The sequence below is a fragment of the Myiozetetes cayanensis genome, unplaced genomic scaffold (genome assembly GCF_022539395.1).
Source record: "Myiozetetes cayanensis isolate MyiCay16 unplaced genomic scaffold, myiCay2020 scf1, whole genome shotgun sequence".
NCBI lineage: Eukaryota > Metazoa > Chordata > Aves > Passeriformes > Tyrannidae > Myiozetetes > Myiozetetes cayanensis.
This window is the reverse complement of record NW_026086604.1, coordinates 736655-808233: the sequence shown is the minus strand read 5'-3', so window position 1 is coordinate 808233 and position 71579 is coordinate 736655. Positions and strand designations below refer to the sequence as shown.

The following is a 71579-nucleotide window of genomic DNA, read 5'->3' as shown; positions in this document are numbered from 1 at the left end:
CTTCCCTTTAAAGAAGGAGATTCCATCCATGGCAATCCTGTGTTTCCTACCATTTATTGTCCAGAGGAGTACATATTTTGAGGGGAAAAAAAAAAGTATTCTACACAAGTAGATTTCTCAGAGTTGATCCTGTACATGACTGGACACAATTAGCTCTCATCACACAATGGGATTGTCTGTTCAAATCCATATTGAAACATATTTTTCTAGGATCAACAGCATCTCTTCCCCAATTATAACATGTTCTCTGACCATTTTAAAGCTCCTTTAGATCACAGAATGTCTTATTTTCAAGAAAAGTCAAGAAAAAAGTGGTAGGATACTGAGGAAGTAGAGCTGGGAGGCAGCTGAAACATCTCAGTGTCTGGACTTTGTAACCTGTAAAATTTGCTCTTTGGTACAATTCCAGACATCCCACATCACTGCAGATCATCTTTTCAGGCATAGAAACATGCAAGAGGTGCTTCTGCAATTGCATCACCCAACTCTTGGCAGGAACATCCCAAATTCGCTCCAGTGAAGACTTCCACTAATATTGGAAGGTGTTTCTTGCCAGCTCTGGTTTCAGACCTGGAGCAAAGGAGAGCCAAGAGGGAGTTTGACACTGGCAGGTGACTTCAGAAAGTGGTCCCTCCTTCCCACCGAGGTGTGATGCAGATCCCACTGAAATCCATGGAGATCCTTCCACCCAATGAATGACACTTTGTGGCAGACCCAGAGGTCTCTGTTACAGACAGGGTGTCAATACACCTGAGCTGCAGCCAGGGGTTCCTGGGGTTGCTGAGATTGTATTAAAACCTTTTCCCAAAGTGTTCCATATCTTTTGGACACCCCCCCAAAACTGAGGCTGGAGTGGTGTTCACTCAAAGGTTGGACTTGATGGTCTTGGAGGTCTTTTCCACCTTTAATGATTCCATGATTCTGAGTGATTTCAGCCTGTTCCTACATCAGTTTAAGCTTCAAGCACACCTGATGCCCTCATCTACCTGGGTTTGCTTGACCAGGTGGCGTCCTCCAGGTTTTAGGTCTCACCCAAAATGCAAAGCTCAACAACATCCTTCGTATTTGATGTGAAGTTGGCTCTGAGATGGGAATATTGGGGGTTGTACAAACCTTTCTCTGCTGAAAGGGGGCTTATAAGAAAGGTGGTGACAAATTCTTGCAGGGCCTGGCGTGGCAGGAGAAGAGGCAATGGTTTTAAACTTTACAAAAGTAGAGATTTGGATTATATATAAGGAATAATTTTTTGAAAGTGAGGCTGGTGAAACACTGGCACAGGTTGCCCAGAGAGGTGGTAAATGTCCCATCCCTGGAGGTGTTCGAGGTCAGGTTGGACAGGGCTTGGATCAACCTGGTCTAGTTGAAGATGTCCCTGCTCGTTGCAGGAGGGTTGGACTACATGACCTTTAAAGGTCCTTTCCAACACAAACCATTCTATGATTCCACAAGGCTCTTGTAAAAACAACCTTCCTCCCATGGTCTTCTATTAGGATTTTCATATGTATTAAAAATACGTATTTGCTGGTCTTAAAACTCACAAATTTTGGGCACAGGCAAATAAATGATTATTAAACACCACATTAATTTCGTCCCTTGGAAAACTCTCAGTGCTCTTGATGATTTCTGATTGGGGCCACTGGGATTTCTTGAGCTCAGTGGAGTTCCACCCTTCTCTTCAACTGGCCAGAGCACCTACAAAGAGAAGGTGAAGTTAAAACAATCAACTGACAAAGGAATCTTTATTTGGGGTTGGCAGCAGTGACTTGGCTGAGGTCGGTGGTTTGCTGGCACATCCTCTGATCTACCTGAGCAGCCATTTCCTTTGGATCACCTTGGATTTTTGGCAGTGGAAGCACTCTGGTATATTAAGTAGCAAGACTCTGTGCACCTATTTCCTTTTGAGTGTAAGTCCAGCTGAATGACCTTAATAGAAAACTGCCAACAACCTGTCAAAACACAAAAAAAAAAAAAGTTTAATTGAATTAAGTCTAAATATGATCTTGAAGTTTTAACACAGCCTTATCTGTTGACATTGTTCTCGCTGTTACAGCAAAAGAACAAAGTCCTTGTTCTGCTCCTCTGCAGAGCAGGCAAATTTATAACATACAGCAAAAGGAATCTGAAAGGCAAAGTCTTCATGTAGTGATTAATCCAATATTAGAAATTGAACACCAAAGGTACTGCTCAAGTGTGGAAACCATCATGTAACAGGGAGTTTGGTTCCCACCAAGGTGGAGCACAGGGCACACGTTCCTTATTTCATGTAATCATGTCCTGTGGCCACATTTTCTTGGTCTCAGCACAGGTCTGACATATATTTAGGATTATCTTCCTTTCCAGAGGAGGGAGAAGCAGTGGGAAGGTGATTTTGGTGCTTTTGAAGGCTGAGCACCACTTGGAATATTTTGGAACAGCACCAAAAGTCCTCTTTGTTCAGACAGACTGTTGTGTGGTGTGTGTAGGGAAAGACCTGCCTGAACCACCCTCAGTATTACACACCTATAGATTATCTATACATTACAACTTGAGCTCTGCTCTTCAGCTCCACACATCTCACCTTTCTACTCTTTTCCATGAGATCTGTGTCTCTCCTCTTGCTCGTGTAGGATCACAAACCTTTAGAGAGAGGTTGGGTGAGGGTTGGCCATTCACCATCCCCTTCTACCAGAGCTTGGTGAATAAATGTGATGACTGGAAGGCAGATGATGCAAAACAGACAAAAGAACATGATTTTTAAAAATAGATCTTGTGGTTTAACCCCAACCTTGGTCCCACACAGCCCCTCACTTGCCCCTCTCAGTGTGATGGAGAAGAGACTTGCAGGCTGTATGAACCCTCAGAGAAGGCTCCTGTTGCAGATCAATAAATACTGGGCCCTGATGAGGCAGGTGGAAAACATAATCCAGTTTTGATGATTAATTTCAGCAGCAGTAGTGGGGAACTTCTCTTTGTTAATGCAACTATTTCCCCACGCTGTTGCTTCAGAGAGAAGGCAGCTGGAAATCAAATAATAAAAGTTAACTAGAAGGGATTATTAACAATCCTTATTAGGGCTTGGGGGAAATTAGCATACAAACAGATGGTACTCTGACAAAGTGTTAAAAATACTTCAGAATAATTTGGTTGACAAAAAAAGTTGATAATAAAGAAAAAGAGAGATGAAATCATTTTTTTATAATCCCTCATGGATCTGGAGCACCCCCAACTCCTTCTTTCTGGTTTTTTACTCTGCTCTCTTTTTCATTTGAGATCCCAGAATCTACTAATAATGGGAAAATTGCTGAAGTTTTATTAGACAGTTGGGATCTTGGATTATCAGAGCAGAGTCTTCTTACTTTCCATCTTTAATTCCAGCCCTTAGTTTTCACCCTCTGCTTTTAATTTCCTTCTTTGCCTTATAATCATCTTCCCTTACTTGCCTGTTTTCTTGTACAGGGCTGGCTTTCAGGCTAAAATCATTTCCATCAGGTTAAAATAATTTCCACCAGGCTAAAATCATTTCCATCAGCTCATGGGTGTGATGTCAAATTGCAAAGGGTAATCCCTGGTTTCTGCTGGAATCCTGGACTCACTCATCTCCTGCTGCCATTTTCACTGGATGAGAAGTGGATGGAGGAGAAGAGACTCCTTCCAAGGATGGGACACACAACAGGGAAACCTCCTGGCTGGAGGGAGATCCCCCTCCTATTGATCTATTAGTGGAATAAGATTAGAAGGAAAAATCAGAGAATCATGGAATGGTTTGGGTTGGGAGAGTCCTTAAAGATCATCTCATTCCAACCTCTTGCCGTAGGCAGGGACACCTTCCACAAGACCAGGTTGCTCAAAGCCCCTTCCAGTCTGGTTGGATGAAATAAAGATAAATAAATCCCTCTTCTCACTGAGGTTATAACAGGATGAATGTCAAGGAGATGTGTTTGGCCTGTTCCCTGGACAGTTCAGTCTTACCTGCATAAGTTGGAGGAGGAATGAAGACCAGAGTCAAACCTCCTGCTAATTACACGAAATATCATGTCCTAGAAATTAGACCCAAATATGCAACACCTTGTCAGTGGTTTTTCACTGGGTCAGCTCAGTCAGGTGTAATCCTTTAGTTTTATGGAATTTGTGAAACTTGAAAGGGATAGAATTAAGTTAGATTTTAGGAAAAAATTCTGTCCCTTCAGAGTGGAGAGACATTTGAAGAAGTTTTCCAGAGAAGCTGTGGCTGCCCCATCCCTGGAAGTGTCCAAGGCCAGGTTGGATGGGGCTTTGAACACCCTGGTCTAGTGGAAGGTGTCCCTGCCCATGGCAGGGGAGTTGGAAATAAGACAGTTTTGAAGTTCCTTTCCAACCCAAACCACTCTATGGTTATATGATAATTCTCTCCCTTGCTGGATGCTGCTGAACTCACTTTCCTTCTGTGTAACCTTCATTTTATTTCTCTCCCCTCACATGTTTTCTGGCTGAGATCACCTCCCTGACCTTCCAATACTCCCAGCCTGAGAGGATGAGATGAACATGCACCTTTCTGCATCTATTTGTGCACATCTTTCCCACCACCAGGTGTCCGACACAATTACTTTCCTGGGCAAACAATGTCCACCTTTAATCAATCTCCACCAAATTAATTTCTACAAGTGTTGCATTATCACCAAGGAGGGAGATGAACAGAGGGAAAGAAGACAGACAGAAAAATCCCAGGACAGCAGTGCCTTGCTCTGAGAGGGAAAGTAATTAATTGCAGTGCTTTAATTTCTGCCCCTTCTGCTGCTCTCGGGTCAAAGCCCACGTGCCTGAACCGGCTGCTTAATTAGTTCTGTGGGAGCAAACGGAGGCACCACGATTGTTAAAGGCATAAAATTGCAACAGGAAAACGCCGCTGCCCTGGGCCAGCTGACAATTACCTGCTGGATTTAAGCAGATCTGCCCAGAACACAGAGGTCTGAGGAGAATAAACATCACGGGGGCCAGGACTTGCTTGTTCCTTTGGGTCCCTGTCGTCACTCATTAATCGGGACCTGATGTCTCAGAACAACACGAGGGGAACTTTTCCGCCTCTGACCTGTCACTGATTTAACTGATTCCTAAACCCACGTGGGCTGGGTGGAGTGGAGGGAGCATGGCCTGTATGTGGATATAGGAATATTTGCACGTGTCTTCATTGCACTGGCACAGGTTGCCCAGAGAAGCTGTGGCTGCCCCATCCCTGGAAGTGTCCAAGGCCAGGTTGGGCTGGGCTTGGAGCAACCTGGGCTAGTGGGAGGTGTCCCTGCCCACGGCAGGGGGGTTAGAAACACATGATCTTTAAGGTCCCTTCCAACAAAAACCATTCTGTGGTTCTATAATTTGATAAATCCAAATCCACTGATCGTCTCTCACGCTGGAGGAGCCTTTCACAACACCCTCTCCTCCGCACAGGCAAATAGAGCTAAAAGCTGTTTTGGGGTGACAATGACCAGCTGAATTTTTGCTTTAATTCAAGAGGATTCTGCACTCAAAATAGACAAGAGCACTTGCTATAATGTGAAAATACATTTTCCTGAAGTATGGGTTTAATAGAAAAGCTGAGCTGGTGTACATGGTGTGAAAAGGGAACCTTCACCGGTCCCTGTATTAATGAGGGTACAGCAAAATAAACTGAGGAGCTTATTCACACTTTCAATATCTCTGCTTTTTCTGCAACCCACTGATCATTCTTCAAATAAAAATATAATTGAAAAGGAGCAGAGTCTTTCTATTTTCCCAGCGCTGATGGAGTAAAAAACTGGAGGATTTTTGAGGCACCCTACACAGAGATCCTACAGGCTTTTTCCTGGCGAACTCTCCCATCAATATGGAAATGAAAACTCTAAATTCATTTTGTTTTCACAATGGGAAAGGTTCGGTCCCGTGGCACCGAGGCTTTATGAACTACGCCAAGATTTACTGCCCCAGAGCAAAACCGGAGTGATATTCTACACGTTCCAAGAAGAAAAACATCCCCTTGGAAACGAGCAATTCAACCCCTTTTGAAAACCGCAGCGAGGGCAGGAGGTACCACACGGAAATCCGACATCGGAGGAAAACGTGGAGAAAATTCCAGTGCCATCTATTGGCAGGAAAACGTAAAGGTGGAGGAGAAGCCGAGCGGGGAGAGGAGGCTGTTTGTTTTCATCACGTCAAGTTAAGATATTTGTAAACACGCGTTTTGGTGTTTAGTCTTTTTAATGATGTCGTATTTTGGGTAAATATGTTGGCTTTCAAATTAATCACCGTTGTAATCAAGCTGCAGCAAAGAGGGGGATTTGCCTGTGCTGGGAATGAGGAGTCATTCCGAGTGGATAAACGCTGGCAAAGTGTCTAAACGCTCTGAAACGGGTTTGCGGTGTCACCACAGGCTGGATGCGGGTTTAAAGCAGGTTTAAATCTCCCCTGGAATAACAGGAGGAAGAATCCTCAGTTCCTGAGTCCTTCCTGCCTTCCCCGAGCAGCGGGAAATATTTCCATGTCTGTGTGTGGGGACTGAAGCAAAGAGGGATTTCCACTCCCAGCCAAGCCAAGGTGGGAATCTGACCCTGGGAATTCAGATATCTCGATTTGGGATCAGGGCAGCTGGATTGGAATCAAAAAATCCTCTACTTTTCAAATTAACCTGTCTCCCTGCATTCCCACTTTGCCAGCAGAGCAAGTCAGACTCCACGGACTTGAGTGGAAAACCAGGACCTTCCCAAGGCAGAATGAAGGACCTTATTTAGGTCATGGGACTGTTGAGCTCCCTACCTTTGGAACACCAACACATGGACCTGCCCTCATAACCCACCTTCTGCAGAAAAAAAAAAAAAATTACAATGTTTGGTATCAACATCCTTTGGTTTTGGAGAAGGAACCTCTTCCCGATTATTTTTTCAGTTTTAAAATTGAGGAAATAAATTAAATTGAATTAAAATTGAAAGAAATTAAAGCTTCAAGGGACTTTGGGGACACAGCATGGAGCACTGAAATCATCCATATTTTTATGTGGAGCCACTCCATTCTGATGGAGACAGAACTTATTTTTTTAAGAGTGGTTTAGACTGAAAAATCCTGGGCAATCTTTTTCCTGCACAGTCTTTTCCGTGGAAAACCAGTGAGAAAGTTGGTCAGAACAGTGAGTGTCTCCCTCATTTTGTTACTTCAATATTGACTTTATTTTAAAACTCAGGTGGAGGGAGGTGGAAGCTCTTTGTCAGGACACTGGGAAGGGGGAATGGGGTTTTATGCAACTCATCCTGATGACTGGGGTGATTTTGAAGCTCATCACTGAACAAGTCTGAGCTCTCATTTCCCAGCCCCCAAAAAATGGTTGCAATAATAAATTTTTTGGCAAAAATAACTCACTTTGCAGGAGTGATGAGGGTTTGGATGTTCTTTGCACTGTGCTTTGCCAGAGGGATCCAGGTAAGGACAAAAATTTGAATCCACCAAAATGCTGTGACATTTTCCCACTGTTTAAACACACTCTCTTAGGTACCTGCTTTAAAAAAAAAGCCTTAAAATGAGTTTTACAGAGTTATTTCAGTCTGTGTATCAGCACCTTCCACCCATCTTCTTGTTTCTTCTGTGTATCATTGTCCCTCAATCCCTGTAAATTCAGAGGGAATTATTCCCACTTCCCCAGTCAGCAGAAACACAAGGAGAAGACTCAACCACCAATCCCATGCACACACAAAACCTACATTTTACCTTCTGCATCCAAAATTCTGCATCCAGCTAAAGAAGGCCAAAGGTTTTCCTCTCCTTTTTTCATATCAACGCTCTTGATCTTTTCGATGTTTCAGAACTGATGGCAACAAATCACCCTCCAGAGCTGCAAACAAACAGCCTGAAAGACCAAAGTTGTATAACACAAAGAACTGTATGAGTTGTTGCCCAAGTAGAAAAATGTAAATCAGAGGAAATAAAACGTGCCAGCTGAAAAAAGCCCTGGCAAAACAAGGCATTTTTAAACAAATCAGGCACAGAATGTGTGTGAAAACTCTCCTCCTTCAGGGGGAATGCCCAGCAAGGATCATGGAATCATAGGATGGTTTGGGTTGGAAGGGATTTTAAAGATCATCTCGTTACAACCCCCTTGCTGTGGGCAGGGACACCTCCCACTAGCCCAGGTTGCTCCAAGCCCTGTCCAACCTGGCCTTGGACACTTCCAGGGATGGGGCAGCCACAGCTTCTCTGGGCAAGCTGTGCCAGGGCCTCCCCACCCTCACAGGGAACAATTTCTTCCCAGTATCCCATCTATCCCTGCCTTCTGTCAGTTGAAGCCATTCCCCCTTTTCCTGGCACTCCAGGCCCTTGGAAATTTTCTCTCTCCTTCTTTCTTGTAGGCTCCCTTCAGGAGGAGGACCTTTCAGACCGAAATTAGGTCACCCCAAATCCCAGAAACCCCAGATTATTCTGAGTTGGAAGGAATCCACATGATTCATCTTTAACCACTCCATCCACATAACCAAAAAACAAAGAAGTTGAAACCAGTGAGGTGTTTTGGCTTGATGGATTCAAGCTGAGTGATGGGAAGCTCTGGAAAGCCAGGTGACATCCCTGAGTGGGGCATGGCAGTGGCAGGAGCAAACCCACACACCATGTGTGTGCTGAAAGAGAGGGAGGAGAGAGGGAATATGAACAGTGGGATCATGGATTTGGACCAGGGCATGGAGGTCACCCCTCCAAGCATCTCCTGTGCATGGGAACCTTCTCCTCTGCCAGTTGGGTGGTGCAAAGCAGAGCTACAGAGGTGATGGAGCCATCCCCTAGAACAGGGAAAAGTGGGATAACAGAATTCTAGAATTTTAGAATAGAATTCTAGAATAAGTTTAAGAAAGTTTAAGAAAGACCTTTAAGATCACCGAGTTCCAACTGTCAATGTAGCACCACCACCATGTTCACCATCAAGCCATGTCCTCAAGTGCCACATTCATGTGTTTTCTGAACACTTCCAGGGATGGTGACTCCACCACTCCCCTGAGCAGCCTGTTCCAAGGCTTTACAACCATTTCTGTGGAAAAATCTTTCCTGATACCCAATCTAAACCTGCACTGGCACACCTGGAGGCAATTTCTGTGGGTACCTTGAGCCAGGCTCAATTTTTTTCTCTCTATCAACCAAGGCAGATGCCACTGGGCCTGTTCATGAGCAGCATTTCCTGAAGATTTGGGGTTTCTTTCCTTCAGTTGTTCCCCCAGAGCAGGTTGCACATCTGGTGTGGTAAATTCTTGCTTGGTGCCTTGGCCTCTCACCTCTCCATCTCCCTTGCCCTCCATCTCTCACACCTCACTTCCCATGCCTGGTGAGCACCTAACCAGCAATTATTGCTGCAGGCAGCTGGGATGCAGATTCCCTGTGTTTACACACGGATGCCTAAGTGACCTTTTGAAATCTGTGGCCATTGAATTTTCTCTCTCCTTTCCCACAGGGAAATATTTACATTATTGTTGAACGGGCTGAGCTTGTTGTTATCGTTTTGTTACTCTGGTTTACAAAACATTACCAGTAAAGAGAATAATAGCAATAATAATAATCATAACAGCAACAAACACCAGCATTTGGTGGAAATGAAGCCTGGGAGATGAGCCATGGGAGCCTGGGGCACCACCATCAGGGTACAGCATGAGAGGGTGCCTGTGACATTCACCTCCCACTCACGGGCCCCTTCTCCACCTCAGCTGTGGTAATTTATTCATACACCTTGAGAAAATAAGATTGAACCTCTTAGGAGTTTGTGAATATCCAGTTTTAAACGAGAAAAAGAGGTTACTGATAAGCAACAGCCCTTAATTTATACACGAGGGGGAGATTTGTAATGTCAGTGGGGGTGGAAGAGGGGAAGGCAGGGTGACCTTTTGTCTTCCCAGCCCCGTAAAATTTCACATTCACAGCACCAAAATGGTTGGAACACCACTTTTTTTTTCCTCTCCTCTTTTTCACACTGGTTTCTGTCAAATATTAAAGAGGGAAAGATAACACCAAAGAGGGAAAAACAAGGAGTACAAACACAGCATGTTCAGTGACCCTCTGTCTGGGCTCCTGACAAGATCTCTCAGCTCAGGGAGCGTTTCCTTGGCTGTACAAGTGGTGAGAGGGAAAAAGTGGGAAGGCTTTTTCTGGATATACTAAGAAGGGGTGTGGCTGCCATTACTAGCTGGAATTTGAGATTAGCATGTGAAATTTCTGTCGGAAAAGTGATAAGAATGTTCCTTCTTGAAGGGGGGGTCCCACCAAATTGCAAGAACAGGAACTGCCTGCAGGAGTCTGAGGAGCCCCTTTTTGTCCTGCTTTTCACAGCTCTCAGGGCAGGATTTCTTAAAAGGATTAAACATCCAAATTTGAATAATTAGATTGGGAAAAGACCTCTGAGAACATCAAATCCAACCCATGAGTGATCACCACCTTGTCAACCAGACCAGAGCACTCAGTGCCATGTCCAGTCACTTCCCAAACACCTCCAGGGATGGGGACTCCACCACCTCCCTGGGCAGCCCCTTCCAATGTCTGACAACCCTTTCTGTGAAGAAATTCCTCCTGATGTCCAGCCTGAACCTCCCCTGGTGCAGCTTGAGGCTCTGAAGGTCCAGAAATCTCCCAGTGAGGTGGCTATAAAAGCTACCAGTGGACTCTGACCTGTTTTCCCAGCACTGTTTTGCTTTTTCTTTGCTTTGCACCCACCTGAGAGCAGGTTTGGGGTCACATTTTTATCTATCCTTATGTTCTGCACTGTGAATACAGACATGCCAACTGCTGCCATATTACAGGCATCAAAAATCTATTGATTACCCAATAATTACTATATTTTTAGTATTTATCATTTGGTAAAACCATGGAATTGGAGTGATCTGGAGAATTTGATACCATAAACCCATTCAGAGGAGGGAAACTGTAACAGTTTGAGTGTTACAGCCCTGAAGTAGTTGCTGCAGCCAGGGAATATTCTTTTATTCTGAACTTTAAATGAACTATTCCTTAGTTCATTTGCTCTTCCTGCTATGTGGAAAATGCATATTTTAGCATAACTTAAAGAAGGCAAAAAGATGGCAAAAGACATCTTTATAGTTATACACTGAACACAAGGTTTGGAGAAAGCAAGTTGATAATCCACAAAGTCATTCAGACAATTCAGTTCCCCCCCCAAAAAAAAGTGAACAGGACCTGCTTGAGCAGGTCCCATCTGCAGCAGCTGAATCCCAAATTGCACTGATTTATGTCACAGCATAAATTACTGTCACACAGCTCTGAGCCTCCTGTTTTCACCCAGCTGCTGCTCCACCCTGGGAGTGAAAGATGAGATGGGCCCCCAGTGAGTTCATGACCAACCTGGACCAGCCCCCCTGGCTGATTCTATGATTCTATGATCCTCTTGCACGAGCTGAATGTCTCATTCCAACTCTGGGGAAGGATTTAAACAGGGCACAGGGAATGTTTCACCTGGGGAAGGGTTGATGGATGTGGTCCCAAGTTGCTTCCTTGCACTACCTGTGGTGCTCCAGCCAAATCATCTGGAAGGTGAAGGGCACCTGAAGCTCCCTGACCAAGAAAGGCAGGAATTTGGATCCAACCCTGACCCCTTTTGCCTTCTCTCAGGGTCCAGAAACAGCAGAGCACTTCAAAAGTCCCATTTTGCTTTGGAGCTTTACTTGGAAGTGTCTACAACAAGGATTTGCCTTTCTGAAGCTGCAGCTTTTCTGTTACCCCGAGCCCAGCAACAAACTGAGCAGAAAAGCCATATATGAATAATCATTATTTAGAAGTCTTTGGAAAGAGGTTTTTATGTTTTCCTTTGAGGAAAATGGGCCTATGGTGAATAATATGGGGAGCAAGTAATTAATTCCCATGGAAATCTTCAATTTTGAAAGCACTCATGCTTTAGAATAGTGACTTCCAGTAGAAGAAATCTCAAAAATTGGACTTTAAACCCACTTAAAATTCACTGACAATGGCACAGCAGGTTTCCTGGGTGTTTGTGAGCCAGGTATTAAACAGTATTAGTGATCTCCTCAAGGTTATTTTATTCCTGGATTGACTTTCCCAAAAGACTTGCAGGTTGAAGGAAAAAAGAGGGCAGAACACCCAGAGAAAAATGAACCTTCACTGATATATTTGACACTCCATGAAATGTAAGTTCCTCTTTTCTTGTAGTGGCCATTTGCTTGTACCCCCTTAAAAAAAGTCTGTCTGGGGACTGTCAGAACATTCTCTCCCCAAAAAAATGGACAATTCTCTGGGATTAGAGAGTTCCAGAAGATGAATCCAACAATCCAGCATTGTGGTGCTGTGCCAACTCTAAAACTCCCTAAAGAACAACAACAACAAAAATATCTAATAGGTTTTTTTGGGGGGAAATTATTTGGCTTCTCTGATGATCCTGCCTTTCTTGGTGGATCCCTGGGATGCTCAGATCTCTAAACCACTTTGGGGCAGAGTTTGGTGGGCATGGTGGGATTTGGTTGAAGGCTGGACCCAATGATCTTTTCCAACCTTAAAAATTCTATGATTCCATAATTCTATATCAAGAATCCCCTCACTCTGTGGGCTTTGCAGTTCAGGCCTGTTACCTGAGCTCAGGAAGGGCCTCCCTACAGCTTGGACCAACCTCAGGAGCTAATGAATGGAGTTATCCATAACAACTTCCATGAACTCCTGTTCCTGCAGAGAGTTGACCATGAGCAGATTTATTTCGTGCCTCACTTTCTCTCTCTTTTAAACAGAATTATTCATCCCAGACTCTCCTCATCACATAAACTTGCCCAAGCTCTCAGTATAATTATCTTGAGGGGCTTCAGGGTTCCCTGCCAGCTTCCCTCTTCCCTTCCTGCTTTATGTTGCTGGGAAGACAAATTGATTTCAGCTCCCCAAGACTCAGGCAGAGCCTGGAGTTGACAGGGAGCTAATTATCCCTTCCAAGGTGATCCCAGTGAAGTCAGTGGGAGAGAAGATGATGGGCTATTTGGAATGACAGCCTGAAGTGACAAGACAGCTGAATAGGAAGAGGCTGCAGCACTTGTTGTCCACGAATTGTTCTCCCACCTAATTCTCGCAGCGTTGAGTTCACGAAGTTACTGTCAATTAAACAAAGCCTCGGCGATGTGTTAAATTGCAAATCCTTGCTGATGGCAGCTCAAATCAAACTTTACAGCAGGTAGGAGCAGCTATGTGGGCTCAGCAACCATTAAGTATCTCAGGGAACAACGCATGCCCTCTCAAGGCTGAATTTTGAAGAGGACAGCACCTGTAAAACAGTCAAAATGAGGGTTTTGGGGGACTGTGGGATCCTAACTTGAAGGAAACCAATAAATGTTTTAAATCCCTGCACCAGTTTTAACAAAACACACTGAGATTTTGGAGAGATGCATTTCTTTACCAGTATTTGTCCTCATCTCTTCGGAACTTTGAGACAACTGGGGAATAAAACTCAGAAAAAAAAAAGCTGAGAAGGTAAAATCTTCACTTTCTCATCACATGACTTGGGAAGAAACATTAAAATGCTTCCTTGAATACTATCAGAACAAAAACTGGTTTGTGTTTGAAAGGTTTGCACCAGAACTATGTGGAGGGGACAAGAAGGAATGAACTTAAACTGAAGGAGGTTTAGGTTGGATATTGGGAAGAAATTCTACCCTGAGAGGGTGGTGAGGTTATGGAACGGAATTCCCAGAGAAGCTGTGGCTGCCCCATCCCTGGAAGTGTCCAAGGCCAGGTTGGATGGGGCTTGGAGCAACCTGGGCTAGTGGAAGGTGTCCCTGCCCATGGCAGGAGGTTGGATGATCTTGAAGGTCCCTTCCAACCCAAACCATTCTTTGATTCTGTTCCAACCTCCTGCCATGGGCAGGGACACCTTCCACTAGAGCAGGTCATCAGGGATTTCAAGGAAAACAAGTGTTTGTTTTCCAGAGGATGGGACCAAAGCAGTTCTGGGTGTTTGTAGGGATGGGTACAAGGATGTTTTGCAGCATGAACAGCCTGGGGGAATGGAAACATCAGTAGGAGCTTGAGCTCAGAAAAGAGACTGGTGGAAGACGTTAAAAAGGAGAACATTAGAAAGAGAAATCCAATCCTGGTAGTGAAGAGAAGAAGGAAAATGAGATGTCTGAAGGAGGTAGAAAGACCACAAAGGCTTTTTTACAGCAGATAAAGAGCTTATATTGAAAGATGGTGAGGGCAGATAGAAATGAAACTGCAAATGTCCATCACATGTAGAACCTCACCTTAGGAGAAAGCAGATGATGTAGGACAGGGGATTGGGAATCATACCTGAAACATGGAGAAAGTCTAAGTGTATGTCAGTCCTCAAGGAACAGAAACAGGAATACAGCAAGTTTGGGAGAATCTTGGGCAAGATTTCACCTTGTTTTTTCAATGTGACCAAGACCAGGCTGGGTGGGGGGCTGAGAAACCTGGTCCAGTGGGAGGTTCCTTGTCCATGGCAGGAGGGTTGGAACTGGATGATCTTCAAGGTCCCTTCCAACCCAAACCATTCTCTGATTCTCTGATTCTCTGATTCTCTGAATCCTTGCAGAATGACCCCAAACCCTCAACCTCATAAAACATTCAAACCAGGCCCCTGATAGGAAAGATGACAGATACTGGCAGATAACTAGAGAGCACAATAAAAAACCAAGCACACCGGTCAGCCACGAACCTTCCAACACATCAGCTGCTGGTTCTGCTGGCAAGTCCTCTGCCCTGGGTGGGGGGAAAGAATGAACTCTCCTCTTCCATTGCCACGTGCATGAATTTAGTTGTATAATTCTCCTTGTTTCCAATTCACTTTTCATTCAAGGTCCCATCAAAGGCAAGTAATTTGTGGGGGAAATGTGCTTTAAAAGATGCTTTAATACCCTTCAGTGCAGACTGCCTGAGGCACACTGGGAATGGAGCAACTGTACTGCTCATTTTAAGATGCAAGTTGGGGAATATTTACTGCCTGTTACAAGCTGTTGATGCCAAGGTGACACTTGTCTGTTTTGTTCCAACCTGACACTCCCTGACTTTCCTTGGTTCCACCTTTACACCCCCTGAAAATGTCAGGTATATCCTCTTTTGTTGCAGGTGTCAGTCAAACCATGATCAAAGTGCTCTGCATTTACAGCAAGTGCTTTGCCAGGTTTTATTCTTTGCAAATAAAGATTCCTGCTCATAAACAAAATGATGGGTCTGCCTCGGTACAGACCTTGAGGAATCAACCCAAGATTTTTTGGCATCTCCATAATTCAGGCAGCTCCCAGCCAGCTGGTCCTGCTAAAAAACACGTTCACAGGTATTTAGGTGGAAGATGGGAAGCTGATGGACCCTGCTGTCCATTCTGCCAGGTTGTTACAGCCATCACTTAATCCTAATAGGTTTTTGTTCCAGGCCAGTGTAAACACCTTGAGAAGCCCTAACAACTTGCAGGGGGTTCAGTAGGAGAACAGATTGCAGCTTGGATTGGTCTGGGGAGGCACCAGCCTGCTCACTACCAAAGGGAGCCTCTTCAAGCCCCATAAATTGTTGCTTTCATGAAGAATTTGGGTTTCACAAGAGCAGGAAAGCAGCACAAACCACCAGTGTCTCCAGCCAGGAGGAGAAAAATCCCACAGGCTGGGAGAGCTTCCTTTTGACTTTCATGTTGCTTTCCCTTGAAGGCCATTCCTCCTTCTGCTCACCTCAGCTCCTGGTTCCTGGGAGTCAGGAGGGCCAGAGGAGCAAAATCAGTTCAAGTTTATCCATGATTATCAGTCTGAAGGCTCAAAACTTACTCCCCAAATTCAGATAAAATTCCAGCTGTCTGTGGGGTGTCTCCTTAGCTCCTCTCCTCTTATTAGAATCAGGCTCACTAAGGTTGGAAAAGATCTCCAAGGTCATCAAGTCCAACCTTCCACCAAAAACCCAACATTCAGCTGAGGGCTGGACTGTCTCTCCCTGTCCTGGAAAGGGAATATCTGCAGAAACATATAAATCCAGTTGGATTTTGGGAGAAAGTTAAAAGCAGTTTGAGCACTTCAAGCCAGTAGGAGCAAGACAACAAATGCTGAGAAACATTAAAGTAGAGAAGGTTTTAGTTTAAGGGTTTCAAGTTCATCTTTCTTTTTACCAGTAGATAAAAAAGATCTGAGGGAAAAAAAACACAAAAACAAAACCAGGTTTTTAAGTAGATTTTGCTTCATTTACCCGCTTTTGGAATCTTTTATTTTGGCCAGGGCTGCCAGCATAACGTTTGTCACTTAATTTTCCAACACTGCTTTTTTAACCCACAGGATGAATTTGGCCAAGTGAACCAAAATTTTCTCCTATTTAAACCAAGAGCTGCTGCTGCCTCCATCTCTCCATCCAGTGTTGGAGATGTGGAGGTAGAGGGAGGAGGGATCTGACCACACATCTGGAATTTTGGAGGACAACACAGTTCAGCCTAAACACAGAACCGTGTTCCTGTCCAATCAGCCTAGGATGATCCTCCCTCCTCATGTCCTCTCTTTGCTGCAGGAGGTGGCAGCTCTGTGGCTGAATTCCTTGGGGAAAAATAAAAAAAAAGAGGTTTGGAGCAAGAGATAACCACTAAATAAAGCAGTTTTTTAGCCCACCTGCAAATGGAACGGCTCCAGCTATTGGCAACTGCAATTATTTAATGAAGCAAGGAGTTTCTATTGATTTTGTGACTGCAGATGGAAATTAAAAGGCCTGTTATAATTAGCCCTAAACTCTCCCATTTATTACCGAGCTGAGCTGTGCCAGGAAGGAGCTTTGTGGTTGGAAATGACGGAGCAGCTGCACTTTGTGCTCGGTAATTCAGGTTCAAAATTCAGGTTCAAACCCACGTCAGGGCGGCTGTGTGGGGTGGAGGAGTCATTTCTGAACTTTGCCAGATGCTCTGATGTCAGAAGCAGCTGCCTCATGTGAGGAAAAGGAGAAGAGAAGGTTCCAGGGAGACCTCAGAGTGACTTCTAGCGCCTGAAGGGGCTCCAAGAGCACCAGAAAGGGATTTTTTATAAGAGTATGCAGTGACAGGACAAGAGGCAAAACCTTTGAACTGAAAGAGAACAGGATTAGACCAAATTTTAGGAAGAAATTCTTCACTGTGAGGGTGCTGAGAACACCAGGACAGGTTGGGTTTGTGATGCCTCCCTCGGTGAAAGGGATTCACATGTTAAACCTGGATTCTTGAGAGAAATGTCTTTAAAAGGGAAAAAAAAATGCCCAAAATCCAAGCTGGATGTACAAACCTCCACCAGTGGAGATGAAGATGGTCCTTCAGATGAAAATTCATGGAAACACCTTCTTGGCAGCTCTGAATCAGCCCTGGTTTTGCTGACTCTTACCCTCAACAATGGAAAGGCTCCCAAATTAGGAGAGACCTGCAAGTGGAGAACTCTCTCACTTTCTAAACAGGAGACTTTAACTTCTTCCACTCCTAGAAGGTGCTGGTAAAAATGCCAGTGCCACAGTTGGGATTTCAAAGAGGATTTGAGAGGGTGTAGGAGAGCCCAAGGATGGGTCTGAGGTGGTGTGACCTGGGTTTGAATCCCACTGAATAAAAAGAATGGAATAAAAGGAAACCTGGGAAAGCCCAGAGTGGGATTCATGGTCTGATGTCAGAAGCAGCTGCCTCACGTGAGGAAAAAGAAAAGAGAAGGTTCCAGGGAGACCTCAGAGCAACTTCCAGCACCTGAAGGGGCTCCAGGAGCACCAGAAAGGGACTTTTTACAAGTCCCTTTGCAGTGATAAACCCAGGCTTCAGCACACAGGAATAGTTGGGTATCTTGGCAAAGGCTCAACCTTGACACCGAATTTCTTAAGATCCTTTCAGGGGTGTTTGGAACTCCTTATCCCAAAATTACCAGGTGGAAAAGATGTCTGGAAGTTGCTCATCCAGCCCCTGACTTGGAGCAGGAGTATTGGCGGTGCTGGGGCAGGTCAGACGTGGCTTTGTTTGATTAAATCCTTAAAATCTCCAAAAAACATGAATTCTCACAAGGTGATCTGCTGCTCTGCTGCTTTACCTTTCTAGGGAAAGAGAGATTTCCTCCTTTAAAATCAAGCCTGAACCTTTCCTTTGTAGAATTAGAGGCTTCTCATCCTCTCTGGAGTGGAAGGGTTGATGGTTTTAAACCAGCTTTAGTCTGTATCTGGTGCTCAAAGCAGAACAGTTGCAAAGCTCTACGTGCCATTAATATTTCTCATGATATTAAGGTCAAGTTTTATCAATCTGTTGTCAGGGAGCTGCAGTGCTAGAAGCCAATCAAGCAGAGAGAATGTGTAAATTAAATTATGTGCTAGAGAAGTTAATTAAAAAGGCAAAAATGGAAGGGAAAAAAAGATCCTCCCCACGTGTTACGTGTGTCCATCACAAAGCAGGAAGGGTCTGGTGAACAGAGGAGGGAGGGAGGGAATTATGACACCCTGACCTAAGAAAGGAGCACAGTTCAGTGCCAAAATCATCTTTTATAACAGGAAGAAGAAGATGTAGATGTAAAAAAACCTCTAGGGCAGGTTTCTGGGTCATGCAGGCTAATTTACCCAGCCCTGGGAAATAACTGAGCTACCCGGGGTATCAAATAATCATCAAAACCTGAATTATTGATAAATACATCTTTACATCCACAGGCACTTTGACAACAACTTCTTGGGGGAGGAAATTGAAAATCACAGAGTGTACCCTGCAACGAGACAGGGGGAAGAAAAGAGCAATTATGCAGATGCAGTTTAATACTGAACTCTATTTAATCACTTGGGAGTTTGTGCTGGCATAAATGCCCAAGAATTCTGACATTGCACTCTGAGATTAGGGTATGATTAATGGGGAGGGAAAGGTATTTAGTTGAATTCCTGTGACTTATAAATCCACATGAGAGATTTCTTGGGGGTCTGAGCAGTGACACTTCTCTGGACAGGGCAGGAACCAGCTCAGGTGTTGGGGAGGTGACTCAGGTAAGACAATAAAATCAGGTCAGGAAGGAAGATCAGAATAAACTCTTCCCAGAAAAAAGCTTGGAAAGTGGGAAAAAATGTCCTTACCCTAAAAGGACATCCCCCAACTCTTAGTCCTCAGCACATTGTGTTTAGGCACTTTTATCCTAGGTCAGACTGTCATTACTTTGCACTATTCCACCTTCTTGCTTCCTTTTCTTCATCAAAGATTTTTTTAAAATTTATTTTATTTTATTTTAATTTGTTTTGTGGGGGATTTTTTTTCCCCACTGCTTTTAAAAAAATGTAATTCAGGACGTTTTTCTATTCTTCAAAAGGTAACAAAACTAAGAGTGAAGCTGTTGGGAATAGCTTGGGCTTATGATGGGAGATTGATGTGAAGCTGAAAGATAAGACAGACAATCAGAAACACAATTTTTTTAGTGAAGGAGTAGATTGCAGGCTCTAATTACTTATCAGATACTTGTCTTGACTCAAGCCAAAAAAAGGTTCCAGTGGCTGGAAGTTTAAGTCAGCAAAATTAGAACTGAATTCAAGGTGTGCACCTTTAATCATGAAGTTAAATCAGCCTTCAGAACAGACAACCAGTGGACATGATAAATTCCCTCATCATTTAGTCACTTTAGGGGAAAATTATCTATTTCTCTATTAAAAAAAAAAAAAAAGTTTTCTACATAGTTTAAGCAGAAATAAATGGGATAGTTTCTGGATGTTGCTGAGGCAAAATTTCCTGCTCTGAATGAGGGAGGTCAGAGAAGATTCTCAGAAGGGTTTTGTGAGGTTTGACACCAAATCTAGGTTGGCTTGGAAGGTTCTATTTAACACCATTCAGGCCCTCAGCAGTAACCCTTAATTTGTTGATTTGTTGGAGCTGCTGAGAAGCCACCAGGTTCTGGATTTGCACCTGGAATGTGTCATTCCAGCTCTGATTCAGGGGAGTTTCCATGGGCAAATCCAATACAAAAGAGGACTTCAAAGACAAATGTTCCAGGACCTGCCGACCACCAGACCCCAGAGCAAGGCTGAGGGATGTGCTCCATGGACATTGTCCACGTGGAACCTGCTTGAAGAAGGGTCTTCTCAAGGTTTTACCTCCCAGAACATCTCAGTTCCCAAAAGACAGTAAATTCTGGCTGGTTCTGCATGAAATGGGAGATCTCCAAGTGTTTGGTGTCCACGTTTCATTGACATGGGTGGGTGTTACAAAACAAAAGTGCCCCTGCTTAGCTGGGGTGCTGGAAAGGTCTTAAAGACAAGGCTGGACGAGAAGATCAGGGCAGAAGAAGGAATGCATGGATGTGGATAAATCTCTACCAGGAAGTTACACACACACAGACAAAGCACAGACCCAGCTGTCTCCTCAATTAACCCACCCGTGCTGTCTTCATAAATCACTTTGTGCTGCCACATATCAGTCTCAGAGATCCAGAAAAGTGTTCGCACACTTAATTCCTGTTTGAGGAGCGAAATCCCCTTTGAAATCCTTTGTCTGGGAGATACTTTAGTGGATCTGAGTCAGGACTAACCTGGTCTAGTGGAAGGTGTCCCTGCCCATGGCAGAGGGGTTAAAATCAGATGATCTTTAAGGTCCATTCCAACCCCAACCATCCCATGATTCTATGAATCCCTGATAATTTTGGCAGCCAGGATTTATTGTGACAGAGGTGGAAGAAGCTGTGAAAGGGGGATTAGATTGTTCAAGGCAAATTTTTTTCTCTCCCTGAGGCAGAATGGACTCTAAACCACCCACCTCTCCATAGAGAATCAAGGAAGGGAATTCACCTCTGGTTTTTGTTGGGAGATCTCTCTCTGGAGAGCCAGGTGACATCCCTGAGTGTGGCATGGAAGTGGCAGGAGCAAACCCACACACCATGTGTGTGCTGAAAGAGAGGGAGGAGAGAGGGAATATGAACAGTGGGATCATGGATTTGGACCAGGGCATGGAGGTCACCCCTCAAAGCATCTCCTGTGCATGGGAACCTTCTCCTCTGCCAGTTGGGTGGTGCAAAGCAGAGCTACAGAGGTGATGGAGCCATCCCCTAGAACAGGGAAAAATGGGATAACAGAATTCTAGAATTGTTAAGTTTGGGAAAGACCTTTAAGATCATCGAGTTCCAGCTGTCAATGTAGCACCACCACCATGTTCACCATCAAGCCATGTCCTCAAGTGCCACATCCACGTGTTTTCTGAACACTTCCAGGGATGGTGACTCCAGCACTTCCATGGACAGCCTGTTCCATCTCATTCCTCCTCTGGTATCTGTGTTGTGCACAAAAATGGTCTTCTCCAAAGGTGTGTCTGCCCAAGGGGACACCTGCTCTCTGCACCCCTGAGGGATCAAAGGGCATCTCCTACCCAACCAGGCTGCAATTCCTGGGACTGCTTTCAGTGTGTTTTCCAAGCCTATCCAGAGCTCTCCAAGGACAAGAACTGGATCTGGATGAGCAAAGAAAACTCACAGACTCCTGAATCAAAGGGAATCTCTTGCTCAACCAGGCTGCAATTCCTGCTTTCAGTGTGTTTTCCAAGCCCATCCAGGCTCTCTAAGGACAAGGACTGGACCTGGATGAGGAGGGAAAAACCCATAAACCCCTGGGAGATCAAAAGGCATCTCTTGCCCAAGCAGGCTGCAATTCCTGCTTTCCAAGTCTTTTCCAAGCCCATCCATCTCTCAGCCCATTCCTGCCTCGGTGGTTGGACCTCACTCCTGGTCCTGTCCTTGTGCAGAACTTTGCACATCAAAAATCTTGTCCAAGGTGGACCTGAGGCCAATTAGTGAGGAATAATTAGTGCAAATCTTTCCCCTTGCCACGTTAATCATGTCTGGACCCAGCACATTTCTCTCAGCACCACGCAGCTCGTTAAAAGTATCCAAATTCTAATGGTCCCCAAGGGCAAATGAGTTACACTGATAATGAGTGGCAAACCCTCCAAAACGGGAGATTCTGGCAGCAGGAGAAATGGGGTGACAAGCTCCAAAAACTGGCAGAACATTCCTCCCCTCCCCACCTTCACATCCCCAGACTAAAAGATTTCCCAGGGACCTTCAAAACCCTGTGAATTTGTGCAGTTGGGTGGGAGGGAATCCGAGATTTCCTTAATTGCCGGTAATATTTTGATACTTTCCACGGCAAACACTTTGCTGAGCACAAGAGAATCTAATTAAACCAACACATTTTAACCTTATTTCAGTGTGGATGGTGCAGTGTTGTGAGCTCACTAATTTGCAAAACTAATGAGTGCAGTCTGACCCAGAGTTGCTTTTTACGATGTCAGTTCAACCAGTAAGTCTGGAAATCTGGTGCTCTTTACTATTCCTCTTTTTTTCACTGTTTGATTTGGATGTGCTGAGTTGAAATCCCAATTAAAACCCTGCAAGGCAAAAGGATTCCAGAATTCTGAAAAAAAAAATAAAAAAAAATAAATAAAAAAGAAGAACTTAAGTTTCAAAGCTCTTTTTCCCTCAAAGATGTGCTGTGGAGTCTGAGCCAAGTCCTTGCTTTGCAAGTTTTCAATCAAGAGTAGGAAGAAAAGGGAAGAAAGAGGAAGGAAAAAAAAAAGTGAACAAAGCAACAAAGCACAAATATCACTGATGAAGGAAATAAAACTAAAAGAAACAAACTTCAGACACATTTTACAGTTATTTTTTTCCATGACAAAAGCCATCTCCTTCCAAAACCAGAGCTGAATTCACTTTCTCCTACAGCCTTCCCTAGAAAGAATATCAAAATGTTTTCCAGGAGTCTTTTATTTCCAATGATTTTTAGTGATTTTTTAAAGAAACAACTTCAGATGGAGTTATATATATATAGAGAGAGAGAGAGAGAGAGGAAAGTGTAGTTACTTAACCTTTTCCCCAAGAGTAAATGGGAGCATAAAGAAAAATATGCATCCAAATGCACTTCATTTCATGCATCTTAAACCCAAAATCTCAACTTGTCCTCTGAGTCAGAGGAGAGAAATGAGCTTTTCTAGGCAGTTCACTTTTGATTTTCTGGATCTATTTAAGATAAATCATCCCCCAAGGAAACTCCCACGTCAGTCAAATGCGATGAATCCCTTCCCTAAATCTGCTGATGAACAGTCTCAAGGCTCTGGAGCTGCTCCAGGTGGGACCACAAGTGGTGCAGGGACACATCAGACCTGCTATTTTTCCTGGCAAGGACAGGAGTTTTACTTCTGTAAATGGATTTTTAGGCCCAGGAAAAGCCATTCCTCTGGGTTAGAAGTGATGGAGGTGAAAATCCCCGAGGCGGGATGAGCTGACAGGACACAAACACCAGCCCAGCTTCATTCCCAAAATGAATTCATTCCCAAAATGCTCCACTAGCTCTCCTTTAACCCTCACATCCAAGAGGAGGGAGCAGAGAGAGGTGGTGGCCTTTCATGGGACTGAACATTCAGGTTGGATTTGGGAAGCCCCTGGATGGGATTTCATCCCACGCTGTTCACAGTGGGTCAGGAAAACAATCTCAGGGAATAAACTTGTCAGGAGAGAAAGCACCAAAAGATGAGGGAATGTGGGACTGGGAGCAACCTGGTGGATCAGGGTGTGTGAAATGATTCCACAGCAAAAACGTGGGAGGAAAACATCCCACCAGTGCCAGTGTTACACACAAGGATATCAAAGGGTACTAATTTGTCCCAGCCATAAATATATTCAAGAAAGCCAAATAAAAACCTCTCCCTGGCACTAATTAAACTTTGCCCTGATTTGCAGGGCTGAATTTTAATTGCAGTACAACGGCATAGCTCTGATTTAATTTCCTTCTGTTGGATTCAATTGCGTTTAACCAAATCACATCCCATCGATTGCTGATTGTTTGCAGTGAAGACTGTTTAGTTCCTCTGCAGCAAAGTATTTTGTAAATGGAATTCCTGGAATGGTGTTTCACTGGGCTGCAGTTGCCCGAAATTAGGATTGACCTAGGGCAAGTTGAAGGAAAAACCCACTGAGAATGGGCTGGGGTTAAGTTACACTGAATTTTGGTGAATTCAATGGGACAGAGGGTTGCAGGGAAGCAAGGAGAGCAAAATGAGGGCTGAAGGAAAGGTAGCAGGAAAGGTAGAAAGCTGAAGCAACTGGATAACAGGCACCAGTCCCACCTGGTGGATGAGGGGAAGGCTGTGGATGTGTCTATCTGGACTTCAGCAAAGCCTTGGACACTGTCTCCCACGGGATCCTCCTGGAAAAGCTGCAGCCCATGGCTTGGACAGGGCACTCTGTGCTGGGTTAGGAACTGGCTGGAGGGCTGGGCCCAGAGGGTGGTGGGGAACGGAGCTGCATCCAGCTGGGATCCAGTCACCAGTGGTGTCCCCAGGGATCAGTGCTGGGCCCAGTCCTGTTTAACATCTTTATGGATGACCTAGATGAGGGGATAAAGTCCACCATGAGTAAATTTGCAGATGACACCAAGTTGGGAGGGAGTGTCGACCTGCTGGAAGGCAGGAGGGCTCTGCAGAGGGATCTGGACAAGCTGGATCCATGGGCTGATTCCAGTGGAATGAGGATCAACCAGGCCAAGTGCCGGGTCCTGCCCTTTGGCCACAACAACCTCCTGCAGCGCTCCATGGGCTGGGACAGAGTGGCTGGAGAGCAGCCAGGCAGGAAGGGAGCTGGGGGTGCTGATTGACAGGAGGCTGAACATGAGCCAGAGTGTGCCCAGGGAGACAGGAGGGCCAATGGATCCTGGACTGGCACAGGGACAGTGTGGCAGCAGGAGCAGGGCAGGGATTCTTGCCCTGCACTCAGCACTGGTGAGGCTACACCTTCCTCCCTTCCTCTCCCTTCCTTCCTTCCTTCCTTCCTTCCTTCCTTCCTTCTTCCTTCCTTCCTTCCTTCCTCCTTCCTTCCATCCCTTCCTTTTCCTCCTTTCCCTCTTTCCATTGTTTTTTTTTCTTTCTGTGCAAACCACTGACAGTGATGCTGCTTTTGGAGCTGTTTCCTGCTCCCATCACCTGAGCAGTGCCCACTATCCCCACCAGACCATCCCTCGTAGCTGAAGCAGGGATTACACCACCCTGACATCCAAAATTGGCAGCAGGAATGTGTTCCTCTGCCATCTGCCAGTGCCAGGTGAGAACCAGGAATGTCTGCCAGGCTCTGCAGACACGTCTCACCAGCAGAGAGCTTGCAAGTGAGCAGCTACATTGAAATCCGTGGCAGAACATTTCAAAAGCTTCAGCAGACTTTTTTTAAAATTTTATTTTAATTGTTATTTGCTGCTGTTAAGCTTTTTCTCTGCTACTTTCTTCCTGCTCATTAAATTAATTACTTACCATGATCTTGAAGGTCCCTTTCAACACAAAGCATTCAATGATTCTATGAATAAAATAACAGTCTGTATTTCTTACAGTTCCATCTGAGCTGTGTGATTCCTAAATAGGAATATTTAGTGCTTCCTTGTAGATTTATTCAGTTATATTTTATTTATATATATATATATAAATGGCCCTTTTCTCTCACTGTGGCCACATTTCTGCTTAAAACCAGCCAGCTCTGACATCACAGGCAAAGATAGCGAAACAGTTCAGCCAGTCTGCCCTGTCAGCAAAGGGTGATCTCCCCTCCTGGCCCAAGCATCACTTTTAAGCTTCTCTCTGTTTAATTTCCCCATTTTGCACTTTGTGCCAATTTTGGAGAGCTCTAAATGTCAGCATAATAGAACAGCAACAGTTGATATCATCATTAACTGCCAGGCTTAAGGGAATGGGAATCAGAGAGCAGCAATTCATTAGCAAAGCTGCTTTATTTCCTGCTGGTAAGCAGGGTTTGTCTCTGGGCAGCTCAGCTGAAAGTCCTTTAACCCTAAAAATGAGGAAATACGGGATGAGATCACTCTGTGTTGCTTTGGCCTCTCAGGGTGTGTGGGTGGTTCCTGTGGTTGCTTCTCCAGAGCCCCTCAGACATCAGAGAATCCCAGAATGGTTTGGGTGGGAAGGGAACTTCCAGAGCTTCTGATTCCAACCCCCTGCCATGGGCAGGGACACCTTCCACTAGCCCAGGTTGCTCCAAGCCCTGGTCCAACCTGGCCTTGGACACTTCCAGGGATGGGGCAGCCACAGCTTCTCTGGAAATTCCATTCCAGCAACTCACCACCCTCCCAGGGAAGAATTTCTTCCCAATATCCCATCTAAACCTACTTTCTGATAAACATCCTTCCTTAATCCTCAAATTTAAATTATACACCTGCCCCACAGCCAAACTTTTACATCCAAAGAGGTGGTGGAGGCAAGTCAGGAAGAAGACTTGTTTATCTGCAGCATTCCTTAAAAGAAAACAACTTCAGATGTCCCCAAAAGCTGTTCTTTATGCAGAAACCTCAGCAGGAGAACAACAGCAACACCACTTTTGGAGTCAAATCCCAGTGGAACGAGCAGGCAGGCAACCAGATGGCAGGAACTAATTTTGTTTAAATAATTAGGAATATTAATAGGTAAGTTGATAGAATAAAAGCAGCAGAGGACATGGAGGGATGCATGGATGGACAGGAACGAGAGATGTGTCTAAAATAAGAAAGATGTCACCTTGTTTCTGGCCCAGGAGACACCAACTCACACAAATTCTGTTTTTCAAAGTGCCAGAGCTTCTGCTTTATGTCACATAAATTGTGCCTGCAGTGCCATCTTGGACTCACACAGCAAAGGTTTCTGGCTGGCATTTTGAGAGATGAAGTAAGGAAATACTTAAAATAGTCTTTGTTTTTAATTAAAAATGAATTAGTTTGCATAAGCGCAGAAGCACAAGGAATAAATGAGTTTCGGTGTGTATCTCATTGCACTTTGCACAAGCTTTGCCTTTCCAGCCCTCTAGTGGAAAAGGAGAGGTATGAAGAGAGGATTTTCAGGATTCTTATCCCGGTAGAAAGAGTTTTATGGAATTATTAAGGGTGGGAGAGACCTCCAAGATCAGTATTTTCAGTGCGCGTTGCAGCTTCTTCCCTCTTCTCACCTCCAAAACCAGTCCTGGAAAACTTCACAAAGAGGTCTTGGCTTTTTGTGACAGTGGATTCACAGGATCATAAAGGTTGGAAGAGACCTCCAAGACCATCAAGTCCAACCTTTGACCAGGCACCACCACGTCTACCAAACCGTAGCACAATGTGCCATCTCAAACTCTTCCAGAGGGAGCGATTCCACCTTTCCCCTGGGCAGGCTGTTCCAATGCTTAACCACTCTTTCAGTGCAAGAATTTTTCCTAAAATCCAACCTGAACCTCCCCTGGAAAAAAACCTGAGACTGTTTCCCCTCATCCTGTAGCTTGTTGACCCGGGAGAAGAGGCCAAACCCCACTGGGCCACAACCTCCCTTCAGGGCACTGTAGAGCTCAAACTCCTCACTTAAATCCCTTCTGTGTGCAGACATCAAACATGTCCTGTTTGTGCCAACATGTGGATGTGCTGGCATCTGAGTACACGCCAAAGGCTATAAAATTTGGGACTGAGCAAACTGAAGTTTCCCCCTAAAACTTCTCAAGCGGCTGCTCCACGAGAGCAGCACTTGGCGAAGGGGTTTCGGTGTTTAAATCTCCTCACAAGTTATGCCAGGGCCAAAGCAATAATTAGGATATAAATATCTTTTATAGAGGCTGCAAAGTGTTGGTGGAAGGGGGGTAATATGTAAAAATTGAGTTAGTGATGTAGTGAAAAGCGAAGGATTATTTATGTGACGAGGAGGAAACCTGGAAAGAATGAAAATCACAGGGCTCTGAGCCTGAGTTAATGGTGCTGATGGATGAAATGCCACCAGCCCGGCACATCCCATCTTGTTATGCCTCTGCTTTAAGGCAAACAGAGCCTGAACAGCCTCCCTCCCCCAGAGAGCAAATAAAAGAGATTTAATTCAAACAAAAGCTGCTGAGGACAAACAAGGGGAAGAGATACAGTGGGAAATGGGGAAGGAAAAGGAAAGGAGGGAGACAGGCAGTGCTAAATGAATAAATAACATACTGGCAGTGGGATTCTTGTGCAGGGGTGAATCACCAGGAGAACAGGGAAGGAGCTGGGAATGGCAGCCAAGAACAGACTTTGCTGGCAGATAGAAAATCAGGGAATCATAAGGCTGGCAAAGACCTCCAAGGTCGTCAATGCAACCTTTGTCCCAACGCTACCATTCCCACTAAACCACATCCCCAAGTGCCACAGCTACTCCTGTTTTGAACCCTTCCAGGGGTGGTGACTCCACCACTTCCCTGGGCAGCCTGTTCCTGGTGGAATTGTCCCCAGGCCATCCTGCCTCTATTTTACCCCTGTGAGAAGATCAGAAACATCCCCTGACCCTACACAGTACCTCCTTCCTCCCACCTCCTCCTCTGGCCATCCCTCTTTTCCCTAACCCTGGGCTGCAGTTGATTGCATGAGGGCAGAAACCATGGGATATTTGGTGGCTTTGTGCACAGGGAATGTGGGCAGGAATCCCCCCTGGTCTCAAACAGTCCCTGATCAGCCCTGAAGCTTGTGGGAAATCGTTGTGTTTGGGTTCAATCCACCCCACTGTCCTTCCTCCCTTTATTGTTCACTGTTGGCACGTGAATAGTCTGGCATAGGCCGGGCATCAGAAAGCTGAGTTGGCTTTTTTGGTTGTTTTGCTTATAAACCATAAAACCCCCAGCTGTTCAGAATTTACTTTTCCCTGCTTCTCCCTTATTGCTCCACTTCTCCAAGGAGCACAATTCGCTTTGCACAGGAGCTCGAGATTTTTGTCTTTGAGCAGTTTCGTGGACAAGGAAGCAGAATTGAGGGGGAAAAAACCCCAAATAATTCACAACTTATTCAAGCCTGAGGGAGAAGAAGAGAAAGCAGGAGGATGACAGAGGCTCAGCAATCACAGACCCCCAGCTCAGTGAGGGATGGCTGGCTGGTGACATCTAAAAAGCCAGAAACCAAAGCATTTACCAAAACCAAATGGGGAAGGACCCAAAGCAAACTAAAACCAAGGGGGAATTAGCCCCGGGGGGGAGAGGTGGGGGGGATTTGAACCCTGCCCCCACCCAAACCACAGAGGGTACCCCACCACCCTTTTCCTTGCACACAGCCTTTGCATGGTGACTCACAAGTGGGAGGTCACCAAAACCAATCAGACAACTGCAGAATCAACCACCTCGGAAAAGACCTCCGAGGTCATCAAGTCCAACCCTTGATCCAACCCCACCGTGGTTCCCAGCCCATGGCACTGATGCCACATCCAGTCTGTCCTTAAACACCTCCAGGGATGGAGAATCCACCCCCTCCCTGGGCAACCCATTCCAATGGCTGAGCACTCCCTCTGGAAAGAATTCCTTCCTGATATCCAACCTAAACCTTCCCAGGCACAGCTTGAAAATGAGCCCTCTTGTCTTACTGAGAGTTGTTTGGGAGCAGAGCCCAATGCCCCCCCTGGCTCCCCCCTCCTGCCAGGGAGTTGCAGAGAGTGCTGAGGTGTCCCCTGAGCCTCCTCCTCTCCAGGTTGAGCCCCCCCAGCTCCCTCAGCCTCTCCTCATGGGAATTGTGCTCCAGTCCCTTCCCCAGCCTCGTTGCTCTTCTCTGCCCCTGCTCCAGCCCCTCCATGTCCTTCCTGAGCTGAGGGCCCAGAGCTGGACACAGCACTCCAGGGGTGGCCTCCCAGGGACAGAATCCCTTCCCTGCTCCTGCTGCCACACTGTCCCTGAGCCAGGCCAGGATCCATCGGCCTTCTTGTCCCCCTGGGCACACTCTGGCTCGTGTTCAGCTTCCTATCACTCCACACTCCCAACTCTCTTCCTGCTCTCCAGCCACTCTGTCCCAGCCTGGAGTTGCAGGGGGTGGTTGTGGCCAAAGGGCAGGACCTGGCAAATTACTTTGTTCAGGGTCAAGTTCTCAGATCTCCAGTTGACTCACAGGTGGGATGTCACCAAAACCAAATGATCTTAATCCAGGTTGAGTTCTGAGATCTCTGGTTTAAAGGGTGAGGATGTTTCCCCTGGAGAAGTCACTCAGGTGCCAGCTGGAAAGATCCTTCACCCCAAGAGTCCTTCAATCTTCAGACACCATTGTCCCTTCGTGGCTCACCAATTCTGGTGCCTAAAACCCCAGAAAGTAACTCCCTAAAACTCTTTTGAGTATTAGAAAGCAAAAAGCATTTGTTTATTTACAGTATGCTGGGTGTGTAGGAATCATTTCCAAAGTACACCCCCAAATTACAGAAGTCCTACAGTTTCTAAACCATAATATCCAGACTTCACATCATCTCTTAGACCCACTTCCTAAACCATCCCTTCCAAACCACCCTCACCATGCCTCCCAAATTTGAGTCAGTGGTCCTAAAACAACCACCCCTTCATCTTCATCTTCCTCATCGCCTCTGTCCACCTTGGAATGGCTCCAAGGCCTCTGGGGTGGCTTTGACTACTTATATCAAATGGTGTGACTCTGTTATGCCTCTGTTTTTAGTACATTTTCTACTCATAAGGAGCTTTCACCCAGCTAAAATCTTTTGGCTGTTGAAATCCTTGACAAGGAATGTTAAATAGCATTTTTAGAAATCTTGTATGAAGGCACTAATGAGATAAAAGTACTAAAGAGTTGTAGTAAAATCCTGTCTAATATAGATTTTAAGGCATCACTGGGTGGCTCAGGAGTGGCACAGCACTTTTCCACAACAACCAGCAAATGGCCCAGGTGTTTCCATCTCCTGCCCCTCCTTCTAGGAAATTAAAACCTTGTCCAGGGTTTGTGTGCTCAGCAGTGCAAACAGGCAGGGATCGATGCATTAAAATCCTGAGGAGACCACAGGGCATCTCCACAAAACTTGGGAAAGCTGCAGAAGCAGAGGGAGATCATTCATGCAGCCTGAGAGAAAGAATATTCTGGAGATCAGGACCAGATCTTTGCTCTCAGTCTTGGTGGAAAATCTGGATAATTCTAATGAAAGTAAAGAATTATCATAAAGCTTATGAGGGGCTGGAACAGGATCTGCCCTCCCAGACTTTTTCTTTGCTCACTGAGTAGTTGGTGAATATTAGGAAACATTTCTTCACCAAAAGGGTTGTCAAGCCTTGGGACAGGCTGCCCAGGGAAGTGGTGGAGTCACCATCCCTGGAAGTGCTCCACAAACATGTGGCTGTGGCACTTCAGGACATGGCTTAGTGGTGGACGTGGTGGTGGCACTGGGTTGAAGTCCCCAGGAGAGCAAGGGTCAGTGATCACGAGACATCTGCCAGCTGCTCCCAAAATATTTTGTGTGTCTTTTCATCCTGGATGGGTGACCAAGAGAAGACTGCCTTGGTGACTTCCCCTTGATCCTGAACCATCAGCACTCAACCCTGACATCACCATCATCAAGCTCCAGACAACCAAAGCTCTCTCTAACACCCCCTGTCCTTCCTTGCCTGTCCCTCCTCAGGAATTGGTATCCACCCACAGCACTGCTCCAGCTGTGCAAATCATCCCACCACGTTTCCAAGGTTGGAAATACATCCTATTTTCCCAGCTGCACAGTGTCCTACAGCTCCTCCTGTTTGTTGCCTGTGCTGGGAGCACTGGTGCAGATTCACTTCACCTGGACTATGGATCCCACAACTGTTGGGGGGAAGAAGCCCTGATTCCTTCATGACCCCTCTCAGGTGTTCCCATGGTTTTTAACACATCCTTCTGTCTCCCATTTTTTTCCTGCTGTTTTATGCACTTCCCTCAGTTTTAATTTGAACCATCTCCCTGTGGAGTTTCTGCCCCTTTTCCACCACATCTTGCCTTTAAATAAGATGCTGATTTTTGTTTTTGTTTTTGTTTTTGTTTTTGGGGGGGGGGTTTGGGTTTTTTGTTGTTTTTTTTTGGGGGGGGGGTTGTGGCTATTTTTGTGGGGGTTTTTTGTTGTTTTTTGTTTGTTTGTTTGTGGGGTTTTTTTTTGTTGTTTTGTTTTTTTTTGTGTGTTTTTGTGCCTCTGTGCCAGGGAAAAAGAGTTTAATTCAAACCTCAGGTCTCACAATCATAATCCTGGGTTCAGAGATCAACTTTGTCCCAGTGCTAAGGCAGCAGAGAGTTCACAGCCTGTGTTTCCACTACAGGGACTGGGGAAAATGGCAGGGAAACATCAGGTCAAGCAGTGTCCACCAAGAGGCTAATTTAGGGAAAAAAACAGTGTTCTACTCTGGACCCCAAAGCTCAAGAAAGACAAGGAGCTACTGGAGAGGGTCCAGCAGAGGCCACAGAGATGATGAGGGGTCTGGAGCTTCTCTCTGATGAGGAGAGACTGCAGGAGATGGGTCTGGTCTGGAGAAGAGAAGACTGAGAGGGGATCTCATCAATCCACCCAAATATCTCCAAGAGGTGCCAAGAGGATGGTTCCAGGCTCTTCCCAGTGGTGCCAAGTGACAGGACAACCTAAAACACAAGAAGTCCCACCTCAACATGAGGGAGAACTTCTCTCCATGGAGGGTGGCAGAGCACTGGAACAGCTGCCCAGGGAGGATGTGGAGTCTCCCTCTCTGGAGATATTCCAAGCCTTCCTGGACACATTCCTCCCTTGTCAGGGAGGTTGGATTGGATACTTTCCAGAGGTCCCTTCCAACCCTAAAAATCCTGTGATTCCATGAAACCAGTTGCTTTCCTCTTTATCTTGAGGGAATTTTCTGCTTCTTTCCTGGGCACCCAAGTTTGTGCCAATCTGTCAATGCACAGATTATATTCACACAGTGCTGGATTGAAAAAAAAACGTGCCTGTAAACCCATTTACAGAGGGCAAATCCCAGCACAGAGAGGTGCCAGGTCACACAGAGTGTCTTCCAGAGGCCCATAAAAAGTGGAACCAGGTCTACAAGCCCCGGGGCATTTGAGATGCATTCGAGTTTATTTTACATTCATTAACTCAAGTATCAGGGTATTAACTGAGCCAGGATGGAATGAAGCATGAGCCAATTTATCCTTCTTGTGGGATTTTGTAGCTGCTGTCAGCTTTGTGCTGCATGGCTGCTTTGAGCCAGCTCTGATATCCTTGTGCCCCCTTACAGCCCTGCAGCTTTTACCTCCTGCTCCATCCAGTGCTTGTCTTACTCTCTGTGGTGGGTCTGGCTGGGATGGAGTTAATTTTCCCCATAACAGCCCTTGTAGTGTCCTTATTGTGCTTTAAATGCTGGAAAGGTGTTGATGACACAGCAGTTCATCAAGGTTGTCTCTCAAAAATTCTCCTTCATCACCAGCAGGCTGGGGGTGGGCAAGAAAGGTCTTGGGAAGGGACACAACCAGGACAGCTGATCCAAAGTGACCACAGGGATATTCCAAACCAGACGGAATCTGCAAAAAAAAAACCTAAAAGGCAGAAAGGAGGAGGAAGGAGTGACTTCCATTATTTACAATCTTTGTCTTCCAGGGCAACTTCTACGCGTTTGGAAGTGCTGCTTCCCAGATTTACCACGTAAAGATGAGGGATGCTTCTGCTAACACTGAATGGACCTCAGAGGACACATTAATCCCTAACTCCAAATTAATCTGAGATCCAGAAGTGGACAACATCATACAGGAGTGCCAGCACGTGCTCAAAATACGTAGACAAGCACATAATTCTGAGAAGATCAGTAATAAATCAAAATGAGCCTATCCTGAATTTCCCACTCAGGGACACTGAGTTGAACATGAACCCTGCCAAAGTCAGTGGGAATCTCCCCAGAGAGTTTCGGATCCATCCAATCTAAAGTTTGCAGGACTAAGCCTAAAGGGAGTCTTTTCCAGGAAAGGAGGAAAAGGTCAGACCTCTCGTCCAGCCTAAGGTCAGAGATTTCAGGGTTAACAAGAATTATTAGTTTAGTCTTCTAGATTCTCTGAGAATCCTCTCTCTGGCTTTCTATCCATAGAATCAAGGAATCATTAAGGTTGGAAAAGACCTCCAAGGTCATCAAGTCCACCACTAAACCATGTCCTCAAGTGGCCACATCTACTCCCTTTTTGAACCCTTCCAGGGATGGTGACTCCACCCCTTCCCTGGAGATACTCATATCCATGTATCTACATAATTCCTATTCATAATCATGCCCACAGTGTCTGATTTTACAGCCACAAAGCATTTCCTTTTTTTTTTTTTTTTAGGAGGGTTGAATCTGCATGAAATCAAACGACAGGGAAACTCTCATCTCCCCGTGTAAGCTGTTCAAACATCTCACTATTTTTGCCTGTAGTATGAATAAATAAATAAATAAATAAAATATGCCTTTTGAGCATCTATTCTACCTCTTTGAAAGCATCATTTTGATCCCAAGGACATCCCATTGCAATTCCAGCGTGGTCAGGAGAACAGTGCCAGCTTTACATCACCGGGAGCGAGGGGAGGCTTTTTCCATACCCACTGAAATGCATTCCCACCCCCGAGGTTGTTTTGACTTTATTCATGCAAACCCCAGGATACCCAGAGGATTTGTAAACATTTACATCTAATAAATCAGTCAGGGGAAGGCAGTTTAAGCACCATCTTTACACAAAGTGCATCTTCTTATTAAGTCAAAACATATTATGCAATGACTACAATGCGCCTCAGGTGCACTTTAAAATGTATATATCCCTTTTCAGCCCATGCTCTGTTATTTATTACATGTAGCAATTGCTGTTCCTTTCCAACCACGGCTTGCCTGATGTATTTTGATATAATTTATAAACAGCCAATAAAACTGCAGTGTTTATAGAGGTTGCCTGGGAGGGATGGGAGGTCTAACAACTCCTCTCAGTCAGCTGGGCCACGGCAGAAGACAAACAGTGCAGGGTGATGAGTCATTAACAAGCAATTTTGCATCGATGTGGCTTGATTATATAAGCACAAATAATTCCAGCCTGTATTCCCAGCTTTTCTCTTTGGTGGCACACGTGGAAAGAGGCAAGAAAGAAAAGGTATTTCTTTTATCATCGGGGAAAAGTGATCAGTTCTCACTGTACAGGATCTTTTATCTTCTTAGAGGCTCTTTTTTCACTCAAAACTCATCTCCTGAAACCCAAAATATTCCTTAAACTGCTGGCAGAAAGTACTTTGGTTTTCCCAAGAAGGAAAGAAAGAGGGAAAGAGAGGAAAGAGTAAAAGAGAGAGAGAAGGAAAGGAAGAAAGAAGGAAGGAAGAAAGGAAGGAAGAAAGAAAGGAAGAAAGAAAGAAAGAAAGAAGGAAAGAAAGAAAGAAAAAGAAAAAAGAAAGAAAGAAAGAAAGAAAGAAAGAAGGAAAGAAAGAAGGAAAGAAAGAAGGAAAGAAAGAAAGAAAGGAAGAAAGAAAGGAAGAAAAGAAGAAAGAAAGAAAGAAAGAAAGAAAGAAAGAAAGAAAGAAAGAAAGAAAGAAAGAAAGAAAGAAAGAAAGAAAGAAAGAGAAAGAAGAAAGAAAGAGAAAAAAAGAAAAAAAAGGAAAAAAAAGAAATTCCATGAAGTGGATTTTTTTTTTCTGTGTGGGAAATTCCTTACCATGGTAGGACAATTTGTAATTCCATACTTGAATTACATTGGATGACACTCTCTCTAATCACTTGAGTTTAAGAAACTCTCCCACTTGTGAATATTCCAAGTGTTCTTGGCAGAAAAGACACAATGGATGTAAAACTTGGAGACATCCGAAGTAATTATTTTGATCACTGACCCTTGTCATTTACTCAGTAATTTTCTTTTATTTTCCTTTTATCTGTATTTATTCTATCTATATTCTTACTATTTTCATCTGTATTTATTTATCTCTATTTATTTTCATTTTTTTCTCCACTAGATAGAAGGACTGATATGGGTATGACCACTCTAACTTAAAAAGTTAGGGAAAAAAACCCTCCAGAATTTGACTATTTTGTCCCTCCAGACAGAAGTCTGTGGAATCCAAACAGTTAATCAGAGAGAAATTCCAGCCAATTCCAGCAGGAATTCCTTCCATGTTTTTTAGCTTTCCTCTTGTCACCAGTTTTGTCCCTCTCTCTGCTTTTTAATCACCCAGAGGAGGAGACATTCCCCCTTCACTGGTCAGAGACAAGAGTTTGGCAGAGGGACTGCCTCAAAAACACCGGGAGGGCTCCTGAACCAGTTGTTGTGGGTGGGAATGAGCCAAGCTTGGGATAAACAAGCAATAAAAACAATAACCCCCATGGGATGTTCCTCCAAATACGACACCAAATTATTTCAGGTCTCAAGCTGGGAGAAAAAAACCACCTTTTTTGATGGCACTGTCAACAGGAGCTGCTGTTCTAACTACCAGGAATTCCACAAGGCCACGAGGGCAGGGAAGGCACCAGGAACTGGTCACACCTTCCACTGGGACAGCCTTGACTTGGAATAACCCTGGAAAGACTCAGACACGTTCCTGACCTACTGCTGCTTGTGGATCAAAGGAGGAACACGGGCAGTGTGTCCTGTTTGGGGATTCTCCAGCTCAAAAAAAGGCACTGGGATACCGGGGTGGGTCAGCCAGGATGGCTGGGAGAGCTGGATTTAGGAGGAGAAGGTGGGAGATGAAGGTGTGTTCAGACTCCAGGTGAGGGAAGATCTTATTCCTTCATAAAACTCTGTAAGGGGAGGATATAGAGAAGATGGATCCCAACTCTTGGGAACATAAACACTTGACTGGAGATGCCACTGGCCCTACTTGGAACCGAGTTTTGGATGAGATTCCTCAAAAGGTGATACCCAGCCTAAACTATTCTGGTTTATGTAGAGTTTCCATCTGAACTAGCCACCAAAAGCTTCCTCTGGAGCCAGTGAATGTTGAATTTTGGATATAAAACCCACTGGCTGCACTGGACATTCCTCCATTTTTGGGGACTCTAGAACTTCAACTTGACCAGAAGAAGAAAGGCTACAGAGTAGACACAAATGTTACAGAAAAAGAAAAAGAAAAAGAAAATCCTCTATTTTTATTTCTTCAGTCTTCCTACTTTCTCTCTGCAATTCTTCACTTTTCCAGGGATTTCTCAGCAACCTCCACCTCCTTATTCTGTCCCACACTCCTTTAAACTTTAAAGACTTTAAAGAGAAGCATTTAAAGTCCTCCTGTCCCTGTGCTAACACATGTTTTGGTTCTGAGGGTCCCAGGACGTGCTCTTACGAAGATTACAAATCACTTTGTGCTGCTGCTGCTGTCTCCTGGAACGACTCCACTGCAGCAAGAGCTGGAACAGTCCATGTAAAAACATTTATTATCCCTTTCCTCCCTGTCACTCTGCTGCTGACATGACTCTTTCTTCATCCATATGGATGGAGAAACAATGTTCTCTCCGAGGGGACAGAAGGGAATAAAAGCTCTGCTCTGAAACTCCGTCCAGGATGAGAATGTGAGGAGGAAGAAATGCCTTAAATATGCTTTTATCTGCCTAATCTTAGCCAGACATGGGGTGTTCTCCCAACTAGTGCCATGAAGACACAACAGAGGAAAGCTCTCACACGGTGACCTCATTTTCCTGCTGTTGAACATCCTGACATTTTTATTTAGCCTTACAAGATAAGAAAGTGGGATTAATCTCCTCTTCCTGCTAAGAAACTGAGGCACAGGTGAAGAGTGGGATTCATCTGCACAGCTTTGGGTACCTGAGATTTAGCTGTTTTCATCTGGTTAATGATCTTCATTCTCATTACAGTTAAAGACAATCAAATTAACAAACTGAACAGAGTTTAGGGTGGGAATGTCCATGTCTAATTTAGGATGAGATAAATTATAGAATCACAGAATGGTTTGGGTTGGAAGGGACCTTCAGGGCCATCTAGTTCTCCACATTCTACTGAGTGTGATCCTTGGCACCAGCATTTATTGAAATTCAGTCAACCCATCTAATCCATCTACATATTCCTGGTCAACAGGACAGAGAACTAGGAGAAGACCCAACCCCTCCTACAGACATGCAGGACACTTTGAGACACCTCAAATAGTTCCAGAAAACAACGATCAGGCCAATTGAGTGACTAAAAATCTTCTGCAAAGAGGAAAAAGGGTCCTGGAGGATCAGCTCAAATCACAGAATCGTAAAGGTTGGAAAAGGCCTCTGAGGTCATCAAGTCCAACTGTCACCACCACTCTCTACAACTCCCTGCCAGGAGGTTGTGGTGAGGTCAGGGTTGGTCTCTTCTACCAGGTAACAAGTGATAGGTCAAGGGGAAACGGCCTCAAGCTGTGCCAGGGGAGGTTCAGTTGGATATGAGGAAAAATATCCTCACTGAAACAGTGGTTAAGCATTAGAACAGGCTGCCCAGGGAAGTGGTGGAGTCACCATCCCTCAAAAAGTGAGTAGATGTGGCACTTGGGGACATGGTTTAGTGGGAATGGTGGTGTTCGGTCAAAGGTTGGACTTGATGATCTTGGAGGTCTTTTCCAACCTTAACGATTCCATGAAAACAGAGCTGCTCCAGAGCCTCCAGCTCCCTGGCAGGCTGTCACTCAGTGTGTGGCTGTCTGGGCTGTGAGCACGAGGCACTTGGAATGTCTGTTTATTTGGATTATTTATTAAGCAAATGATTTCTGTGCTCGGCGTCTGGAAACACCCCATAAATAAAACACAGCGGAGGCTTACATTTCCCTGCTATTCACAGGCAGCCACACAAATGTCTCCCAGCCCTCCCTTCCCTGTCACAACAAACCTCTGGAAATAACACCCAGGGTTTGCTGTCAGGGCCATGAGACAGAGGCATCGAGGAGAAAATCTCCTGCCATCTTCTGGAGGGGGATTGGCAGGAGGCAGCGGCACCAAACACTCAGGAAAAGCTTTCTGAGGAGGAGAATGGAGCACAGGAAGAGCAGAGCCTCTTTAAATTGAGGACTGACCTCTAAGGACACCTTCCATCTGTCTTGGCCTGCCTTCCAAATGGTTTGATCAAGGTGCTGAGAGGGAATTTTTCAGACAGGGGGGTGTTTTCCCGAGGAACTGAAATCTCTTATGAGCTACAGCCCAAAAATCCACACATTGGGTCAGGCTGGGTTCCAGGTCCAGCCTGAGGTCCAGTCTCATCCTCTCCACACCAGCATCACTGAAGGATGTAATGATCAGAACTTGAGAGCTCTGCAGGAAAGGGAGAGCTGGAATATTTTCCAGGGCTTCAAAATGAGCCCAAACCCATTTATAAGACCTGGATCATCCAAGGGGAGCAGACTCAGCCCAGTTCATCCCAAGAAACACTTTGTAAGAAGGGTTCAACAGATGTTCCCAAAGTCTAGAAGTCAGTCTTTTGCTCTATTATACTTTTGGACTGGCCCATTTCATGTTTGGTTGGTTGGATTTTGTGCCTTGGTAAGTTAACACTGTCTTAAACAATTCCAGGGTATGATATGGGTGAAGAAATTTCTACATGATTACCCCTGTTTTTCAGGAAAAATAGGTTTATAATAAAGCCATTCTGTGTCAGGGGAGACCAGAGATGGTAATTTTTAATAGACCAGCCCAAATGTAACCTCTGAGCCTGAGGAGCTCCAGGGGAAAACTCCAGGTATGTGGGTGAAAAATGGAAATATTATGGTGGAACTTAAACCTGCCCTCAAGACCTTTCCTCCCCTTAGAGTGGAACCCAGAAGATGCAAAGTTAAGAAGGGTGACCACAGGAAAACAAAGCAGGACAGATTGTTCCCTACTGGACAAGTTCTGCAGAGGTTTTGGACAGATAGAACATGACGCAAGAGGTGAATGTTGACATACCAGGTCATAACAAGAGGTCAGGTAAGAAATGGTCACCAGCACTGGGATGTGGAACATCACAGATGAAATGAGGCCACCAGCTCCTTAGATTTGGTGACTGATAACCCTAAAAAGACTCCAAGTATTTACCGTGGGTGAATCTGTGGAACAAACAGCATCCTGAATTTCATCTGTCAGTGCAGCAGAAGGCCCGGGTGAGGGAGGGATGTTCAAGGCATTTTATGCTGGGGTCTCATCAATCCTCTGCCATGGCAAAGCCAAAACCAGATCTTGACTGGAGTCCTGGATCTGGTGACTCCAGGGTTTGTGGGACAGGGAATCTGGGACAGGATTAGGGCACTTGAATCACAGAATCATTGAATGGCTTGGGTTTGAAGGGACCTTTAAGATCATCTCATTCCAACCCCCTGCCATGGGCAGGGACACCTCCCACTAGACCAGGTTGCTCCAGCCTGGTCTTGGACACTTCCAGGGATGGGGCAGCCACAGCTTCTAAGGGCAACCTGTGCCAGGGCCTCCCCACCCAATGAAGCCTAATAATCCAGGAAAAGGGGGAATAGTTTCAAACTGACAGAAGGTTTAGGTTAGATATTAGGGGAAAAGTCCTTCCTGTGGGGATAGTGAGGCCCCGGCACAGGTTGCCCAGAGAAGCTGTGGCTGCCCCATCCCTGGAAGTGTCCAAAGCCAGGTTGGAAGGAGCTCTGAGCACCCTGGGCTGGTGGAAGGTGTCCCTGCCCACGGCAGAGGGTTGGAACCAAGTGATCTTGAAGGTCCCTTCCAACCCAAACCATTGTGTGATCCCACAAGTCTATGACTCTGCAGTTCTATGGATCTATGACACTTGCTCTCTCCTTCTCAACACTCACACCTTCTCCCAGACTGGGATGGCTGCCCTGTGGCTCATCCCCTTCCCAGTGCCCCTCCCTTCCTTGCAACCAGACCCCCAGGGAGACACCACTCACTCCCGAGCTCCTCTCTCAGGTACAGCTCAATAGGCTCAATAATTACCAACCCCCTGAGGAGCCCGGGCTGCAGACACAGCAAACTCCCAATCAGTGCAGGGGGAAATGATGTGTTATTAATGTCCTCTAAAACAGGCAAATGAGATTTCCCTGCCCTCAGACCAAAGGCAACTGAATTAGTCCAACGGAAAGGGAAGAAGAACAGGAGACAGTGTTTAAATTAGAGAACAGAGGGAGGATGGTGCTTTTTAATTTAGATTACAAATCCACTCTCCCCTGGACCGCTTCTGTCTGCTCAGTTGCCTGATTTGTGCTTGGCTCAAAGGAGAAAGTTATTTTCTTTAATTTTTTTTTTCCCCTTTTCCTCCACCACTCGGAAATCCTGGAACAGGAACAGCTCTGGGAAGGCACAGCCAGAAAAGCCAAACAAGGCAACACAGCAGCAATCAGTGAGGTGATCTCGGAAATCAAACAGGAGCTCCTGGGATTCTTTCAATTAGGTGGTTAAAGGAAAATCTTTGGGCAGAGGCAACAAAAGTAGAAATAAAAACTTGAATAAATTCTCTTTGCTCCTCACAGGAGGATGGAGAAGGGGGCAGGTAATTCCCTGAGCAGGAAAGGAAAGGGTGGGATGTGTCTTAGAGCCACTGGAAAGGGAGAGGGGATATTTAGACATGCAGGGATAAAAGGAGGCAGGAAAAAGAAAGCCCAGGATGTGATGAACACACAGTGAGGTCCTTGAAGAAACTGGACCTCTCTTGCTTGATTTTGTTACCTCATTACTGGTTTCATCCTTCATGGCTTCAGAAACCTCCCTGGCAGCATCAGGGCTGATCTCTCCCCTCACACTCAACTGCAAAACACTGGAGGGCCACAGACCTGCAAATGCCTCTTGAATTCCAATATTTTCCTTTCCATCTATGGAGTTCTGCAAATGTCTCTGTGAAAGACAGCAGGGCCCCCTGCTGAAGCTTGCAGAGAACCCCAGAAAAGGGAGATCTGGATGCTCTGGTCCATTGAAAAGGGTTTCATGTGGCCAGATGTTGACATGTTCCTCCAAATGAATGGCTGGAGGTAGGTTATTTTTAAGGCAATTGATGGAATTTGGCTGTTTTACTAAACAAGGTACCCCATCCTAATGATATTATCCAGACTAAGGAAGATGAATCTAAAATGGCTCCCAGACTCTGAGTGGGCAGGTGATTTTAGTTGTTTGATGTCTGTCTCTGATGCACAAGGCAGGAGTTTGGAAATACAGAATTATTTAGCTTGGAAAAGACCTCCAAGACCATCAGGTCCAACTGTTGACCCAGCACTGCCAAGTCCTCCGTGAAACAATGTCCTTAAGTGCCACATCTCCACATCTTTTAAACATCTCCAGGGATGGTGACCCCACCCCTGCCCTCAGAGTCCTGTGCCAGGGCTGGACCACCCTTTCAGTGAAGAAATCGGTCCTAATATCCAGCCTAAACCTCTCCTGGTGGAACTTGAGGACGTTTCCTCTCATCCTGTCACTTTTTACCTGGGAGAAGAGACCAACGCCCACCTGCCTCCAGCTTCCCATCAGGGAGTTGCAGTGAGCAAGAAGGTCCCTCCTCAGCCTCTTTTTCTCCAGGCTGACCCCCCCCAGCTCCCTCAGCTGCTCCTGCTGCTCCAGCCCCTTCCCCAGCTCCATTCCCTTCTCTGGACACTCTCCAGCCCCTCAATGTCCTTCTTGTCCTGAGAGTTCACCTCTCACACTTCGGTGACGTGTTCCACTGTCACACTTTCCCTGTTAGATAACTCCTGGTTTCCTCATGCAATAGATCCACAGGTTTCTCTGAGGAAATCCTCTCCTTGCTCTGGCACTTCAGGGTGATGTCCCTGTTTAGAGAGCTCAGGTTTCCTTGCAACCAGGAGGCAGGAGAAACTGCTGAAGAAGAGGACTGAGGTTGAATATAATTGACTTTATCGAGCTGACCTGGTGTCTGATCTTTCTCAAATCACTTGCCCTCTCCATAATGTTGTTTTCCTTCCCTGTCTCCCCCTGGACTTTCTGCTGGGATTGTAACTCTTACAAAGGAGGAAATCAGCTTCCTTTTTTTTTTTTCTTTTGTTTTTGTCCTTTTTATTTCCTTATTTAATTTCATTCTCTCTCCTTCTCTGGGGCCACTTCATTTGCTGCTTTCCAGGGGATTCCTCTCTGCACAAGTTTCTGCCGTGCCCACTAGATGTCATGAAATGCTGAGCTCTCAGAGCTCAGCAGGAGAATGGGGACTTTTGGGGCTGTTTTGTAGCAAATTGCTGGAGTTCCTCTCCCTGGCCATCTGCTTTCTGGAGGCAGCCCACTCAGCTGGGAGCTGTGAGCAAAAGCATCAGCTGCTGCCAGCACCGTTCCTATTTTCAGCTCCGAGGAATCACGACCGTCGGCGGCTCCGCCAGGAACAGCAGCGCTTGGCATTTGCTTGTGGGCTGGTGAGTAGAAGGAGAAAACCCAGAGAGAGATGGGTTTGGCTCCATCTGACCCAGCATTGGGCACAGACAGCTCTGCAGCTCTTCCAAGTCCTCGTGTCAGCTGCAGGAGTAACTTTGCTCCCCTGCTTTACGAGCCCCTTGAAGGAGCAGGTGGGCTGGAAGAAGTTGTGCTCGGGATTGGTGGAGGCCCCTTCCTGGAAAGGCACTCAGAGAGGGAAAAAATATGAAGTTTACAGGCTGGAGAGATGACTCATCTAGAGATGCAGACTTCATGTGCAAAGGGCTTCAGACTCTAAGCGTTCCTTAATTGGTTTTGGATGCTTTCCTCAGTTTTCAGAACCGACCTTTGATTTTTCTTTCCTTCTTCATGTGATTAGTTACCATTTCTCCACTTGCCTCTCTTCTATTTTAAAGCACTGTCTTCTCTATTGACTGGCCTTCCTCCAGCAGGGTTCAAGTGTGTGGGGGATACTTTGCATTAGTTGCTTGACTTCAGATAAAAATATGTTTAGTGGAGCTGTGTGTTCATTTTCAAATGCTGCTGGTATTTCTCTCCTTGCAAAAGAAAGGTGAGGGAGAGAATTTCATCCCTTTGACTTTCAGCTGAAGTGTTTCCAAGACAGACTGAGTTATTCAAAGCTGCCTGGACAAGGTCAGTTTGTTGGGAAGATCCTCTCTGTCTTCCAAAGGACCCACAGATCCACCTGAAGTTCCATGTGAAGATGCCACGTGCGTTGAGGAGCGAGCACATTTTCCCAGGGAATCATGTTCACAGCTCAGCAAATGTATGATTTTTCTGAGCCAACATCTTGTCAGACCCAAGTAAGACTTTCCACACTTCCAGCACTGGAAGCAAAATTCTCAGGATGTTTTGAAAAGGGTGGGTTTTTTTAGATTTTTTTTTTTCCTGTCAGACTTTCCCTGTTGATGTTCTGACCTAGTTTGTAAGTTGGCTCAGGCCAGATGAGTCCCAGGAGGTGACAGGGATGTGACTCCCTGGTTTGAGGGGGAAAAGGAGGGTGAGAGTTTGTCCATATGGACAAAATCTCTGGAAGGCACTTGGATTCAGGATTGAGAACAAATGCCAGCTCATTTTCTTTGATCTTCTAGCCCTTGGCCTGCAGTTGCAGAGATTCAGCAGCAGAGGAAATGCAGAGAGGAGAACAAGAGAAAAGGGAAACAAGGATGATGGAGGGACTGGGGCATCTCCCTTAGGAGGAGAAGCTGAGAGAGTTGGACGTGTTCAGTCCCAAAAAGAGTTGCCCTGAGCACTGTTTGAGCAGGGAGGTGGGACCAGGTGACCCACTGTGATCCTTTCCAACCTTTCCCATTCTGTGATCACCTTCCTGGCCTCTCTCCTGGCCTGTCCCTGTCTCTGTAATCCTGGAATGCCAGCCCTGGGCACCCAAAAATGGCAGGAAAAGCCTGCTGAAGCCCGGGATTGAACCAGGGACCTTTAGATCTTCAGTCTAACGCTCTCCCAGCTGAGCTACTTCAGCCCTGCCAGGGCTGAAATTATCATAAAACCTGTCGGAACAGGAAGGGCTTTCAGCCTTTTTGGGCAGCCTCTGATTGACTTTAGCTTGGGAGACAAAGAAGTTGTTTGTTCTGGGGCAGACAGTGGTTGGTTGTTGGCAGAAGAAAGGGGGAGTCATTGCAAAGCCCCAGTGCTTGTCAGGGGTGCAAAACCTCCAGCAAACCTGTGGAAGGTCAAAAAAAAGTCTGATTTTCACGAAGAAACGCCTGAAATCCCTGTTTCCCCACGCTGGGAATAGCCTGGGTGTCCTGTACAGAGAGATCCTGCCATCCCTTGCCCACACAAGCTGTGGCTGCCCCATCCCTGGGAGTGTCCAAGGCTGCCCGGTATTCCTGCACTCCCTGCCGTCGTCCCCGTGTCCTTCCCGAGCCGAATCCCGCTGTTTTCCTCTGCTTTGGAGCCGGGAGAGGGCAGCAGCGCTCACGCACAGACAGAGCGGTCCTGCTGCTGTCCCCGCTCCTTCGCGGAGAGCCTGGAAGCGACATCCCGGCTCCCTGGGGATGTTGGGATGGGCAGCAACGCAGACAGGGGGCTCTGGCACTTCCAGCTCGGCTAAAGCCGTGGACTAACCCTTTGTATACCGAAGGAAAACTCCTCTGCGTCTTGGCTGGGATTTAAGGACCTTTTCCATCATTCCAGGCTGTGACCAAACAGCCTCTCCCTTGTCCTCTCATCTGTGCCTGGAGCAAGTGCCTTTGGCTTAATTACACCTCTTGACGAGCACTTAAAGCCCTCTGTGTCTAAGAAAATGAATTAAACAAACCTCCTGCTCCCCCTGCCCCCAAAATAGTGAGTGAAAAAAATGAAGGCAGTCTTCTGAAATAAAGTCTTTCCCTTAATGAGCACTCACTAATTAGAGCCACACATCTCTGCCAAGCAGTGGGAGCATGAATTGAAAGTTTTCATCTTGATATGAGAAAGGATTTTTGCAGTCAGTCACTGGAACAACTTCCCCAGGGAGGTGGTGGAGTCCCCATCACTGGAGATTTCCAAAAGGCAGGGGGACAGGGTGTTGGACAGTGTGACACCCTCGGATCTGCAAAGCCCCAGTGATCAGAGGAGAGGTTCTGACATGGGACAGGAGAGCTCTGGCCTCTCTCCCACTTAAAGATGCCACTTGCAGGGCCTGGGATCAGTATTTAAAGCGTGTTCTAGCATTTGTACTGATTAGGATGGTACAGAGGTCTCTGGGGAGGTCCCCTGAGTGAGTGACCTTTTGTGAAGGAGCCTGGCCTTGGATTGTGGCTCTGCTCTTGTTCTTAGTAGGTGGTGGCTGCCCTGACCCCCAAAATCTCCCTCTGAGTTCACGATTCATCTGCCAGGATGAGCCCCAGAGACTTTCCTGCCCCCTCTCCTCTCTCCAGCCGGGATGAGCCCAAGAGGCATTTGTTTTAATGTTCCAACAGGAGAGATCCACAGGCACAAAACCTGGGCTGTGGAGATGTGTCAGCCCAAAGGCAGGCAAGGTGAGAGGGAAATGCCAAATGCCTCATTGATTCCAGACCTGCTACACGAATCCTGCCTGGGAGGATGTGAAGCTGTCAGAAAAAGAAAAAAAAGAAAGAAAGGAAAAGAAAAAAAAAAGGTGCTTTAAAAGGACACAGTGTTGATGAGAAGTTGGCAGGTTGCTTTGGGCAGGCTGTTTATTCTCGTACAAAGCATTCCAAATGCAGACTGTTTACCCACTGGAAACCCCTTGGCATTGTGTTTCCCTCACACAGCTCATTCCTCACCAGCTGGAGCTCTGCAAAACACCTTTCCTTAGTCACCCGTGTCCACCCACATCCAGATGCCATCAGTTCCCACAGAGCTCGAGGAATAGGAATTGACCTGAACAACTTTAAAGGGCCTCTGACTTCCCTCTTGCCCCTTTTCACAGAATCACAGAATCCCAGAATGACCTGGGTTGGAAAAGACCCCTGAGGCCATCGAGTCCAACCCATGCCCCAACCCCACCTTGGCACCCAGCCCATGGCACCGAGTGCCACGTCCAGGCTCTGCTTCAGCACCCCCAGGGATGGGGACTCCACCCCCTCCCTGGGCAGCCCATCCCAAGGGCTGATCCCTGTCCTCTGGAAAGAACTTCTTCCCCATGTCCAACCTAACCCTGCCCTGGCACAGCTCAGGGCTGTGTCCCCTTGTCCTGGGAGCAGAGCCCGACCACCCCCAGCTCCCCCTCCTGTCAGGGGGTTGCAGAGAGTGCTGAGGTGTCCCCTGAGCCTCCTCCTCTCCAGGCTGAGCCTCCCCAGCTCCCTCAGCCTCTCCTCATAAGGCTTTTCCTCCATATCTGTCTTTAAATTAATCAAAGCCAGGAGGCCCATCGGGTGGCTGGTGGGTTGATAATTCCCTGCTCTTTGGTTCCCTTCTCTGCCCCTGATGTCTCCCATGACAAAGGTCATGTCCTTCAGGCCATATCCCCGTGATGGGCAGGGATGACACAGTGTTTGCATCCACAGAAACCTCTGGAGGTCACAGGAGACTGGGAATTTGGAGTGCTAAGCCTGAGCAAACCTCCTCTGCTTCCCAACATGGTCCATTAGTCGAGGCTCAAGATTAATAATTTTCCATCAGCCAGGAATGTGGGCAGAAGCAGTTGATAATTATAGACATCCTGGAGCTATTCCCTCACCAGTTCAGGAAATTCTGTAGCAGGATAAAGTTAATAAGGATGCTGAAGTGTTCCTCTAATGATACAGTTATAATAGTTTAGTGAAAAATCCTCTCTAATGGTGCATATATGTAATTATAGAATCATAGGTTGGAAGGGACCTTAAAGATCATTTATTTCCAGCACCCAGCATATGTTGCATAAAGGGGAACATTTATTTTTCGTGGCTTTTTCTTTCTCAGCTGTATTTTGCTGGCCACTCCTGCTACTCTGAAAGATTTATCCCTTACCTTCATTTCACTTTGTCTGGGAATAAAACCTCCCCTTTCAATCGAAAGTGAATTTCCTCAGTCCTTTTTCTGGTCCTGGAGAAGTCCTGCTGTTCTGCTGCCCCTCTCAAAAGCAACACAGGACCTGGCTCAGCATCTCTGGGGAGCTGGGCTGAGGATGGGAGGAGAGGAAAGCCACGTTCCTGCACACACACACACATCAGCTCTTGTATAAGGCAGTGTCAACTCATCTAAAGACTGGTGCAAAAATTCCAGCACTTTCTACAGAGAAAAAGAAAAAAAAAAAAAAGAGAAAGGAAAAGAAAGGAGCTGGCAGAGGTAAAGGAACATGCCAGAAATTAGTGTATCTTTTTCTTTTTTTTTTTTTTCTCACTCTGGTGGTTCTTTGGGGGATTTTCACCTCCTTAATTCTGCTGGTTTGTGTTACTCCACTGGTTAAGCCCAACGTAATTGTTAACCTCTTGTGCCACTTAGTGATGGGGGAGGAAGGAGAGAACTCCAGGCCTTCTCATGGAATTATTAAGGTTGGAAAAGACCTCTAAGATCATCAGGTCCAACTGTTAATGCAGCATCACAGTGTCCACCACTAAAATATATCCCCAAGTGCCACGTCCACACTTTTTGAGCACCTTTGAATGCCAAAGTCCGTTTGGGCTCTTCCAGGGCTGGGGATTCCACCACTTCCCTGAACAGCCCATTCCACTGCCAGGCCACCCTTTCAGTGAGGAAATTTATCCTAATATCCAATCTAAACCTCCCCTGGTGCCTTTTAGGCCCTTTCCTCTTGTCCCATCACTTGTTCCTTGGGAGAAGGGACCGATCCCCACCCGGCTCCAACCTCCTGCCACTTCCAGAGTCCAGGCGGTTGCTTCCCAGCCAGAGTGCAGAGGAGAGTCCTGGATGCCCAGGGAAGTGCTGCACACACTTGGAGGACACAGTGGATGGATGACAACTTCCTAGGCTGTTCCAAAGGACATGGAAAAGGGCTCATTCCAGGGGTCAGGATGGCCGAGCGGTCTAAGGCGCTGCGTTCAGGTCGCAGTCTCCCCTGGAGGCGTGGGTTCGAATCCCACTCCTGACAACTTGTTTGCTGCTCAGACTCATCCCAGTGGGAATTCTGCTGCCTCCCAGTGTGGGAGACCTTCCCAGGAATCTCTCCCTGCTCTGATCCAGCCCTTGGATTATTGCTCTCCATAGGGTTGTTCAGGTTGGCAGTGATGAGGCCTCTCCCTCCTCATTTAACACCTGGGTCGCATGGAATTTTGGCTTTTTGGATCACCAAATCTGCTGGTGACAGCTGGGTTTCACCATCTGGAAGTGGGAAAAGGATTCTGTCCCACGAGTTTGGGGCTGGCTGTGAGGGCTTTAAACTTGGTTTGAAGGGGGAAGGGAATAAAGCCCGGCTTGCTAGAGATGAGCCTGAGGGCAGCGTGCCAGTGTGGGGCTTGAAATCCATCTGCCTGTGGGAAGGAAGGACCTACAGAGGGATCTGGGCAGGCTGGATCTGTGTGTTCCAAAAAAATGAGGAGATGTGGCACTTCCCAATATGGTTGAGTGTGAAGGCTGAAAGATTGAACCTGCTGATCCTGGAGCTCTTTCCCAAACTTCATGACTGAACGATTCCCTGAAGCACAGAAATCCTCTTCCAACCTAAAAAAAGGTGGAAAAAAGGCAGCAGCTGCAGCAGTTCTGGGCAGAACAATCTTTTTTGGGATATTTTTTTCCTGATGCATCTCTGTCTTTATAACTTTTATGCCGCAAATTCCTTGAGATTACGTCTTTTATTGATAGTCTTTTATACAGCACTGCAGTGTCAGTGTGTGCTGCTGGTAGTGGAAATATTGTCTTCATCTGTCAGAGCAGTGACTGTCAGCTGTAACTGCTTGGTTGCTCTTTCCCAAGCTCTTTTTTGGTCACTTCAATCAAATCCCAGGGCCTGGATTTCTCCCCCACCCCCCAAACCAGTGGCAAGTCCTGGAGATCCCCTCTGCCTCCCAGGCAAAGAGTGAGAGTCCAGCAAACCCAGGTGCACAAAAAGAGCAGGAAAACCAGTTTGTCCTGAAAGGCAAGGAAATCAGACCAGATGAATCATCCCATCTTTATTTTGTTAATTAACACACGACCCAGCAGCACTTTGTGCAGTCTCAGGTGGCACCTCCCATAAGATACCAGCATCAAAGCACCTTTTCTGCTGAGGGGAAGAGAATTTTAAGAGTCCAGAGCTGATGCCAGTGATGAATTTCAAGCTTTAAGTTAAAAAATAGAGTCTTCCAATTTAGTGGCAGAAGAGGCCAAACCTTGCCTTTAAATAGAATATCTGTTTGCAACAGCCCTGTCGAGATCACGTGTCGTGCTGCCATCAGGAACGAGATGTTTCTCCCCCCAAAATGCTGCTGAACAGCGAGGATGGAGCGTGTACCTGACTCCCACTGTGGAACCGTGCTCGCTGAGCACATCCAAATATCAAGGCAGTGTTGGTAAACTGCAGAGGATGGCGGAGAACAACTCCAAGCGTTTCAAAAGTCAGGAGGGAGATGAGATTAAAAGGAAACAATATGTGCAATTTGTCTAATCTATGACTAAGGGGACCAGAACTGTCTTACAGGCATTTACAGAATGGGAAAAACAACAAAGAAGGAGAAAGATTGGCTTAGAGTGGAACAAAGAGTATTATTAGGAGCAGTGGGAAGTGAAGGAAAGTATAGCCTGAACAACCACAAGAATTTAATGTATTCCATTGTAGACCTCCTCGTTACATAACATTTCTTTAAACACTTCTTTTTTATTTTTTTTGTGGAGAGCTCTGGCCTTTTCCAGAAATATCTGGGGTTTTACAGAATATTTGATGATGATTCATCATCTTAATTTTTTTGTGTTTGTTTTTAAATAGAAATAATAGAAAAAGTAGTTGTGGCTTGCAGTGACTGACTTGGAAAGCAGCATCATCCATAGACTAATTGCTAATTTTTAATAAACAAGATTACACAGGGAAAGGCTTTTGGCAGGAGACCACCCTGATTCCTGGGTTCTTGGAAAAGCAGGAGGGCACCAAGAGCTCCTCTGAGTTCACTTTAGGGACACCTGAGAAACAGGCCCACGAAGGAGAAATGCTGGGGAGTTGATGGGAGAGAAGGAAATTGGTTGAATTCCCCAGAAAAAAAAACAAAACAAAACAAAAACATTCACAGCAGGAGAAAACCATCTCCCCCAAAATTTATTAAGAAATATATTTATACACACATATACGGGAACTGATTCTTTCCACAAGGAATTTTATGGGGAATTTAGAGCATATTTGCCAAATCTGGAAGCAACCCAGATATTTCTTTTATGATCCCATGAGGTGGAAGATTCTCCCCACAAACTGATCCAAGGTGTTCCAGGGGGATTTCTGAAGCTCTCGAGGGAAATGAGCTGCACAGACAGACAGACACACACATGGACTTTGCTTGTTCCAACACCTTGAGATGCTCCACATAAACATTTGTCCCTTTTCTGGTTGGCTTTAACTTTTGGATTCACAGGAATTTTGTGCTTTTCCTAAAGTCAGAATAATCTCAACAGCTGATCCCTGCTTTGGCTGAAGTCCAAATACACTGGAAAAGTGTCCCCTCTTGACCAAAGGACTTTGGGACAGCCTTGTGTCCAAGGGAAGTTCAATTAATTGGTTGTTTTTCACCCTTAAAATGATGTATTGAACACATGGCATGAACCTGATCATCTTTGGAACGTTGGGCATTGAGATGATAATTGAGAATGTCTTTCTTAGGTAGAATATCCTGAGTTGGAAAGGACCCACAGGGATCATCCAGTCCAAATCCCTGCCTGCACAGGACCATCCAGAAATCCCACCATGTGCCTGAGGGTGTTGTCCAAACACTCCTTGGGCTCTGGCAGGTTTGGGGCTGTGACCTCTGCCCTGGGGAGCCTGTTCAGTGCCCAACCACCCTCTGGGGGAAGAACTTTCTCCTGAGATCCAACCTAACCCTCCCCTGACACAGCTCCAGCCATTCCCCATCTTTAGTCTCAGAATCCAAGAATCATGGGATGTTAAGGGGTTGGAATGAACCTTAAAGATCATCTAGTCCCAGGGATACCTCCCAGGCTGCTCAATGCCAGCAGTCCTCATTTCCACTTCCTGAAAACCTTTTCTTTTTTTTTTTTTTTTTTTGTTTGGTTGGTTGGTTGGTTGGGTTTTTTTTGTTTGTTTTGTTTTTTGCTCTGAGTTTGCTCAGCATCTCCTCATCCATCCAGGGAGGCCTCCTGGCATCTTTGCCGGATTTCTTCCTTGTTGGGATGCCTCACTCCTGAGCTTGGAGGAGGTGACCCTTGAAAATCAGCCATTTTTGGGCCCCTCTGCCCTCTTGCTGGGTTTCACCTCCAACAAATCCTCTGGAGCAATGGATGTCCAGGTGTCTTTTTATATCATCTCCAAGGGACAGTTTCATGCTGGGCAGGTGCCACTCCTCAGCTCCACAGCCTTGGGAAACCCACACTGATGCCTTTCCAAGAGAGGTCACAGGGGTCTGGACTTTTAAAAATGTCCTTGTTGGTTGATTTTTGAACGTTTTTTTTCTCTAATGAATTTACTCTCAGGCCTGTGGGGTGACTTGTGGGAATGGGGGCAGGGTTAGGAGTTGGACTCGATGAGCCTCGTGGGTTCCTCCCAGCTGTGATTTTGTGATTCTGTGAAATGTAATCCCATGACACATCCAGAAATGATCCTTTTTTTTCCCCCTCCCTGTTTTCAGATGGATGTCAATACTGCCACTCAGAGCAGGAGGGATTTGAGGAGGGGGACGATTTGAGGCCACAGATTTGAGGTGTTCCCAGTGCAGGAACTGCTCTTTGAGCCAATTGTCCAGCCAATTGAAGGGTGTCCACATCATCCCTTGGAGCATCCCTGCCTTCTGGGAGGCTCCGTGGTGGGATCCAGACAAATCACCTCCCACACACACTGACTAATTACCCTTCTTTGCCCAATTAACACCCCCACCAACCCTGCAAGCAAAAGCAAAACAGCTGCACCCACTGAAATGCCGGCCGGGAGCAGAGTCCAGAACGTGGCTCCTCTTCCTGGTTGTCCCTGTGGGAAATCCGTGGAAGTGGGAGCTTTGCTTTCCTGTTAGAGCATGAAACCAAACAGGGGCTGACAATAAACACACACCCAGCTCTGCCTCAGCTCCTGAAACACAGCGAGGAGCCACACAGGGAAGTCAGAGGGGTTTCACTCCCAAGGTTTATGATGTACCCTTCTTAATTGCTTCAAATTCACAGGAGAAAAACAGTGATTTCTCCTTTCTCTCTTAATTGCTCTCAATATTAAGAATCCAACAGCATATCCCCCCTCCCTTCTCCTTTCATCATTAGGCCCAACTGTTATTATGACATGTTTATGGGGTTTTTTCCCTTTTCAGTGTTTTTCTGCTCTTGATTTGCAGGGTGGATGGTTTCTATTGCTAATTAGCAGCTATTAAAGCTGGTATCCCGTTCAAGCCTTGATGAATGGAGATGGAAAGGAATAAGGCATCAGAATAAATCAGAGTACGAGGAACTGATTTTTCCTGTGGGAAATCTCTCTGAGTTGAATTGAATGTGCCTCTGTGTGTGCCTGTGGATTTTATGTAGGCATTGTATCATTGTTGTTATGATATTAAACAGGTCTTTGCAGCCTGTCATCCAAGATCTGGATACTATAAAATATAGGAGTTAGCTGGGAATAGAATCCTGTCTCCAGGATCCAATGAGCAATTGCAGATAACCAGGAGAAATATAAACACTGTGGAAAAAAAAATATGAGTAACTTATAACCAGTGTTCAACAATCCTAAATTTAGTGATTTTCCAAGCCAGAGATGTTAACAGTCCTTGATAGAAGTCACAGAAGTTATGCTGGGAAATGATATCCTGGGAAAGGAGGATTCCTGGGAGAAGCAAAGGAAGGACCCTTTTGCCTCCTCGTGGAGTTGGGGTATTGAATCTTGGACAGAGTAAAGGTCAGGGATTCAGGAATTATGATTATTAGATAGGAAAGGGGCCTGCAAGTGAAATCTCTGGTGAAGGGAAAGTGATTTCCAGGGACAACCCATCATCAAATGGACTCTGAGAAGTCCCAGGCAGAGCCCAAGGCTCTGACTGAGCCTGGAAGTCCTAACACAGGAATCTTTATTCCCCAAAAATATAAATCAGAGCTTTTTTTTTTTAACAAGACATTTAAAAAGAAAACCAAGGGAAATTATCCTGTCCCTTCAACTTCCCAGCCTTTCCTCTACCTGAAAACCCTATTTTTGGGATTTAGGGTGGCACAGGTTTCTTTCTTGTGGTGTCTGAGGTGTCATAAACCCCAGCAGGTGTTTATATGGACATTCACCCAGAAGAAACCACTCTTGTTATTCCACCCCGTGGTGGAACATCAATTCCAACCCTTATCCTGTGTCTTTCCTTTTTTTCTTGAAATCTGTGACTTAGTCTGCCTCCAAATTCCCTGAAGTGAGGATTCCTGCCTTTATTTGGACCAAACAACTCCATGTTTTCCCCTGGAAGACAGACTCCATATGTGGTGGAAGCCGGCAGAGCTGCGAAAAGCCTGCTGAGATGGGCCAACAAATGTGGGCTCTGGCACTGGGGTCCTGTTCCCCTTTGTTGGAGACCTCCATGTGGCTCCATCTGCAGAAGAAACCAATAAAAAAGAGCTGGTGGATGAGGCTGGAGCAGGGAATCAAAGCCCATCTGGAATTAAATCTGTTGAGGGACAACAAGAAAATTTTCTGCAGGCACATTAATGGGAAAGGATAGGAAAAATGAGGGCCTGCTGCTCAGCAGGGTGGGAATTCTGGTGACAAAGAGCATGGAAATGGCCCAGGTACTCAAGGTCTTCTTCATTTAAGTCTTTACTGATAAGATCAACCTTCAGAAATTCCTGTCCTCTGGACCAGAGCAGGGAATATTTATCCTCAGTGGAGGAGGGTCAAGCTGGGGAACACTAAGACAAACTAGACATGTAGAACTCGTGGGCCATGAATGTGGGGGTACTGATGTCATTGCCAGGTCACCTCGCTGGTCTTTGGAAGGTTGTGGTGGTCAGGGAAGGTTCCTGGGAGCAAAAACAGGCAAATGTCCCTCCTGTCTTCAAGAAGGACAAGAAGGACTTCCCCTTCCTAAATCCAGCCTGACTAGTCCTGATCTCCTTCCTTGTTACATCAAGGACCATTCCAGCTGGATGTATGGGACAAAAATGGACAGGTCAAACACAAACAGACCACCCAGAGAGGTTGTGGAAGCTCCTTCCTTGGAGATATTAAGAACTTGGGGCAACTTGAAGCCATCTAAATAATTTTTGAAGCGTCCTGGGAGTTGGGTGGTGGGAAAAGGTTGGACCTGGTGGCTTCCAGAGGGTCCTTTCAACCTGAATTATTCAATGATCCCACAAATACTGGGAAGCTGCCTGAGGTTCTGCAGTCCTTGCTCTGCTCCAAGGGAGGGACAATTCTCTTTGTTGCTTTCCTGACAGACTTTCTACAAATACTTTTCTGGAGCTCCCCAGTGATGGGGATCGTGCCCAGTGTTCGAGCAACAGCTCTAGAATATCACAGCCTCTTTGTTGGTAGAGTTTTCTTAATATTGAACCATAATTCCACTGGCTGGAATTTAAATCAGGATGTTCTCTCCTCTCTGTGATGGACATGGAGAGTAGACATTGCCTTCCTCTTTATGGAAGCATTTTGGGAGATCTTTGCGTGTCTGCCCTCTTGTTCCCTTCAGCAAATAAACACAAGAACGGTGAAAACCATTACAAAATTCAGCTGCAAAGTAGGCACACAGGAGAGGAGCTGGATGGTCTTTCAATCACCTTTTTTTAGTGAAAAAATCACCTTTTTTTATAATGAAAAAAATAAAACTCTTTCCCATGCTCAGTAACCCTGCAGTGAATGTCCCCTCTGCAGGATGTCTTGTGGCCAAACCTCCCCCAAAACTTCGACCTGCTGGGTGCTGATACCAGCAACCAGTGTTCCCACCAGTAAAATTAAGAATATGGGGTTTAGAAAATGTTATTAAACCCCTTCCTTTGTCACAAATCTATTTCAGGTGCATTTCAGAGTGGAATTAGGGCCCCACATCCACTGTTCACAGCAATGTTGGAATCTTCTCACTAAAGGGATTGTTTGGGTTTCAGTGAGGGAACTTAATGGTCATTCTGGGCACTGCCTGTGGAAAACTCTACCACAGGGGGAATTGCTGGTGTTCTGTTCCTTGTTTTTTGGGCTTCCTGCTTGTCTGAGTCTGTTAACACCCTTTCCAAACTGCTTTGTGCAGGAACAATCTGTTCCTTCAGCACTTACTGCAGTGGGATTTTGCTCCAGGTCTGGATTCTTCCCTAAATCACAGAAAATCACAGAATCACAGAATCAGAGGGGCTGGAAAGGACCTCTGAGATCATCAACTCAAACCCTTGATCCACTAGCACCACAGTTACTAGACCATGGCACTGAGGCCACATCCAGTCTCTTCTTAAACACCTCCAGGGACGGTGAAAAAGTAACTGGTTGTTGTGTTAAAGAAGGTTCTGAGTCCCTGTTGTGAAAAAGCAATTCCTATGTTCCTTTTATTTATTTATTTTTTTCATGGTTCTTAGGAAGTTTGGGGCAGAGAAGTTGGAAGAAAAGCAGTTTTTTTGACTGATTTTCTGCTGAACTCTTTGACAAGGGAACCTTCCACTTCCAGCTGCACATGGAAAGCAGAGATAAAACAGGGGAGACTTGGTCAGGTGGGAAAGTCAATAAGCAGAAATGGGGATACTCATGGAAAATATGTGACCAAACCTCGTGAAATATTGAAGAGAAGAGGCTTTTCCTCAGGGACCCCAAAATGCAGCTTTGTTGAAAGGCAGAAAATCCTGGAAACTGCTGGACTGATGATGGGAGAAATGGATCTGTTTAATAAGACAATAATCAAAGAACACCTTTGTTTTAAAATATGTTTTTCTCCTTTTCCCCAGCAGACCCAAAGACCTTTCTTTAAATAACACATTTATGCAGCTGGAATTCCCAAAAGAAAATATTTACAGATGCAAAGGCTGTGGGTTTTTTGTGCTCACTTTAATTTGAATTTTGGGTAAAATCCACTTCAAAACTCTCTCTGACTCCTGTCACACTGGCACTGAAGGGCCTCTCCAAACTGGACCGTGCTTAAAAGTTTGCAGAATCACAGGATGGTTTGGGTAGGAAGGGACCTTAAAGATCATCCAGTTCCAACCCCAGGGACACCATCCACTAGACCTGTGTGCTTATAGAAAAATTTATGTGTTTATGTGCTGATTTATTTATAGAAATATCTCCATTTAAATTGCTCAGTACATTTGTGTTGACTCTTCATTGGTAGATTTTGTGAGTTTTGCTTTTTCTTTATTTAATTTCTTTTATGTTGGAGTAGAGCTTCCTCTTTTTCATGCCCCAGCCCCTGGGAGACACCAGCAGGTGAAATTTGCCCTTTGGTCTAATGGAAAAATAATGATTCCCTGGAGTAATTGCTTTGGTTCCTGCAGGATTACAGAATCAGACTTTCATTTTGTCCATAAATCTTTTCTTTCTCTCTTTCTCTCTTTCTCTCTTTCTTTCTTTCTGTCTTTCTTTCTTTCTTTCTTTCTTTCTTTCTTTCTTTCCTTCTTTCTTTCCTTCCTTCTTTCTTTCCTTCTTTGACAGTGTGGGTTGAGCATTTGAAGGAATGTGGATTTTTGGCAGACTTTGCTGACATAAAATGAAAAGTCTGGGCCATCCATCCCCAGATCTCTGTCTTTAGACATTTCTTGTCTAAGGAACAGATAAAATAACCCCCAAAACCTGAAATCAAGGTCCAAAACACCGATTCTGATTAACCCAGAGCATTTTAAGTGACACCTCCCCATTACAATCCCACTAAGCCTGGGCTAAATATAAATAAAACATATATATTATATAAACATCCTGTTGTAAATGCAACTCTTGAAGGGAGATCCCTGGAAAAAGCAAAGTGACGCTTGCAGGACACGGAGAGAAGCAATTAAAGGGTCAAAGTGAACCAAACTGGGATCTAAAATCAAGTAATTGATCTTTAAAAGTAAAAAAAAAAAAAAAAAAAAGCAGATTTTGATGGAAAAAATTAATTAGAGAAAAGGATGATGTTGCTCGTGCTCTGATGGTTCCCAGGATGATGGTTTATGGCAGCTGGAAATTAACACTCTCTTCCAATTTTTTCTTCCTTAATTTTTCTCTTCCTTAATTTTTCTCTTTTGTCCCTTATTTTTTTCTCTTTTACACTCTCTTCTGATTTTTTTCTTCCATGGTTTTTTTCTTTGTAGCCTGTTCAGGTACCCAACACATTTTGGAGACTTTCACCATCCAGAAAACTCCTTCTGGCTCTTCAGACTCCATGAAAAGTTCTCTTCCTTTGTGGTTTTCAGACACTGGACATTATTATCCCACAATATTTTTCTCCAGAGAGGTGGTCTCTTAAATTGCCACGTACATAAGGGACATTTCAATGTGGCTGCTCCTCATTAACCCACAGAGATTTTTCAGATCCCAGTTAAGAGCCAGGAGAGGAATCAGTTCCAGTCCTTTCAAGACCTCCCATCCCTCACAACTTCTGCTCTAATGTTTAAATACCTTTTCCTCTGCCATTTCATCCCACACAGAGTGAACCATGGCAGCTTTCCTGGGTATCCTTTGCATTTTTAGAGTTTACAGGGCATGGAAAAAAAATATCAGGAATGACATTACAACAGTCTGGAAAATGGGTCTTTTCTGTGATGAAAAGAGAAAAGAGGGTAATGTCCTTTTTTGTGTGTGTGTTCTAGGTCAGCAAAGCTGGGGAAACTCCACACTGCTACAGATAAACATCACATGGAAATATGGAATTATAGAATGATTAAGGTTGGAAAAGACCTCCAAGATCATGGAGTCCAACAATCAACCCAGCACTGCCAAGGCCACCACTAACCCGATGTCCCCAAGTGCCACATCCACCTGGCTTTTAAACCCCTCCAGGGATGGTGATTCTACCACTGCCCTGGGCAGCTGGACCAGGGTTGGACAACCCTTTCAGTGAAGAAATTGTTCCTAATTTCCAGTATCAACTTACCCTGCTGCAACTTGAGGCTGTTTCCTCTCATCCTGTCCCTTGTTCCCTGGAAGCAGAGCCCAATTCCTCCTCCCTCCCGGCTCCCCCCTCCTGTCAGGGAGTTGCAGAGCCAGAAGGTCCTCCCTGAGCCTCCTTTTCTCCAGGCTGAGCCCCCCCAGCTCCCTCAGCTCTTCCTGCTGCTCCAGCCCCTTCCCAGCTCTGTTCCCTTCCCTGGCCACTCTCCAGCCCCTCAATGTCATCCTTGTCCTGAGGGGCCCCAAAACTGATCCCAGGATTTGAGGCAGTTCAGGCTGTTTTCTGCTCTGAGGAGAAGGCTGAGAACTGACCTGATCAGTGCATGCAGAGTCTCCAGAGAGCTGGGTTTAAATATCTGGGTTAAAATTAGTTAATTAAGACTCTCTGACAGCAAAGGCTCTGCATTTACCACTGACTGGAGGTGGCAGCCAGACATTAGGGGGTCAAGCTAGCAAAGAGGTGAACACGGAGGAGGTTTGGAGGCACAGGAGATAAAGACATGGGGAGCAATCCCTGGGGAGGAGAAATCCTTTCCCCTGTTTCCAGGAGCAGGGAGAAGCTTCATGTGTGAAACCATAATGTTTTTTAAAATCCCAGCAGCAGTTTGTGTGCTGCAGCCCTGGAGAGCAAAGGCTGCACATTCCTCTTCCAGTGGGTTGTTTTTACAGTCACAGCCTGGTTTGGGTTGGAAAGGACCTTAAAAATCATCTCATTCCAAGCCTTCTGTGGTCGACAAGGACACCTCCCACTATCCCAGGTTGCTCAGAGGCCCATCCAGCCCGTTATGGGGTTTCTCCTGGGTGACATGTGAGTCACTGAACCTCCAGTGGCTCAGACAGGTCTTGGACTCTCTGTTCAAACTCAGTTTTCAGGCTGATCTCAATATTTATCTCACAAAAAAACAGCTCCTTTGACTGTTTTCAAAGCAGTGGCATTTCTGTGAGAAATGTCTCCTTTCAGGGGATTTGTTTTGTTTTGTTTTGTTTTTTAAGAACAAAGCAAACAGCCCCTCCTTCCCCTTCACTCCAATCCCAAACCATCACTTGACATTTTTCGATCTTCTACCAAAGCCCTCAAAGTTTTTTGTTTCATCTCAAAAAAAAAAAAAAAGGGGGTTGGTACTGAAATGTTTTATGAATAAAATAAACACTGTGGCCATTTTCCCCATGGTCTTGCTTTGCCTGTAGCTCTGTCACAGCAAAATCCAGGAGTTTTTCTTAGTGTTGGCTCTGGGGAGTTTTAATGTGGCCATCAGGAACCCAGTTCACAGAATCCCAGAATCACTGAGGTGGGAAAAGACGTCCAATGTCATCAATTCCAAGCTGTGACCCATCCCCACATTGTCACCCAGCCCAGAGCACTGAGTGCCATGTCCAGCCGTTCCTTGAACACCTCCAGAGATGGGGACTCCACCACCTCCCTGGGAATTCTATCCCACTGCTTAACAACCCTTTCCATGAAGAGTTTTTTCCTGAATTTCCCAGCCCAGTTTGCTGAGCAGTTCCCTGGGTAGCACCATCAGCTGTTCCAGTGTTGCTCCTCCTTGGGTTTTGTGCATCCTGGTGGTCCTGGAGTGGCACTGACCTCTGAATCCAGCTGTCTTCCCTAAATTTGGTGGAATTAGCAGTTGGTACACTGGAAAAATCACAGAATGGTTTGGGTTGGAAGGGACCTCAAGGATCATCTTGCTCCAACCCTTTACCATGGGCAGGACACCTTCCACTGTCCCAGGTTGCTCCAAGCCCTGTCCAGCCTGGCTTTGGACACTTCCAGGGATGGAGCAGGTCAGGATTTGGCACACTGGAGAAACATTATTCATTGCTGTTGTGTTCTCACTCCGTAATTAACACATTAATTAACACAGAACAGAAGAGGATTTGGGAAAATCTGGTGTCACAGCGATTTTCTGTCTCTATTCCTGCTGCATCATTTTACATTTTAACATATGTTGGGGTGTCGCTTCTGGTGAATTCCAGTCAAAGCTGGTTCTGCTTAACGTGGAGATCTTCCCATGGAGACCTGTCAGTGGGCATATGCTGGATTACATCTAAATTTTCCTTTCTGTTCACTGCCCTGAACTTCTCTTTGCAGTGAATGATTTCACAGGTTTCCATTCCACATCCTGGGGATTTATTTTTAGAGAGTGGAAAGAACATTGAGTTGTTTTCTTTACTAATTTGTCGCCTTTAATGGTTGTCACCCGGATTTCATTTCTGCAAATAAACAGAAGAAAGGATATGCAAATCCAGCTTGTATTTCTGGAGGTTTCTCCATATCAAAAAGGCTCAGAATTAAAAGAAAAATGTAAGAGAGAAAAGCTGAATTTTAATTTTATTTGCTGCCTTACAACTTGGCACAGTCTGTGATTCTGGGAACACAATCCTTCTTTGCAGAGGGTTCCTGGTTTTCCATCAAAAATCCCTCCTTCCCTAATTCCTCACATTTTTCACCCAGAATGTCTTCAGATGTTGAAAGAACAAAGTAGTTTTTCGGATAGAGCTGCTAAAAAAATTAAAACCTCTCACTTTTAAAACTTGAAAATTCTCTCTTTCCAAAATATTTCTAATCCAGTTCTCAGACTTTCCTGGTTTTAATTAAAACTCAAAGAGTTCTGACAGGTAAAAACTCTTTGCATGAAAACTTGGAGGAAAAAAAGGCATTTTCCAGCCCTGAAAATTCATTATTTCTTCCAGCAGTCCCAGGTTTCTTTGGAGTCATAGCTGAGGGAAGATCCCTCTTACTCAGTATCACGGAAAAGATGTTTTCTAGGGAGATTCATCAAATTATTATTTCTTGTTTGCAAACTGGGAATATCCTACAACTTCCTGCAGTGGTTGGGGAAAAAAGAAAAAGGCCTCATCACGGTGGATATTTCATCCCACACTCCCAAGAGTTGTTCATCCACCCCCCTAAAAAACACACCCTAAAAAGGAAAACAGGCAAAGCATCTCTGCCTTTGTCCCTCCCCTATTTCTTGGTGATGGAAACAAAGCTTTGGGCTGTGAAAACCACTATCCATAACCTCTTTCTTCCCCTCAGGAAACAACAAATAGATAAGGGATTGTCAATGAAAACACAAGTGGTGGATGTAATTTTTACCCAGAAAAAAAAAGGACAACCAAATTACTCAGGAGGTTTTCCCCACAGGGAGGGATTCTTGCTCCTTCCACCTTATTTTTGGATCATCCAGATTTTACTTTTTTGGCTTTTGTGTGGTCTTAACCAACCACTCCCATGTGGATGGGCTAGGAGAGCTGGGGGTGTTGAGCCTGGAGAAGGGAAGGCTCCAGAGAGGTCTTTGAGCCCCTTCCAGGGCCTAAAGATGCTCCAAGAGAGCTGGAGAGGAACTTGGGATGAGACATGAAGGGACAGCACACAGGGAACGACTTCAAACTGCCAGAGGGTGGAGATAGATGGGATATTGGGAAGGAATTCCTCACCTGTGAGGGTGGGGAGGCCACAGCTTCTCTGAGCAACCTGTGCCAGGGCCTCCCCACTCTCCCAGGGAAGAATTTCTTCCTCAAATCTAACCTAAAACTCTCCCCTTTTAGTTTTAGTTGTCAGGGTGTTTTCTGTGACTGATGAATGACCAGCCAGAGCCTCCTGCACCTTCAACTCCGTGGCTCCTTCACAGTCCTGCCCCCAACACGGATCTCAGCCCACCCCAACCCTCCTGGCTGTTTTGGGAGGCTGTTCCAAACCCCTCCTTTGGCTTTGCTGTTTGGAAATGTTTTGCCTTTCCAGCCAACGTTCATCTGGGATGAGTTTTGAGCTCTCTGTCCTGGCTCCAGCTTCAACCTGCAGCTAAAAATTATTGTTCCTCCCTCCTGCTGCCTGTCCAGAGGCAGAGTCTGGAGACCAGGCACGGCTCCTACTCAGCTTCCAGCTCAAACCAAGCTTTTCTAGGCTTTTCTATTTAAAGAAACTCTTCTTAGCTCTGACAGTCCTTGCATTTCCTTCTTGGATTTCATGTTGTACCTGTCTTTCCCGAGGGAGAGTTTGTGACATTCCCAACAAGCTCCCAGCTTGTATAAATGTAAAAGCTTTGCTCTCTTTACCATATCCAGTGGAACAGCATCACATCCAGCTTTTTCACAGAGCTTTGCAGACTTGTCAGTCCCACAAATAAATCCTTCTGAAAACTCAGGAATTTAATATTCCATCCTTTAGGATTTGACTGGAGCTGAAACTTAGGTGTGAACATTCACAGTTTATCTTCTGCATGACACAGCAACCAGAAAGCCCCAATCTGAGCACTCAGACTCATCCTGGAGCAGATATCTGCAAATCAGCTGATTTTTCCTGTCAGGAAAGGGAACAAGTTTAGACTTTAAGTTGTTCATTCCAATATATGCCTATATGCACCCACATTTTATACACACAGGCACACATAGATATAATAAACACATGCACACACTGTGCAGCTGCTGATCTTTTCAAAGAGATTCTGTAGTTTCCCACTTCTCCTGCAGGTTCATCCCATACAACCCAACCTCCCCTAGTTTTTCCACACGTGGTTAATGTTCATAACTTCCCTGTGAGGCATTTGTAAATACAGGTTATTTTTCTTCATTATGTCCGTAGAAATCAGGCAAGGAAGAACCCAGAGGAGGGGTTTCAGCCATACCAAATTACAGAGTAATTAGGAAATTATCAGTGTCCTGTAGGCCAACTCCTGATTTCACTGCAAACTTCTTGTTTTTTGCTTTAAAGGCAAATAAAAACTCGAAGAGTCAACCTTGCCCTTCAGTTATTCCCAACACAATGTGAGAGCTTTAAGCACAACCCTTTCCTGAAATTCTCCATGCAATGGAAGCTCAGCTCCATCCCCAGCTACGCAGTGACCTGCCAGGTGTTTTCCCTCGTGTCTACATGGCCCTTGGTTCAGTAGATGCTCCAGACATCTCATCATGTGCCAGGGGTCTTGCACAAAGTTTGTGTCCCATCCCTTGGGCACCCTTTGGATATCACAGGGATGGCAGTTGGATGGCACACGTGTTCATGGCAATATGATTTGCTGAGAGGTTTATTTTTTCCAAGCCAGCCCAAGACACTGATAAAATTAGGGGCTGAAAATGGACCAAGAATATATAGGATTTATCTCTGTTACTCACCCAAGAAATGCTCCTTCCTGTAGCCCTGTTTTGGGAGACTTCCTCTTACAGAAATATTCCTTTTTTTCTTTGTTTAAATGTTTTTATTCATCCACCTCTATCTTTAGGACTAACAATTTTAACTGTTTCTTAAACCTGTACTTTAAAGAACTAAGAGATGCTGGTGGGAGTTGCAAAATATTTTCATAGAATCATGGAAAGGTTTGGGTTGGAAAGGACCTTCAAGATCATTGAGTTCCAACCCCCTGCCATGGGCAGGGACACCTTCCACTATCCCAGGTTGCTCACAGCCCCATCCAACCTGGCTTTGGACACTTCCAGGGATGGGGGAGTCCACAACCTCTCTGGACAACCTGTGCCAGGGCCTCACCATCCTCACAGTCAATAATTTCATCTGAATATCCCATCTAACCCTGTCCTCTGGCAGTTTGAAGCCATTCCCTGTGTCCTGTCCCTCCATCCCTTGTCCCAAGTCCCTCTTCATCCCTCTTACAGCTCCTTTAGGCCCTGGAAGGGGCTCTCAGGTCTCCCTGGAGCCTTCTCTTCTCCAGGTGAATCCCCCCAGCTCTCCCAACCTGGCTCCAGAACAGAGGAGCTCCAGCCCTTGGATGATCTCCAGCTCTTGGATGATCTCCACGGCCTCCTCTGGCCTTCTTCCAATACCTCCACATCTTTTTTGTGTTGAGGACCCCCGAGCTGGAGATTTCTCCAGGTGGATTCTCACAAGAGCAGAGGAGAGGGGCAGAATCACCTCCCTCAACCTGCTGGCCGTGCTTCTCTCCGAGGCCTCCCAGGATCCAGTTGGCATCTGGGCTGCAAATGCTGATTGCTGAGCAATGTTGAGCCTCTCAGGATGGTGGTTGAGGAATCTCAGGACGTGGACTGACCTTTTCACCTCCCCTGAAGCCCTTGGTTCTGTGTTATCCACCTACATTTGGTGTGTGACCCACCTCCCGAGCCCTCCTGGCTCCCAGTTTCCAGCTCAACAATTAATTCCTGCAGTTAATGATCATCCATGTACCATCCTCTTCTCCATGGAGGTGACTGTGCAGTGGCCATGAAAATAAATGGACAAAGGAGAAAGGAAAGAGCTGCCAACAGCCTGGTGTGGGTCACACACCCCAACAAATGCCAGGGCAGTGAGGCAGAGACCTCTCCCCAAGATTTCTTGCCTGGGATTATCTGTCCCTTAAAAACATGACCCCCTGTCTCCAGCCTGTTTGAAAACCCTCCTTTTTAATTAGTCATTTCATTAGTCATTTAACAGAGATATTTGAGTTGCTGTGTGCATTAAACTGAGTTAGGTTATGATATTTTAATGCCACAAGAGGAAAAATGAAACCTTTCACTCACAAGTGACATTTTCTTTGAATTTTGTCTCTTGCAACCAAGATAAATAAATAAAAAAAATTCCAATTTGAGACTAAAGTTTGTTGTTTTGAACTCCCTCCCTCTAGAAATAAGACTTTCTTTTTTTTTTTTTTTTTTTCCCTCCAGGAAGTTCAAAATGTGTGAAAACAAAGGTCTTTTTGGTCTTTTATGAGCTGGTCACATGAGAGATGACTGTGCAGTCACAGCTGTTCCCCTGTACCACCCCTTGGAAGCTCGAATGCCTCATGAAGCTCAAATTTATTGGCACCACAAGACCATTTCATCTGGGTCTCATCTACTGTGGTTGGTGCTTTCACTTCTCATTAGCTCAGGATTAGGTGAATAATGAGCTGTAGACACCAGAATGTGAGTACCAAGGCATTTCAAGCTCACAGACAAGTCAAATGGACCTTTTTTTAAAAAAGATTCTTGCATATAAATGTCAAAATTCTGCTTACTTGGCTCTTTATATAAATATCTTGGTTTTATCTTGGTTTTTTCACTAATCAGTGCCTCAATTTCCTCTCAAGTTACATGAGGATAAATAAGGTCATCACTACAAAGGAGGAAGGAGGGAAGAGGATACTTTGACCTTCCCAAGATGCTTGGAAACCCACAGAGAGGGAAATTATCATTTTATCCGTTCTCCAAGAGTTTTCATGCTCAGGAAAGCTTGTCCCAAGCTCAGGTCTCTGTTCTGTGTGACTTTTCAGCCACAGAGATTAAACCTCCTGCTGTAAATCTTCAACCCTGCAGCAGGTTAAAGCTCACCACTCTCTGCAACCCCCTGACAGGAGGGGAGAGCCAGGGGGAGGTTGGTCTCTTCTCCCAGGAACCAGCAGTAGGACATGAGGGCACAGCCCTGAGCTGTGCCAGGGCAGGGTTAGGTTGGACATGGGGAAGAAGTTCTTTCCAGAGAGAGGGATCAGCCCTTGGGAGGGGCTGCCCAGGGACGGGGTGGAGTCCCCATCCCTGGGGGTGCAGAAGCAGAGCCTGGATGTGGCACTCGGTGCCATGGGCTGGGTGCCAAGGTGGGGTTGGGTCATGGCTTGGACTGGATGATCTCAGGGGTCTTTTCCAAGCCAGGTCATTCTGGGATTCTGGGATTCTGAGAAGTGCTCTGCAGTAATAAAGGCCACCCTTTGCCTGTCAGTCATTCGAATCCATAGTAGGGCTGTGTCATCCACAAGCATTGCTGAGTTTCCAGGTACCAGCTGGGCTGGCACAGCTGGTTTCCTGTGGTTCACCTCCCTGAAACACCTTGTGAATGGTTTAAGCTCTTATATTTTACTACAGACTTGGGTTTGGCTCAGAGAACAGTCAGATTTGGGCTGTTATGTGACAAAGCAAAGCCATGAGGCACCTGCTGACCTGCAGTTAAACCAGGCATGAAATTACCTCAGTCATCCACTTGCTGTGGTGAGTCATTCCCAGTTTTTCCCTCTTACCAAGCTTTGCCTCAGTCAGAGGGGTGTAAATCCCTTCCAGAGGAGTGGTATCACACCAGTGTCCATAATCAAACCTGAAATGGAAACTGAGGCAAAGCAGTGCAGCCAGAATGGGTCTGACCTTGGCTATTCTACCCATGCTGGGAATTCTGCTCCTGGACACATAGCTTTACTGTCCACAGATGCTGACCTCATGGTCTCTGCCAGAATCCAATGGAATTTATGTTTAAGACCATAATCAGACCACTTGCTGTAGGATCCCTACAGTCGGCATAGGCAGAAACCCCAGTGAAAACCATCTGAGTCTAGTCCTCACCCTTCTCCTGAAGAGAAGAGAATTTCCAGTTTGCCAGTGCTCTCCTGATCAGTTTTTCCAGCTTTTAAACCTGGTGTTTCACTGAAAGACATTGGTTTATTGAAGCCAAAATGCTTCTCACACGTTCTTTTTTGATAGGAGGTTGTTTAAAGAGATTATCTGAGTCGAAAGTCAGCTCTTCATCATTCTGGTTTCAGAAAATAGAGGAGGTTTTTGGAGGTGCAAAATTCTCCTGGTTCTGATTCCAGAGGTAACAACCAGACATCTGAGCAGGAGAGCTGACAGGACAGAGGAGTGTCATATGCCAAAAACAGCCATAGACTTGGTCTTGCTGGTTTGCTATTTAATCATGAAATCACAAAATGGTTTGGGTTGGAAGGGACCTGCAGGATCCTCTCATTCCAACATTCCAACCTCCCCTGCCATGGGAAGGAACACCTTCCACAGACCAGGGTACTCCAAGCCCTTGATTTTAAGAAAGAAGAGAAAGTTTTTGATCTTTTTCTCAGAAAAACAAGCTGGAGTACAAGTGATTTGATTGAGGGTAAAATGACAGAGTGGAGGTGAAACTCTTCAAATCTTAGTCCAGAAAGGCAAGGTCTACCATCCTGCCCTTGGATCCAAAGCTAATTCCCAGCTGGATAACTGTTCAGATAAGTGGTCTGTACACTGTGACACCCAAGGCAGCTGCTGTGGCACTTTCCACGTCCTTCCCTAGCCTGTTACCTCCCACGGTGAGTGATGGAGAAAAATTTGATGGATAACATTTTGAAAGAGCTGGCTTTGTTGATCTGCTGGAAGGCAGGAGGGTTCTGCAGAGAGACCTGGACAATCTGGATCCATGGGCTGATTCCAGTGGGATGAGGATCAACCAGGCCAAGTGCCGGGTCCTGCCCTTTGGCCACAGCAACTCCCGGCAGCCCCACGGGCTGGGACAGAGTGGCTGGAGAGCAACCAGGCAGGAAGGGAGCTGGGGGTGCTGATTGACAGGAGGCTGAACATGAGCCAGAGTGTGCCCAGGGGACCAAGAAGGCTGATGGATCCTGTCCTGGCTCAGGGACAGGGTGGAAGCAGGAGCAGGGAAGGGATTCTGTCCCTGGGAGGCCACCCCTGGAGTGCTGTGTCCAGCTCTGGGCCCTCAGCTCAGGAAGGACATGGAGGGGCTGGAGCAGGGGCAGAGAAGAGCAACGAGGCTGGGGAAGGGACTGGAGCACAATTCCCATGAGGAGAGGCTGAGGGAGCTGGGGGGGGCTCAGCCTGGAGAGGAGGAGGCTCAGGGGAGACCTCAGCACTCTCTGCAACCCCCTGACAGGAGTGGGGAGCCGGGGGGGGTCGGGCTCTGCTCCCAGGAACCAGCAGCAGGACAAGAGGGCACAGCCCTGAGCTGTGCCAGGGAGGTTTAGGTTGGATATCAGGAAGGAATCCTTTCCAGAGGGAGTGATCAGCCATTGGAATGGGCTGCCCAGGGAGGGGATGGATTCTCTGTCCCTTGAAGTGTTTAAGGACAGACTGGATGTGGCATCAGTGCCATGGGCTGGGAACCACGGCGGGGTTGGATCAAGGGTTGAACTGGATGATCTTGGAGGGCTTTTCAAACCCAGTGGTTTCTATGATTCTATGAATTAATGGCTTAATGTTAATTGGACGTATTTTGGGTTTGGGGTTTTGGTTTGTTTTATTTGTTGTTGTTTTTTTCTTAGTCCTGTGATAGTTTTTACAGTGTTCTGGGTTTGTTTTGTTTTTTTTTGCCACTGTCTGTAACTCCAACCTTAACAACTCACAGATGGAGTCAATATTGCCTCCATTTGTTTTCAGATCTTATCATTTGTGAGGGTAGGGAGATAACAGACTTATTGATGACTGACTGAGCCCAGTCAATGCTCAGCACTCCATTTCACTGCAGGCTCTCTTTATGTTTTGGGATATTATTGCTGTGATGTTTGGGATGCAGCAGCAAACATTTGTTTTCAAAGGGGAGCAATATTGAACCTGCTGCTGATAAGTGAATTCCCTCTTTATGCCTGAAAAAAAGTCAGAAAAGTCCTAGTAAGAGCCAGGGTTGTTCTTTCACAACCCATCTCTGGGTGTAATTAGAGATGAAGGCTGGAATGTCTCAGCAGCAGCTGCTGAAGTGGCACTGCTGTGTTTCTTTACAGTTCCTGAGCAGTCACTGAGCAAATGCAGATCCAGGAGCAGAGATAAAGAGCCTCAGAGAGACTCATTCCCTAAATCCAGACCACACATCCTCCAGTCCCAGTGCCTGGGGTTGATCTCCAGTGAGAGAAGAAGGAAGAGCTAAAGGGAAATAACCTGGCTTGGGGAATAATGGAGGAAAAGAGTGGTTTGCTGCATGTCATGAAGTGAATCCCAGAGCACAGCAGAGAGGAGGTGGAAGAGCTGCAGTTAAACAGCACAGTGGCTTGTAAATAAACAGGAAATCAACTGTTGTTCAGGGAGGGCTTTCAAAGCAAAAGAGAGGGGTTTGGGCTCAGTTCATGCTCAGGAAAGCTTGTCCCAAGCTCAAGTTTTTGTTCTATGTGATTTTTAAGCCACAGAGAATAAACCTCCTGCTATAAATCTTCAACCCTACAGCAGGTTAAAGCTGTAGACTGGAACCAGGAAAGAAAGACAAGTCTGGGCTTCAGCATTGAACTGAAACTCGGTGGTTTTGTGCTGTTAACGGGGAAAGTTGAGGGCAAAACACACAGTTCAATCCTGGTTTTCATCAGTGCCACCAGGAGGAGCAGAGAAAGACTGAGTGCAATCCCAGGCAAAGGAGGGAAGAGCTGGGGAGGGCAAAGGAAGATGCAAGAATGGCAGACCTGGGATGGGAAAAGTCCTGACCTGACAGCCCTGCAAGGCACCCATTGCTCACAGAATCATGGAATGGTTTGGGTTGGAAGGGACCTTCAGGACCACCCAGTTCCAGTTCCCCTGCCATGGGCAGGGACACCTCCCACTAGCCCAGGTTGCTCCAAGAGCAATCCCACATTGGAAGGAAGGGGTGGTGGATTTAAGCTGATTAGAAGGCAGGTTTTGAGCAAGTAACAGGGAAAATTCCTCCCTGTGAGGGTGGGGATGCCCTGGCACAGGTTACCCAGAGAATCTGTGGCTTCCCCATCCCTGGAAGTGTCCAAGGCCAAGTTGGGTGGGGCTTGGAGCAACCTGGGACAGTGGAAGGTGTGGATTGGAACAGGATGATCCTGACAGTGCCTTCCAACCCAAAACATTCTATGATTCTACAATACAAGCCAACAAGAAATGTCCATGTCTTCACCCTCTGTGAAGGAATACCTGTGCTCACATGGCAATGCCTGGTTTTGGTACAGCCAAAAGTGCTTGCCCAGGGCTGCTCTTCACCCTGGTGTCCTGCAGAGGAGACCCCACAGACAGATCCACCCCACTGAGTCACCACAAAGACTTCAGGTAGAGCCATCAAAAAGTTCTTTACTCATAAAAATCAAAGGGAAAAGAAGCCACCCACTTCTAATGAATCCACTTCTCATGAACTTGGCTCCTTGGCAGCAGTGAGTAGCCAGTCCTATTTGCTATCTATCAATAAGATCCTCATATCCAGAAACATCTGCTGTGGACAAAAGCCTTTGGAGAGAGAGTTTTGTGGTGCCCCCAGGGCCTGGAGAAGTCTTGCAAAGCCCTGATGAACTCAGTGATGGCCCTAAACCATGTCCACATACAAATTTAAGGAATGTAAAGGTATCAGAGAGTTTCCAAAGGAGGGCCATGGTGGTGGTGAAGGTTTTAGAGGGGAAGGCACAGGAGAAGTTGCTGAGATCACCAGATTTGTTCAGCTGAGGAAGCAAAGAGTGAGAGGAGAGCTCACCAGGGCTGCAGCTTCCTCAGGAGGGGAAAAAGAGGGGCAGGCACCAATCCCTGCTCTCTGAAGAAGAGGGAATGACAAGAAGCTGTGCCAGGGGAGGGTTAGGTTGGATATTAGGAGGAGGTTCTGCCCCCAGAGGGTGGTTGGGCACTGAACAGACCTGAGATGATCAGTTCACCACCCAGAGAAGCCGAACACCCAGCTTAACACCCAGCTGGCCCCCAGCAGCAGCTCCTTTTTTATTATTCCAGATATTCCCGGGACATTTAGCTCTGAGTGGGGCCCTGTTGTGCTGAGCTCTGCACACACAGGGAATGAGGCAGTTTGGGAGACATTCCTCAGACAAATGGAGCCATCTGTGACAGCCACCCCGAGCTCCCTCTGCAATCCACAGGCAATTCTAGAGGGTAATTCCTCTCATCCTCAAGTAACCAGCTAAATTGAGATGAATCATGTTTTAAAATGCCATGTTTTCCCCCCATTAAGGGAAATAGAGTCCTACAATACACTTCCTTACATGTATTAGGGATGAATCACATATTCCTCTCCTTTCACAGGTGCTGAACTTTGGGGTGACAGCATTTGTTGGGCCACACAGTGAACAAGCGACAGATGACCGATTTTCCCCCTCTTTCCGAGTAGTTAAACTCATCCAAGGCTGTCTTTCTTCTTTCCAAGAGATATTTTACATTCAGGCAGCTCCAAGCAATCTGCAAACATGAAAAAAAAAAAAAAAAAGGATGCCCTGTTCCTCTTGGTGCAGACCCACAAGAAGATTTTAGCTCTGTCCACCCCTGAGGAGAGAAATTATCATTTCCTGGAGTCCACCTCTCACTTAAAAAAACCCAAACAGTGCAAGTGTGGGTGCCCCAAAACCTCAGATATCTAAAACCTGCAAGATCCTGATGGGGTGGTGGGTCAAACAATGCAGTTTGAGGCAGGATAATGCCTTGGAGATCAGGAATTCAGGCGTAGTGCCCTTGAAAGCAAAGGCAGAGAAATAGCTCTGAGCATTGGATTCCCTTTGGGAAAATCAGGAATATCAAGCAAAATCCTGGAC

The 71579-nt window shown here is 45.9% G+C and overlaps 2 non-coding genes across 2 annotated transcripts; one reads left to right on the top strand and one right to left on the bottom strand.

Moving 5' to 3' along the window:
- Window positions 1–44294: 44294 nt before the first annotated feature.
- Window positions 44295–44367, bottom strand: TRNAF-GAA (transfer RNA phenylalanine (anticodon GAA)). The gene has a single exon. It is a non-coding gene; the product is annotated as a tRNA-Phe (tRNA).
- Window positions 44368–48301: 3934 nt separating this feature from the next.
- Window positions 48302–48384, top strand: TRNAL-CAG (transfer RNA leucine (anticodon CAG)). Its single transcript has one exon. It is a non-coding gene; the product is annotated as a tRNA-Leu (tRNA).
- Window positions 48385–71579: the final 23195 nt, after the last annotated feature.